This window comes from Rutidosis leptorrhynchoides, chromosome 3 (genome assembly GCF_046630445.1).
Source record: "Rutidosis leptorrhynchoides isolate AG116_Rl617_1_P2 chromosome 3, CSIRO_AGI_Rlap_v1, whole genome shotgun sequence".
NCBI classification, from domain to species: Eukaryota; Viridiplantae; Streptophyta; class Magnoliopsida; order Asterales; family Asteraceae; genus Rutidosis; species Rutidosis leptorrhynchoides.
Window position 1 is genome coordinate 7,236,519 of NC_092335.1, and position 72,089 is coordinate 7,308,607.

The following is a 72,089-nucleotide window of genomic DNA, read 5'->3' on the forward strand; positions in this document are numbered from 1 at the left end:
CCAAAGGATCGGAGAAGCATCTTAATATTCGGGAAGACGGAACCCGGTATAGGGCTGAAAGGATTTGGGTACCAAAATTTGGAGATATGAGAGAAATGGTACTTAGAGAAGCTCATAAAACCAGATACTCAATACATCCTGGAACGGGGAAGATGTACAAGGATCTCAAGAAACATTTTTGGTGGCCGGGTATGAAAGCCGATGTTGCTAAATATGTAGGAGAATGTTTGACGTGTTCTAAGGTCAAAGCTGAGCATCAGAAACCATCAGGTCTACTTCAACAACCCGAAATCCCGGAATGGAAATGGGAAAACATTACCATGGATTTCATCACTAAATTGCCAAGGACTGCAAGTGGTTTTGATACTATTTGGGTAATAGTTGATCGTCTCACCAAATCAGCACACTTCCTACCAATAAGAGAAGATGACAAGATGGAGAAGTTAGCACGACTGTATTTGAAGGAAGTCGTCTCCAGACATGGAATACCAATCTCTATTATCTCTGATAGGGATGGCAGATTTATTTCAAGATTCTGGCAGACATTACAACAAGCATTAGGAACTCGTCTAGACATGAGTACTGCCTATCATCCACAAACTGATGGGCAGAGCGAAAGGACGATACAAACGCTTGAAGACATGCTACGAGCATGTGTTATTGATTTCGGAAACAGTTGGGATCGACATCTACCGTTAGCAGAATTTTCCTACAACAACAGCTACCATTCAAGCATTGAGATGGCGCCGTTTGAAGCACTTTATGGTAGAAAGTGCAGGTCTCCAATTTGTTGGAGTGAAGTGGGGGATAGACAGATTACGGGTCCGGAGATTATACAAGAAACTACCGAGAAGATCATCCAAATTCAACAACGGTTGAAAACCGCCCAAAGTCGACAAAAGAGCTACGCTGACATTAAAAGAAAAGATATAGAATTTGAAATTGGAGAGATGGTCATGCTTAAAGTTGCACCTTGGAAAGGCGTTGTTCGATTTGGTAAACGAGGGAAATTAAATCCAAGGTATATTGGACCATTCAAGATTATTGATCGTGTCGGACCAGTAGCTTACCGACTAGAGTTACCTCAACAACTCGCGGCTGTACATAACACTTTCCACGTCTCGAATTTAAAGAAATGTTTTGCTAAAGAAGATCTCACTATTCCGTTAGATGAAATCCAAATCAACGAAAAACTTCAATTCATCGAAGAACCCGTCGAAATAATGGATCGTGAGGTTAAAAGACTTAAGCAAAACAAGATACCAATTGTTAAGGTTCGATGGAATGCTCGTAGAGGACCCGAGTTCACCTGGGAGCGTGAAGATCAGATGAAGAAGAAATACCCGCATCTATTTCCAGAAGATTCGTCAACACCTTCAACAGCTTAAAATTTCGGGACGAAATTTATTTAACGGGTAGGTACTGTAGTGACCCGAACTTTTCCATGTTTATATATATTAATTGAGATTGATATTTACATGATTAAATGTTTCCAACATGTTAAGCAATCAAACTTGTTAAGACTTGATTAATTGAAATATGTTTCATATAGACAATTGACCACCCAAGTTGACCGGTGATTCACGAACGTTAAAACTTGTAAAAACTATATGATGACATATATATGGATATATATATAGTTAACATGATACTATGATAAGTAAACATATCATTAAGTATATTAACAATGAACTACATATGTAAAAACAAGACTACTAACTTAATGATTTTTAAACGAGACATATATGTAACGATTATCGTTGTAAAGACATTTAATGTATATATATCATATTAAGAGATATTCATACATGATAATATCATGATAATATAATAATTTAAAATCTCATTTGATATTATAAACATTGGGTTAACAACATTTAACAAGATCGTTAACCTAAAGGTTTCAAAACAACACTTACATGTAACGACTAACGATGACTTAACGACTCAGTTAAAATGTATATACATGTAGTGTTTTAATATGTATTTATACACTTTTGAAAGACTTCAATACACTTATCAAAATACTTCTACTTAACAAAAATGCTTACAATTACATCCTCGTTCAGTTTCATCAACAATTCTACTCGTATGCACCCGTATTCGTACTCGTACAATACACAGCTTTTAGATGTATGTACTATTGGTATATACACTCCAATGATCAGCTCTTAGCAGCCCATGTGAGTCACCTAACACATGTGGGAACCATCATTTGGCAACTAGCATGAAATATCTCATAAAATTACAAAAATATGAGTAATCATTCATGACTTATTTACATGAAAACAAAATTACATATCCTTTATATCTAATCCATACACCAACGACCAAAAACACCTACAAACACTTTCATTCTTCAATTTTCTTCATCTAATTGATCTCTCTCAAGTTCTATCTTCAAGTTCTAAGTGTTCTTCATAAATTCCAAAAGTTCTAGTTTCATAAAATCAAGAATACTTTCAAGTTTGCTAGCTCACTTCCAATCTTGTAAGGTGATCATCCAACCTCAAGAAATCTTTGTTTCTTACAGTAGGTTATCATTCTAATACAAGGTAATAATCATATTCAAACTTTGGTTCAATTTCTATAACTATAACAATCTTATTTCAAGTGATGATCTTACTTGAACTTGTTTTCGTGTCATGATTCTGCTTCAAGAACTTCGAGCCATCCAAGGATCCATTGAAGCTAGATCCATTTTTCTCTTTTCCAGTAGGTTTATCCAAGGAACTTAAGGTAGTAATGATGTTCATAACATCATTCGATTCATACATATAAAGCTATCTTATTCGAAGGTTTAAACTTGTAATCACTAGAACATAGTTTAGTTAATTCTAAACTTGTTCGCAAACAAAAGTTAATCCTTCTAACTTGACTTTTAAAATCAACTAAACACATGTTCTATATCTATATGATATGCTAACTTAATGATTTAAAACCTGGAAACACGAAAAACACCGTAAAACCGGATTTACGCCGTCGTAGTAACACCGCGGGCTGTTTTGGGTTAGTTAATTAAAAACTATGATAAACTTTGATTTAAAAGTTGTTATTCTGAGAAAATGATTTTTATTATGAACATGAAACTATATCCAAAAATTATGGTTAAACTCAAAGTGGAAGTATTTTTCTAAAATGGTCATCTAGACGTCGTTCTTTCGACTGAAATGACTACCTTTACAAAAACGACTTGTAACTTATTTTTCCGACTATAAACCTGTACTTTTTCTGTTTAGATTCATAAAATAGAGTTCAATATGAAACCATAGCAATTTGATTCACTCAAAACGGATTTAAAATGAAGAAGTTATGGGTAAAACAAGATTGGATAATTTTTCTCATTTTAGCTACGTGAAAATTGGTAACAAATCTATTCCAACCATAACTTAATCAACTTGTATTGTATATTATGTAATCTTGAGATACCATAGACACGTATACAATGTTTTGACCTATCATGTCGACACATCTATATATATTTCGGAACAACCATAGACACTCTATATGTGAATGTTGGAGTTAGCTATACAGGGTTGAGGTTGATTCCAAAATATATATAGTTTGAGTTGTGATCAATACTGAGATACGTATACACTGGGTCGTGGATTGATTCAAGATAATATCTATCGATTTATTTCTGTACATCTAACTGTGGACAACTAGTTGTAGGTTACTAACGAGGACAGCTGACTTAATAAACTTAAAATATCAAAATATATTAAAAGTGTTGTAAATATATTTTTTAACATACTTTGATATATATGTATATATTGTTATAGGTTCGTGAATCAACCAGTGGCCAAGTCTTACTTCCCGACGAAGTAAAAATCTGTGAAAGTGAGTTATAGTCCCACTTTTAAAATCTAATATTTTTGGGATGAGAATACATGCAGGTTTTATAAATGATTTACAAAATAGACACAAGTACGTGAAACTACATTCTATGGTTGAATTATCGAAATCGAATATGCCCCTTTTTATTAAGTCTGGTAATCTAAGAATTAGGGAACAGACACCCTAATTGACGCGAATCCTAAAGATAGATCTATTGGGCCTAACAAACCCCATCCAAAGTACCGGATGCTTTAGTACTTCGAAATTTATATCATATCCGAAGGGTGTCCCGGAATGATGGGGATATTCTTATATATGCATCTTGTTATTGTCGGTTACCAGGTGTTCACCATATGAATGATTTTTATCTCTATGTATGGGATGTGTATTGAAATATGAAATCTTGTGGTCTATTGTTACGATTTGATATATATAGGTTAAACCTATAACTCACCAACATTTTTGTTGACGTTTAAAGCATGTTTATTCTCAGGTGAATATTAAGAGCTTCCGCTGTTGCATACTAAAATAAGGACAAGATTTGGAGTCCATGTTTGTATGATATTGTGTAAAAACTGCATTCAAGAAACTGAATTCGATGTAACATATTTGTATTGTAAACCATTATGTAATGGTCGTGTGTAAACAGGATATTTTAGATTATCATTATTTGATAATCTACGTAAAGCTTTTTAAACCTTTATTTATGAAATAAAGGTTATGGTTTGTTTTAAAAATGAATGCAGTCTTTGAAAAACGTCTCATATAGAGGTCAAAACCTCGCAACGAAATCAATTAATATGGAACGTTTTTAATCAATAAGAACGGGACATTTCAATACGTATACACTGGGTCGTGGATTGATTCAAGATAATATTTATCGATTTATTTCTGTACATCTAACTGTGGACAACTAGTTGTAGGTTACTAACGAGGACAGCTGACTTAATAAACTTAAAACATCAAAATATATTAAAAGTGTTGTAAATATATTTTGAACATACTTTGATATATATGTATATATTGTTATAGGTTCGTGAATCAACCAGTGGCCAAGTCTTACTTCCCGACGAAGTAAAAATATGTGAAAGTGAGTTATAGTCCCACTTTTAAAATCTAATATTTTTGGGATGAGAATACATGCAAGTTTTATAAATGATTTACAAAATAGACACAAGTACGTGAAACTACATTCTATGGTTGAATTATCGAAATCGAATATGCCCCTTTTTATTAAGTCTGGTAATCTAAGAATTAGGGAACAGACACCCTAATTGACGTGAATCCTAAAGATAGATCTATTGGGCCTAACAAACCCCATCCAAAGTACCGGATGCTTTAGTACTTCGAAATTTATATCATATCCGAAGGGTGTCCCGGAATGATGGGGATATTCTTATATATGCATCTTGTTAATGTCGGTTACCAGGTGTTCACCATATGAATGATTTTTATCTCTATGTATGGGAGGTGTATTGAAATATGAAATCTTGTGGTCTATTATTATGATTTGATATATATAGGTTAAACCTATAACTCACCAACATTTTTGTTGACGTTTTAAGCATGTTTATTCTCAGGTGATTATTAAGAGCTTCCGCTGTTGCATACTTAAATAAGGACGAGATTTGGAGTCCATGCTTGTATGATATTGTGTAAAAACTGCATTCAAGAAACTTATTTTGTTGTAACATATTTGTATTGTAAACCATTATGTAATGGTCGTGTGTAAACAGGATATTTTAGATTATCATTATTTGATAATGTACGTAAAGCTTTTTAAACATTTATTGATGAAATAAAGGTTATGGTTTGTTTTAAAATGAATGCAGTCTTTGAAAAACGTCTCATATAGAGGTCAAAACCTCGCAACAAAATTAATTAATATGGAACGTTTTTAATCAATAAGAACGGGACATTTCAGTTGGTATCCGAGCGTTGGTCTTAGAGAACCAGAATTTTACATTAGTGTGTCTTATCGAGTTTGTTAGGATGCATTAGTGAGTCTGGACTTCGACCGTGTTTACTTGAAAAATGATTGCTTAACAAATTTTGTTGGAAACTATATATTTTTAACATGTGAATATTATGTGATATATTAATCTTTTAACGCGTTTGATATTATGTGATAGATGTCTAACTCTAGAACAAGTCCCATTGACTCACCTAATAATAATGAAGAGTCAAATGTAAATTGGAATGATTCGTGGACTGATTCACAAGTTCCCGAAGAGGAACCGGAAGAAGAGTCGGAACCGGAAGAAGAATCGGAACCGGAAGAAGAATCGGAACCGGATGAAGAAATAGAACCGGTGGGGGAAATAATAAAACGGTTAAGTAAAAGAAAATCCTCAACCAACTGACCAAGGTTAATTATGGTCAATGGTGTTTCCGTCAAGGAAGCAAAATATTGGGAGGATTACCAATTCTCCGATGAATCGGATTCCGACGAGAATTCCGATGATGTTATAGAAATTACCCCAACTGAATTTAAAAAGGCAAAAGAAAATAATAAGGGAAAGGGCATAAAAATAGAGAAATCTAATTCCAACCCCGATGAACTTTATATGTATCGTCAACCCCCAAAGTCCTTAAGTTATAACAATGACCCGGGAACCTCTAAACCACCAGGTTTTTCTAAACCAATGTGGAAAACGACGGCTCGTATTAGGGGAACATCATATATCCCTAGAAACTTGGCAAAACGAACCAAAACCGAAGAAGAAGAAATAAGCGAGTCGGAATAAGATAGTTGTATTCGTGTGGTGTAATATATGTAATATAGTGTGCTTATGCTTTATGATATATGTAAAAATTGTTGTATTAATAAGTATTTTTTTTTATGAATCTAACTCTTGTCTATTTTACAGTATAAAAACACAAAATGGATAGACAACCCAATTTTTTAAGAGACCTACCCGGAGACATGATCGATGAAATATTGTCTAGAGTCGGTCAGAATTCCTCGGCACAACTATTTAAGGCGAGATCAGTTTGTAAGACATTCGAAGAACGTTCAAGAATGCCTTGGTTTATAAAAGGCTTTCGTTCGAAAGATGGGGGATATCACATTGGGAAATCCATCAGTTACGATGTGTTTACTTTGACGCATATATTGAGGGGAACCCAAATGCTATTTTACGCAACGGGTTAAGAAATTATTTTGACTCAATATATCCGAATATAGGACTTCGTGATTTAGAAAAAGCGGCTAACATGCAACATAAAAAAGCATGTTATGCTTACGGATTAGTAATGTTCGCTTCTCACCAAAGTGAGAACAAGAACATCGGGCTACAACTATTAAACAAAACGTTCCCATAAGTGACGGAGTCGGTAATTGGGGTAAGAAATGAGGTTTTTAGATTGTTACGGGACTGTTGGACATTACGTAACCCTCGTCCCTTTGACGACGTTACAACACGCTGTCTTATCAACGGCCATAACGGTTATGTTCCACAAGACCAAGGATGGGAAGTAATCCTAGTAAAACCAGAATGCATGACTTGTTTCTGGACGTATGAATTACGTGTCTTTATTGCCTTTGCTGAACGACTTGTGTACTAGCTAGAATTATCTTCACAACTATCTTGTATCAAAGTTATTGTGTGCTATATTTCATGCTTTATGTAAAATAAGTGGTATTGTAAGTTTGTAAAATATTGTGTAAAAGTTTGAACGCGAAATATTATTATAATCAGTTTTTCATATAGAATTGTAGTAGTTGAATTGTAAATTAGCTACTAAGTATGAACTTAACAGGTAGGTACTACCCGAATTTAAACTTATAAAACGCTAATATGAAGAAAAAGCTTTTATAAATGAGTTCATATTATGCTACGAAATACTATTAACTACTCTTAATATTCTGTATGATTAACTTGTTCCATTTGACTATTTTGAAGGAAATGGCACCGACTACTCGACACACTGTGAATATGAATGAAGAGGAATTCCGTACTTTTCTAGCTTCAAACATAGCCGCAGTACAGGCTGCGCTACATACCAACAATAACCTTGGATCTAGCAGTACAGGAAATCGTATAGGATGCACCTACAAAGAATTTACTGCCTGCAAACCTTTAGAATTTGATGGAACCGAAGGACCGATCGGATTGAAACGGTGGACCGAGAAGGTCGAATCGGTGTTTGCCATAAGTAAGTGTACTGAAGAGGACAAAGTGAAGTACGCTACGCATACCTTCACAGGTTCTGCGTTAACATGGTGGAATACCTATCTAGAGCAAGTGGGACAAGACGATGCGTACGCACTACCATGGTCAGCATTCAAGCACTTGATGAACGAGAAGTACCGTCCCAGAACCGAGGTCAATAAGCTCAAGACAGAACTTAGAGGGTTACGAACCCAAGGATTTGATATTACCACGTACGAAAGACGATTCACAGAATTGTGCCTATTGTGTCCGGGAGCATTCGAAGATGAGGAAGAGAAGATCGACGCGTTTGTGAAAGGATTACCGGAAAGAATCCAAGAAGATATAAGTTCACACGAGCCCGCCTCCATACAACAGGCATGTAGAATGGCTCACAAACTAGTGAACCAGATTAAAGAAAGAATTAAAGAACAGACTGCTGAAGAGGCCAATGTGAAGCAAGTAAAAAGAAAGTGGGAGGAAAACAGTGATAAGAATCACCAATACAACAACAACAGCAATTACAACAATAATCGCAACAATTATCCCAACAATCGCAACTACAACAAACGGCCCAACAACAACAACAACAACAACAACAACAACAATAACAACAGCAACTACAACAATCATCCCAACAACAATAATAACTGCAACAACAACAACAATCAGAAGCAGCTATGCCAAAGGTGTGAAAAGTATCACTCGGGGTTCTGCACCAAATTTTGCAACAAGTGTAAAAGAAATGGTCATAGCGCGGCGAAGTGTGAGGTCTACGGACCAGGGGTTAATAGAACGAAAGGAACAAATGGTGTCGGAACGAGTAATGGCGGAGCAAGTAGTGTCGGAGCAAGTTATGCCAATGTAGTTTGTTATAAATGTGGAAAACCGGGCCACATTATTAGAAATTGCCCGAACCAGGAGAACACGAATGGACAAGGCCGCAGAAGAGTTTTTAATATTAATGCGGCAGAGGCACAGGAAGACCCGGAGCTTGTTACGGGTACGTTTCTTATTGACAATAAATCTGCTTACGTTTTATTTGATTCGGGTGCAGATAGAAGCTATATGAGTAGAGATTTTTGTGCTAAATTAAGTTGTCCATTGACACCTTTGGATAGTAAATTTTTACTCGAATTAGCAAATGGTAAATTAATTTCAGCAGATAATATATGTCGGAATCGAGAAATTAAACTGGTTAGCGAAACATTTAAGATTGATTTGATACCAGTAGAGTTAGGGAGTTTTGATGTGATAATCGGTATGGACTGGTTGAAAGAAGTGAAAGCAGAGATCGTTTGTTACAAAAATGCAATTCGCATTATACGAGAAAAAGGAAAACCCTTAATGGTGTACGAAGAAAAGGGCAACACGAAGCTACATCTTATTAGTAATTTTAAGGCACAAAAACTAATAAGAAAAGGTTGCTATGCTGTTCTAGCACACGTCGAGAAAGTACAAACTGAAGAAAAGAGCATCAATGATGTTCCCATTGCAAAAGAATTTCCCGATGTATTTCCGAAAGAATTACCGGGATTACCCCCACATCGATCCGTTGAATTTCAAATAGATCTTGTACCAGGAGCTGCACCAATAGCTCGTGCTCCTTACCGACTCGCACCCAGTGAGATGAAAGAACTGCAAAACCAATTACAAGAACTTTTAGAGTGTGGTTTCATTCGACCAAGCACATCACCGTGGGGAGCTCCTGTTTTGTTTGTCAAGAAGAAAGATGGTACATTCAGGTTGTGTATCGACTACCGAGAGTTGAACAAACTCACCATCAAGAACTGCTACCCACTACCGAGAATCGACGACTTATTTGATCAACTACAAGGCTCGTCTGTTTATTCAAAGATTGACTTACGTTCCGGGTATCATCAAATGCGGGTGAAAGAAGATGATATTCCAAAGACTGCTTTCAGAACACGTTACGGTCATTACGAGTTTATGGTCATGCCGTTTGGTTTAACTAATGCACCAGCTGTGTTCATGGACCTTATGAACCTAGTGTGTGGACCATACCTTGACAAGTTTGTCATTGTTTTCATTGATGACATACTTATTTACTCAAAGAATGACCAAGAACACGGTGAACATTTGAGAAAGGTGTTAGAAGTATTGAGGAAGGAAGAATTGTACGCTAAGTTTTCAAAGTGTGCATTTTGGTTGGAAGAAGTTCAATTCCTCGGTCACATAGTGAATAAAGAAGGTATTAAGGTGGATCCGGTAAAGATCGAAACCGTTGAAAAGTGGAAAACCCCAAAAACTCCGAAGCATATATGCCAATTTTTAGGATTGGCTGGTTACTACAGAAGATTCATCCAAGATTTCTCCAAAATAGCAAAACCCTTGACTGCATTAACGCATAAAGGGAAGAAATTTGAATGGAATGATGAACAAGAGAAGGCGTTTCAATTATTGAAGAAAAAGCTAACTACGGCACCTATATTGTCATTGCCTGAAGGGAATGATGATTTTGTGATTTATTGTGACGCATCAAAGCAAGGTCTCGGTTGTGTATTAATGCAACGGACGAAGGTGATTGCTTATGCGTCTAACCAATTGAAGATTCACGAACAAAATTATACGACGCATGATTTGGAATTAGGCGCGGTTGTTTTTGCATTAAAGACTTGGAGGCACTACTTATATGGGGTCAAAAGTATTATATATACCGACCGCAAAAGTCTTCAACACATATTTAATCAGAGACAACTGAATATGATGCAGCGTAGGTGGATTGAATTATTGAATGATTACGACTTTGAGATTCGTTACCACCCGGGGAAGGCAAATGTGGTAGCCGATGCCTTGAGCAGGAAGGACAGAGAACCCATTCGAGTAAAATCTATGAATATAATGATTCATAATAACCTTACTACTTAAATAAAGGAGGCGCAACAAGGAGTTTTAAAAGAGGGAAATTTAAAGGATGAAATACCCAAAGGATCGGAGAAGCATCTTAATATTCGAGAAGACGGAACCCGGTATAGGGCTGAAAGGATTTGGGTACCAAAATTTGGAGATATGAGAGAAATGGTACTTAGAGAAGCTCATAAAACCAGATACTCAATACATCCTGGAACGGGGAAGATGTACAAGGATCTCAAGAAACATTTTTGGTGGCCGGGTATGAAAGCCGATGTTGCTAAATACGTAGGAGAATGTTTGACGTGTTCTAAGGTCAAAGCTGAGAATCAAAAACCATCAGGTCTACTTCAACAACCCAAAATCCCGGAATGGAAATGGAAAAACATTACCATGGATTTCATCACTAAATTGCCAAGGACTGCAAGTGGTTTTGATACTATTTGGGTAATAGTTGATCGTCTCACCAAATCAGCACACTTCCTCCCAATAAGAGAAGATGACAAGATAGAGAAGTTAGCACGACTGTATTTGAAGGAAGTCGTCTCCAGACATGAAATACCAATCTCTATTATCTCTGATAGGGATGGTAGATTTGTTTCAAGGTTCTGGCAGACATTGCAACAAGCATTGGGGACTCGTCTAGACATGAGTACTGCCTATCATCCACAAACTGATGGGCAGAGCGAAAGAATGATACAAACGCTTGAAGACATGCTACGAGCATGTGTTATTGATTTCGGAAACAGTTGGGATCGACATCTACCGTTAGCAGAATTTTCCTACAACAATAGCTACCATTCAAGCATTTAAAGGGCGCCGTTTAAAGCACTTTATGGTAGAAAGTGCAGGTCTCTGATTTGTTAGAGTGAAGTGGGGGATAGACAGATTACGGGTCCGGAGATTATACAAGAAACTACCGAGAAGATCATCCAAATTCAACAACGGTTGAAAACCGCCCAAAGTCGACAAAAGAGCTACGCTGACATTAAAAGAAAAGATATAGAATTTGAAATTGGAGAGATGGTCATGCTTAAAGTTGCACCTTGGAAAGGCGTTGTTCGATTTGGTAAACGAGGGAAATTAAATCCAAGGTATATTGGACCATTCAAGATTATTGATCGTGTCGGACCAGTAGCTTACCGACTTGAGTTACCTCAATAACTCGCGGCTGTACATAACACTTTCCACGTCTCGAATTTAAAGAAATGTTTTGCTAAAGAAGATCTCACTATTCCGTTAGATGAAATCCAAATCAACGAAAAACTTCAATTCATCGAAGAACCCGTCGAAATAATGGATCGTGAGGTTAAAAGACTTAAGCAAAACAAGATACCAATTGTTAAGGTTCGATGGAATGCTCGTAGAGGACCCGAGTTCACCTGGGAGAGTGAAGATCAGATGAAGAAGAAATACCCGCTTCTATTTCCAGAAGATTCGTCAACACCTTCAACAGTTTAAAATTTCGGGACGAAATTTATTTAACGGGTAGGTACTGTAGTGACCCGAATTTTTCCATGTTTATATATATTAATTGAGATTGATATTCATATGATTAAATGTTTCCAACATGTTAAGCAATCAAACTTGTTAAGACTTGATTAATTGAAATATGTTTCATATAGACAATTGACCACCCAAGTTGACCGGTGATTCACAAACGTTAAAACTTGTAAAAACTATATGATGACATATATATGGATATATATATATATAGTTAACATGATACTATGATAAGTAAACATATCATTAAGTATATTAACAATGAACTACATATGTAAAAACAAGACTACTAACTTAATGATTTTTAAACGAGACATATATGTAACGATTATCGTTGTAAAGACATTTAATGTATATATATCATATTAAGAGATATTCATACATGATAATATCATGATAATATAATAATTTAAAATCTCATTTGATATTATAAACATTGGGTTAACAACATTTAACAAGATCGTTAACCTAAAGGTTTCAAAACAACACTTACATGTAACGACTAACGATGACTTAACGACTCAGTTAAAATGTATATACATGTAGTGTTTTAATATGTATTTATACACTTTTGAAAGACTTCAATACACTTATCAAAATACTTCTACTTAACAAAAATTCTTACAATTACATCCTCGTTCAGTTTCATCAACAATTCTACTCGTATGCACCCGTATTCGTACTCGTACAATACACAGCTTTTAGATGTATGTACTATTGGTATATACACTCCAATGATCAGCTCTTAGCAGCCCATGTGAGTCACCTAACACATGTGGGAACCATCATTTGGTAACTAGCATGAAATATCTCATAAAATTACAAAAATATGAGTAATCATTCATGACTTATTTACATGAAAACAAAATTACATATCCTTTATATCTAATCCATACACCAACGACCAAAAACACCTACAAACACTTTCATTCTTCAATTTTCTTCATCTAATTGATCTCTCTCAAGTTCTATCTTCAAGTTCTAAGTGTTCTTCATATATTCTACAAGTTCTAGTTACATAAAATCAAGAATACTTTCAAGTTTGCTAGCTCACTTCCAATCTTGTAAGGTGATCATCCAACCTCAAGAAATCTTTGTTTCTTACAGTAGGTTATCATTCTAATACAAGGTAATAATCATATTCAAACTTTGGTTCAATTTCTATAACTATAACAATCTTATTTCAAGTGATGATCTTACTTGAACTTGTTTTCGTGTCATGATTCTGCTTCAAGAACTTCGAGCCATCCAAGGATCCGTTGAAGCTAGATCCATTTTTATCTTTTCCAATAGGTTTATCCAAGGAACTTAAGGTAGTAATGATGTTCATAACATCATTCGATTCATACATATAAAGCTATCTTATTCGAAGGTTTAAACTTGTAATCACTAGAACATAGTTTAGTTAATTCTAAACTTGTTCGCAAACAAAAGTTAATCCTTCTAACTTGACTTTTAAAATCAACTAAACACATGTTCTATATCTATATGATATGCTAACTTAATGATTTAAAACCTGGAAACACAAAAAATACCGTAAAACCGGATTTACGCCGTCGTAGTAACACCGCGGGCTGTTTTGGGTTAGTTAATTAAAAACTATGATAAACTTTGATTTTGAAAGTTGTTATTCTGAGAAAATGATTTTTATTATGAACATGAAACTATATCCAAAAATTATGGTTAAACTCAAAGTGGAAGTATGTTTTCTAAAATGGTCATCTAGACGTCGTTCTTTCGACTGAAATGACTACATTTACAAAAACGACTTGTAACTTATTTTTCCGACTATAAACCTATACTTTTTCTATTTAGATTCATAAAATAGAGTTCAATATGAAACCATAGCAATTTGATTCACTCAAAACGGATTTAAAATGAAGAAGTTATGGGTAAAACAAGATTGGATAATTTTTCTCATTTTAGCTACGTGAAAATTGGTAACAAATCTATTTCAACCATAACTTAATCAACTTGTATTGTATATTATGTAATCTTGAGATACCATAGACACGTATACAATGTTTCGACCTCTATATATATTTCGGAACAACCATAGACACTCTATATGTGAATGTTGGAGTTAGCTATACAGGGTTGAGGTTGATTTCAAAATATATATAGTTTGAGTTGTGATCAATACTGAGATACGTATACACTGGGTCATGGATTGATTCAAGATAATATTTATCAATTTATTTATGTACATCTAACTGTGGACAACTAGTTGTAGGTTACTAACGAGGACAGCTGACTTAATAAACTTAAAACATCAAAATATATTAAAAGTGTTGTAAATATATTTTGAACATACTTTGATATATATGTATATATTGTTATAGGTTCGTGAATCAACCAGTGGCCAAATCTTACTTCCCGACGAAGTAAAAATCTGTGAAAGTGAGTTATAGTCCCACTTTTAAAATCTAATATTTTTGGGATGAGAATACATGCAAGTTTTATAAATGATTTACAAAATAGACACAAGTACGTGAAACTACATTCTATGGTTGAATTATCGAAATCGAATATGCCCCTTTTTATTAAGTCTGGTAATCTAAGAATTAGGGAACAGACACCCTAATTGACGCGAATCCTAAAGATAGATCTATTGGGCCTAACAAACCTCATCCAAAGTACCGGATGCTTTAGTACTTCGAAATTTATATCATATCCGAAGGGTGTCCCGGAATGATGGGGATATTCTTATATATGCATCTTGTTAATGTCGGTTACCAGGTGTTCACCATATGAATGATTTTTATCTCTATGTATGGGAGGTGTATTGAAATATGAAATCTTGTGGTCTTTTATTATGATTTGATATATATAGGTTAAACCTATAACTCACCAACATTTTTGTTGACGTTTTAAGCATGTTTATTCTCAGGTGATTATTAAGAGCTTCCGCTGTTGCATACTTAAATAAGGACGAGATTTGGAGTCCATGCTTGTATGATATTGTGTAAACACTGCATTCAAGAAACTTATTTTGTTGTAACATATTTGTATTGTAAACCATTATGTAATGGTCGTGTGTAAACAGGATATTTTAGATTATCATTATTTGATAATCTACGTAAAGCTTTTTAAACATTTATTGATGAAATAAAGGTTATGGTTTGTTTTAAAATGAATGCAGTCTTTGAAAAACGTCTCATATAGAGGTCAAAACCTCGCAACGAAATCAATTAATATGGAACGTTTTTAATCAATAAGAACGGGACATTTCAGCTTTTGCGTCTCCGATTAACGAATATGGAAAAGTTCTTAACTTAAATGCATCTGAAGAAACATCTTTGTTTTTGTACAGTTCACATAAATCTTCAAAAGCTTCTAGATGTTCTATTGGATTGTTATTAAGTCTTCCGTCGAATTGGTTTTCACGAACCATGTGCATAAACTGCCCCTTGACTTCCCAGTTTTCAGCCTCAATTTCAGGTCTTCTTATAGGTGCAAGAGCGAGAGGGAGACCAGTTTGTCTGGTATTCCACATTGGTAGATCATTTGGATCAGGTGTTACTTCAGCCATTTCTTCTTTAATGATGATGGTTTCAGGTTCAGTTTTGATTTCTGGTTGACCACTAATGTTTCCTACTTGTTTATCTTTTTTGTTGTTTTTCGGTATTTTCGGTTGACTAGTACTACCTAATTTTTTTTGTTTTTTCTGTTTTAATCTTTTGTTCAAGTCTCTTTCAGGTTCTGGATTAAGTGCAACGAGCTTAGGATTTCCTGAACGGGTCATACAATTACAAAATTGTATGTAATCTTGAAGGATTTATTCACTAAGTGTATAAACATTGAACTTTCTTGAAAATGAATTTTCACGAAAGGATCGAATAACATAAAAACAATGATAAAAACCTTTAAACAAACAGATTTTTCTTATGATTTTGCCCACGTTTCGAATAGCTAAAAGATGCAGCAGAGGGGCAGGATTCGTTTGGTCTCAATATAATTGAGTACTGTTTGGCTCCAATAACCCAGTCCACGTACAAATCCAACTATTACTACGAATCAGAAAAATTATCTATTTATTTAACTGCCAACTTCCCCGGCAGCGGCGCCAAAAAGTTGATGTGCGTGATCATCGTGTCCTTTTATTTTGATCGAATTTAGATTGAATTTATTACACGAATTGGTTGTGATTATATGGTGTTCTTATGATTTCGGATTGATTTCACACATATAGGCAACTTTGTCCTATCCGTATAGTAATAGTTTATTTGGTAAATCCGGTTCGTTCCATAGGGAAATGGAGTTTTCAAGGTTTTAATCGCTAAAAGTTAATCTATTAAAAGGGGGATTTTGGATTAGGGTTTACTACTTAATTGAACGGAATTTAAATTTAACTAAAACGAAATAACTAAATTAACGACAATAAAAATACAATTTAACTAATTTGACAAAATATAAGAAATAAGGTTTTTCATGGCAATATAGCAAAATAGTAAAAAGTAATTAAAATTTACTATATGGTAAAAAGTAAAATTGAAGAGATTTAAAATAAGGTAAAGTAGTGGCTACTAAAATATGTCCCCTCTGAATTTATGGATTGTTTTTAAGTCCGGTTATGATGTTTTAATATATATCCTTATATTTTATCTTCCGATTTATAAAGATTTAACTAACTAAAATTAAATCTAACTTTCGTTTCGATCTCGTTTTAGCGAATTAAATTATACCCCGATTATTTAAATTAAGATTTAATCCAGTTTTTACTTTCGTTAAAACAAAAATTATAACGGTCTTACCCTTTTTATAATTACACGATTATATAAGCTATAATATTACCCAAACCATCGAATCACACTTCTAAATTGTTGTCAATAATTTGTCCATATGTCCGTCTAGATCACCGAGGTGTTGAAGCATAATTTATGTCAATTTAATGCACTTTTGTTTATCAATTTTAATAAATTATGTGATAAGGGTGAAAATATTAAATTATATAACAATGTGTCGGTGATTAAACTTAATATTAAAAATAGTCAAAGTTACATCATAATATTATAATGTGGTTCAATCCATTTGTCCAGAGGTTCTACATTTTAGTTACCACTATGGATATTTAGTTGGACATTATAACGGCGTAAAAATATAATTTATATGAAATAGACATAATAACAATAATAAATAAATAACAATAATAACGACGATAATAATAAATATTACGATAACAATAATAATAATAACAATAATAATAATAATAATAATAATAATAATAATAATAACGATAACAACGATAATAACGATATGCGAAAATAAAGTTGGGACGTGGAGACTTACAGCGAGTTGGAACGGTAAAAAGCGATATTATTAGCGTAGTGGTACACGGACAGAACTCTGATTTAAAACCCGTAAATTAAACGTTACAATAACCTTATTATTAAAATAAACTTAAATTAAAATTATAATTATAAATATAAATATAAGTATGCAGAGAAGAAATGAAAATATTGTGTATAAAACTCTCGATCAAACTGCCTTTTTATAGGATTTTGGCCTGCTACAGTAACCCATGCGATCGCATGGGTTTTATGCCTATTTCCCATGCGATCGCATGGCCGCCAGATCCAGCTCACAATTTTTTGGATTTTTACTTGTCGACATATTATAAAAATATATATAATATATATATAATTTATATAATTATTTAAATATTATATTATATTCTTGTGCATAGTTGACTCATAATTTTGGCTCCGATGTCTCGTACATTTACGCCCGGTTTATGTCTCAGTCCCGGTTTCTCGAACGTCTTTTCGTACAATTTAATATCGTGTAATTTGCGTTCCGCGACTTGCATTCTTGTCAATCTTTAGACGTTTTTCTTCGATAATTTAAACCACTTGGAGTCGTTTGAGCATTTTGGACGTTTTTGCCTTTTAAATCTTCTTTTTCGACTTTAAATCTTCATTTTTGAGCGATCTTCGTCTTTCGTCTTCGCACTTATTTATTTAAACAATTACAACTAAAAATAAGGAAATTACAATTAAAAACATTACATTTTGAAACGATATTGTGACTAAATATATGTTCGTTTGGAGCAATATCAACCTGTTTTTATTTCAGTTTTAGAAACTTGGGAAGTCTTTAATAGTTGTTATGAACAACTAACCCTTCTTAATTCAATCGCCTAAAACTTCATCACGATATCGGAGATGATTTATTTATTTTGAATCAAAACTTTGTTTTGTTATTTATTCGTTAGTACATTTTGAAACTTTAAAAATTTGAATCCCTTATAAAATATTTGGTTTAATGTTTTAAGTTCGTTAGTACATTTTGAAACTTTAAAAATTTGAAGCCCCTATAAAACATTTGATTTTATGTTCATTTAGACATAATAATAGTTTTTCAATTTATATATATAATTTTATAGCTTAAATGATTAGACTCATTCAAAAATTCCGCGAAACCGCGGGTCTTTAACTGGTTATTATTATTATTATTTAGGTTGACTATCCGTTTTCTCCCTTTATTAAGAGTCTAAAGTCTGCCGTATAGAAACTTTAACAATACAGCACCATCTAGCTTCTAAAGTCTTCCAAACACATAGTGAAAAAGTACCACGTCAACTGTATATCATCAGTCATGATACCTCTCCCACCACCACCTCCTCCTCCACCCCTTTCATCAACCCAGTTAATACCACCACCTCCTCCTTCAAGAACCCAGTTTTTACCACCTCCCAAATCAGCAAATATCCCTCCTTCCAACCCGAAAATTACCACAATTTACATTGGTGGTTTAACCATTCAACTTTCACTTCAACAATTATCAAATTCCTTCCTCAAATTTGGTCAAATCCAAAGAATTTCTTGGCTTCAAAACCGAAACTACGCTTTCATCAAATTTCGGCACTCTTCTCAAGCACATGAAGCAAGATTACAAATGAATGGTTGTCTCTTACATGGTAAAAGAATAACAGTAGGTTTTGCTAAATCCGAAATGAGACTCTTCAATCACAAATACAAGCACAAGAAGGTTGATTCGGCCAATCACAAACAGGCTGGTTACTATGAGCATGATGATGTTCTATTTCAAAGTTTGGGCAAATCTGTTATGCTTATTGATTGTGTTCCCATTTGTAAGGATAAAGTGCTAAGGTGGTTGAAGAATAGAAACATTCTCGTTTCTTCCTTAAGTGTCTGGGGCATATATGGATGAATCGTTGAGTGTTTAAATATGGAAGGTCATGCTAGTGCTATGCAGGGACCAACTTCAGATAAAGACGAATTCATCTCGATTCAATCCATGGACGACAGAAAAGCTACGTTCTCACGTTTCACTTGGCTCAAATTACAGGGGCTTCCTTCCTTACGAGTGTGGCGCGGTGGATAATGTTATTTCCATAGCAAAGAACTTCGGTAAAGTGCTATGTGTGGATAAATCCACTCACAGAAAAACACAGTCGTGTTTTTCTTATGTTTTCATGGAGGCCCAAGAACCAGCTGAAATCCATGAATATCAATTTCCAAAATTTAAAAATTCAAAAATCTACAAGGTTTGGGTGGAAGAGGATAAAACACATGATGTTAACGATTCATTATTTTTGGATTTCGATGTTGATCGTTTTAACTCAGAGATTATAAGGCTTTCTACGCCCAATCCACCCATTGTTCTTTCACCGGAGACTATTATCCAGCCACTTTCCGATGACCCATTGCCGGAAATCGCTGTTAATTCAAATTCAAAAGATGTGGAAAACAGTCAAAACAGGGAAAAAAAAGGGAGTATCTACCTAAATCAATTGATGAAGTGGCTTTTGCACAGGACATGTACAAGCAATTACTTACCATTTTTAACAATTTTCAAGACAAACCAACTCCTAAGGGGGGCAAAAAAGGTGTTACTCTTCGACATAGTACTAAAGTACCATTCTCTAATAGTGTTGCTTCTACATCTCCTGTTACTACACAACCAAACCAATTCCTTCTCACCTCTTTAAATCCTAACAAGGTGTTGACTCCCAACGAGTCAAATACTGCTTCTGCCAATCTTTCCAACTCTCTACCTTGTCCTACACCAATTTGTCAACGTCCATGTTCCAACTTTTTAGACAATTTTAATGAAGTTAAAGACTTGCAAGCAAAAGAACAGGCCCCAGAAGTCAACATTCCCAATTCAAAGATTTCCAAAAGTGCAAAGAAGAAAGCATTAAAAGCTAAATCAGGTCATCTTGACAAAAATCCATTTTCTGGTTCTCCTGTAACAGAATCAGACGATGATGAATTAGATGGATTCTCTGATCCATTAAGTGCACAAACTCTTCTTAATCAACCTCCTGTTAACGCAAAGTTAGTCAATCCTAACAAACAAGCTGTGCAACTAAAAAGTTACAACGAGTTTTTTAGTGGTATGAGCATGTACGGTGAACCCCCAACTCCTCCTCATAAAAAACGCCAATGAGTATAGTATCGTGGAACACGAGAGAGTTAGGCTCTCTGGATCGAGGTCAAATGGTTGGAAGATTGGTAACAAAATACCATATTCAGTATGTTGCAATCCAAGAAACAAAGGTTAAAGAGGTTAAAGTTCCGGTAATGAATGAGATATGGAAACATCATAAGTACAGCGGAGTCCAAGTCGGATCTCGGGGCAGAATATAACGAATGCATCGTTCACTTGGGATGGCCCTCTAGGCAAGAAATCACGAATAGACAGGGTTTTGTTAAATGTTGAATGTGTTTCGATTTTCGGAAAGGCGTTCGCTTGTTAATTAACGAATCAATTATCTCAATTCCGGAATGGGCGAACTTGAAACGGTTGGCCATCTTTTGTTTCATTGTCCTTGGGCTAGTTTGATTTGGTCCGACATTTTTCGGTGGTGGAATATTCGATGGGTCATGCCTTCTACTCTTTCTTCTCTTACACAAGCTTGGAGCTCCGGTATGTGAATCAAAGCCGGAAAATTTTGAAGATTAATCGGCCCGGCCACTATTTGGTTCATATGGCTTGCAAGGAATAATGTTCTTTTCAATAATGAGTTTTCATGTTGGACCACAATTGTGCAAAAAGTCAAAAACAAATCATTCGAATGGGGACAAATGCAAACTTATGTTACCCTCACCAATTCTACATTTGGAATTCAAATCCTTGGTTTCTTTTATAAGCATTTTTGAAGGCCACAAAGGCTCCTGGTTTTCTCACATGTACTAAATTTGCTGTTGCAATAGTCACAGTAGCTTGATAATAGTTTACATATGTAATTTAATTTTCAAGCCTTGTATCCTTCTTAATGGATCAAGCAAGGCATGTATTGTAATGGGCTATGTCATTTGTTTGATGACTAGCTTTGTTTAATTCTATATACTTCCTTGTTTTTTGCCAAAAAAAAAAAATAGAAACTTTAACAATGTAATGTGGAGCCCTTTTGATGATTCCAAAAGTCTTCATTGAAATTTTTTTTTGGGGTAAAGGGTTACATCAGCGAAAAAAATATTAATATTAATTATTTATATTACTAGTAATTTGTTATAAAATATCTAGATTGTGTTATAAAATATCTAGATTGGATGTTAATTTTATTATTATTATATTTATTGCATAGTAATATTTTATACTATAAATAGACATGTATGGTAACCATTTAAGGTGTATCATTTCTCTTGAAATATCAATATCAATATCAATCTTTCTTCTCTCTTTTTCTCTCCTTGTTCTTATAACCATTAAAGGTAGTTATAAGCTTACTGAATTATAACACGTTATCAGCACGAAGTGCTCTGTATAATCAAGGTTTATCTAAGCAAGCACACGTCACTAATCAAGGAAGAAGAAAAGATCCGTTAAGTAGAAGGTATAGATCGAAGCAAGGTTGGAACTTTGGGTGTCTACCGTTTAGAGGAACTCTTCTTTGAGTTTTCAAATTCGATTTTCAAAAGGCTACAAAGGTTGTATTCTAATCTTCTCTCGTTCGATTTCGTTAATTTGTTTTGTTTACTAAAGTTTTGTACAATGATCCGTGGAAGAGTATGATTTTATAAAGTTTTAAAAAATGCTTCCGCTCGATTTGAATTAGTATCATACTCCAATAGGTATTTGGTTCAATATCTAAACAAATTTGATTTACATAAATCCATTTTCTTAAAAGAATTCACACTATTTATTTTATGATGAGAGATTATATGTGTTAATTAAGATGAAAGAGAAGTATAAAGAAAAGAAACACTGCATATATACTTATAAACAAACCAAATAAAAAGGGTACACAAACAAAGCATAGTAATGTAAAACTATTTTCTAATGCCTAATTGTCTAATAATAAAACGGACACTAACTTGTCTAATAAAAGGGACTCTGATTTGGCGGTACAGAGCCAAACCTTCTAACCTTGAAGATAATGTTCAAATCTTAGAAATGAGACGAAGATTGTTTCAAAGAATGAGACAAAGATTGCTCGGTGTAATTGTCTTTCAAAAATAGAAAAATAAGTAAGGAAATGAAAATGGACATAAATTATTTATGTGTATACAAAGAGCCATAAGCATTATATTAGACTGTTTCTAACCGTGACGGTGACATCAAAGGCAAGTGATGTACTTTTTGGTAATATGGCAAGGTCAAGAGACGAAGTTAAATAAATGGGGAGTTAAAAAAAATAGTCAGATTGTTTCAACGAACAAGGGTTCAATTGGATGTCTCTTAAAAAAAAAATCCAAATTTCCAGTTATTTGATTTAAAAAAAAAAAATCCACGGGTACGGGTGATGGATCCAATGGATCCGCATCCACGACCCGCGGGTGCTATCCCTAATTGTGATAAGTACGAATCAACTAAAAGTCTAAAAGATAAATGCTCTTATAGGGACCAAATGTTCACAATAATTGCCTAAGCTAGATATGAAACAAATAGTTCATCAAGAAAAAAAAATATGCATCTAAAGCTTCTACTGAAAATTAATGTGCAAGGTACAACATATAACTATATGGTCAAATTCATTTGAGCCTTCGGAGTCACAAGTATATGATGTATATATATTACTCAATTAACAAAATAGTAAATCGAAATTAATTCATATGAATAGTAAAACGAAATTAATTAATTTACTATTCACATAAAAAGCGCATATTATAAAAGCGCATATGATGAAAAACGCATATGATGAAAAGCGCATATGATGAAAAGCGCAGCGCATATGATAAAAAGCGAATATGATGAAAAGCACATCGCATATGATGAAAAGCGCATATGATTAAAAGCGCATATGGTGAAAAACACAGCGCATATGATTAAAAGCGCATATGGTGAAAAACACAGCGCATATGATTAAAAGCGTATATGATGAAAAGGATATATGATGAAAAAACACATATGGTGATTTATAAAAAAAAAAAAAAAACATATGGTGATTAATGGAAAACACATATGGTGATTAATGAAAAGTATATTGTGAAAAAGAATCACAAATATTTCTTGAAAGAATTCAAGGTAAGATATATGAACCAATTCATCCATCATGTGAACCATTTTGATATTTCATGGTTCTAATAGACGCATCTAGCGGATGGTCTCATATTTGTATGTTATCAAGCCGTAATATGGCATTTGCAAAGTTTCTTGCACAAATTATTAAATTGAGAACACATTATTCTGATTACACCATTAAAAGGATGAGACTTGATAATGCTGGTGAGTTAACATCTCAAGCATTTAATGATCATTATATATCTACAGGGATTGTTGTTGAACATCCAGTTGCTCATGTGCATACACAAAATTGGTTTAGCTAAATCAATAGATAAACGCTTGCAGCTAATAACTAGACAATTGATAATGAGTACAAAACTATCAATATTTATATGTGGACATGTAAATTTACATGCTGCGACATTAATTCGCATTATACCATGTGGAAGTCATAAATATTTTCACTTACTACTTGATTTTGGCCAAGAGCCAAATATTTTCCACCGTAGAACATTGGTTGTGCAGTGTATATTCCAATTGTATCACCACAACACAATAAAATATTTTTTCAAAGAAAGATGGTAATATATTTTGGATATAAAACATCTTCAATCATAAGATATACTGAACCCATGATGGGTGATGTTTTTACAGCACGTTTTGCTGATTGTCATTTTAATAAAACATTGTTCCCTAGATTAGGGGGGTGAAGTAAAAAAATAATAATAAAATGATGCTTCATGATGTGAACATCAATTAAGGTATATTGAACTCGCACAAAAGAATGTAAAACGAAAGTTCAAAAAATAATGCATATGCAAGAACTTGCAAATTAATTACTTTATGCATTTACAGATATAAAAAAAAAGGTGACTAAATCATATATACCAGCGATAAATGCTTCAGCTCGAACTGAAATTCCAAAAGCTGGCAATAATGTCACCGTTGAGTCTTTGCCACGCATCAAACGTGGAAGATCAATTGGTTCCGAAGATAAAAATCCTCGAAAAAGAAAATCAGCTGATAATGAGGTAAAAGAAAGTGTTCAAGAAGAACCACAAATCAATATTCCTTCTGCAGAGGATATTGATAAATGTAAATACTAAAATTGCGATAAATTATGCAATATTATGGAACCGAAATGAAATTAAAATCTCTATGAGATATTTTCATATAATGTTACAATGACATCATGAATAAAGATGATGATCTGGAACTAAAATCTGTCATTGAATATACAAAATGGACATGATTGAGCTCAATGGAAAGGAACAATACGAGCTGAATTAGAATCGCTCGATAAAAGAAAAGTTTTCGGATCAATCGTTATCACTTTTAAAGATGTGAAACGTATGGGATACAAATGAATTTTTATCCGAAAAGAAATGTGCAAATGAAGTTACAAGGAAAACTAGACTTGTAACTCAATATTTCCCACAAAGACCATAAATGAATTAGGAGGAAAGCTTATCCTCCTGTAATGGATACAATTACTTATTAGATACTTAATCAACCTGGTAGTTATTTAAATGCATCTCATGAATGTTGTTACTACTTATCTGTATGGATAAGTTAATAATGATATATATGAATATACCTAAAGAGTTAAGGTATCATAAGCATCTAATGTAAAACCCAAGGGAATATATTCCATTAAATCACAAAGATTTCTAAATGGGTTTATACAAACGGGACGTATGTGGTATAACCGATTAGATGACTACTTGATAAAAAAAAAGGGTATAAATATAAACTTATTTTGCACGTATGTTTTATAAAAACAATGTTCGGATATGAGATCGTAGTTGTTTATGTCAATGTTCTTAACATCATATGAACAAATAAAGAGATCTATGAAATCATTCAACTTCTAAAGAATTATTTTGAAATGAAAGATCTTGAAAAAACCAAGTATTACCTTGGATTGCAAATTGAGCATATGCCTAATGGTTTACTTGTACATCAAACAACTTATACCGAAAAGATTTTAAAACATTTTTTTAAAGACAAACTCATTGTTGTTAGATCACTCAATATTGACACTGATCTATTTCATCCCTGCGAAGATCATGAAAATCTTAACAGATCGGAAGTTCCATATTTTAGTGCAATTGAGGTTCTTATGTATCTTATAGATTGTACAAGACCTGACATTTCTCTTGCAGTTAATTTGTTGGCAAGATTCAGCTCAAATGACAATGGAGCGGGATCAAACACATATTTTGATCCCCTTGAGAAACTGCTGATTTAAAATTATTTTATTCTAACGTTTCAAAACAAGATTTGGTTGATTATGTATATACAGGTCATTCATCAAATCCTTATAAAGATAAATCTCAAACTCGATATGTATTCCTAAATGGAGGTACCACAAAATCATGGCGTTCTTAAAACAAACACTTGTTGCAACATCATCAAATCATGACGAAGTGATTGCATTATATGAAACTACTCGAAAATGTGTTTGGTTGAGATCAATGACACAAATCATTATTGATTCTTGTGGACTAGAACGCTATAAAAGACTAACAACTATCTTCACCAACAACTATATATGAAGATAATGCAGCTTGCATAATACAAATGAAAGAAGAGTATCAAAAGTGACTGAACAAAATATAAATACTGACGAGGCGCCAAAGCCATAGACGGTGTTAACGGTCATAAGTTTGATGGAAAATAATGGTATGTTGGTAAGGCTCAGAAAAGACTACAAGGGAATAGGAATTGAAACAAGGGTTTGAGCAAACCATGAAGGAGACTGTAGACAAATCACAGGGGCTAAACTTGTACATAAAAGATTTAGATGATACAGTTTCAGATAAAAACCTCAGATTCTTCTCATATACTCAAGATCTCGTAAAAGACAACCAGATTAAAATGAGATACGTTCAATCAACAACTCTGCTGATCTTTATACCAAAGCACTGCCAACTGCTATTTTCAGAACACACGTTCATAATATTGGCATGAGGCATGTTCAGAAGATGTAACAACTCAGGCGTTGCCTACTTGAGGGGGAGTCAACTCTATACTGCACTCTTTTTCCCTTAGCTAAAGTTTTATCCCAATGGGTTTTCTTTAGCAAGGTTTTTAACGAGGCAGTACTAGTTATTCTCTAATAAAATTGTCATCCAAGGGGGAGTGTTATAAAATATCTAGATTGTGTTATAAAATATCTAGATTGGATGTTAATTTTATTATTATTATATTTCTTGCATAGTAATATTTTATACTATAAATAGACATGTATGGTAACCATTTAAGGTGTACCATTTCTCTTGAAATATCAATATCAATATCAATCTTTCTTCTCTCTTTTTCTCTCCTTGTTCTTATAACCATTAAAGGTAGTTATAAGCTTACTGAATTATAACATAATTAAAGTTATTATAAGCATGCCTTAATTTATACTGTACTATATAGTCTATATATACCCATAAAAACAAACATAGCCAAATGGCAACAATTTAGAAACCGAAACATTATATATATAAGTATAATACATTTCATTGATATTGTGATCACAAGAAGTACCTACCTACTTCAACAATGTCTACTCCTATGCAGTAAGTCCTACGTCTAAATTCATCAATCATCAGTTTTATGTATTCGATTCGACCCCTACCAAATTGGCTTATTTCAAAAATAGAAGTTGGATTTATTTGTTTATGGTGTTCCTAAGTATATATATTGCTGTAAAAAAAAATGATATTTTACAAAAAGGGTTAAAGATAGTGAGAAAAGATTGATGTTTTTGGAACTCTTTTATTCAGGTATTATAATTCCATACCACCTGTTTCCAAGAAGTATGCAACCATCTGTTTGTTGACATCTTTGGGCTGCCATCTTCAGCTCTACCACCCAAGCATATTAGCTCTTTATTATGATGACGTGTTCAAGCAGTTTCAGGTACTTAGAAGTTAGACCACTGGTTGGTAAAGGTGGCCAAATTGACCCATTTATTTATGAATGAGTTAGTTCTGGTTATATATATATTTTTATAAGGAGTCAAGTGGTCAAGTAATATGGTTGTCAGTTGCCCACGGGTCATGGTGTATCTTACATGCATACAACTAGATTATAAAAACTCAGATTATTGTTGAAATAACTAGTTTTAGTAATCATATTTAATGCTAGCATGGGTTTGTTAAGAAAAGAAATAGGCCAAAAATTTTACGAGTCAACTTGATCGCAATTCGACCCATACCATAAAGGTACTTGCCCAAAACGTCTATGCCACCTCCACTGATTTGTATGCATATTTTTGAAGCATCCATAAAATTTCAATGATGCAGATTTGGAGGCTTATAACAAACTTCTTCTTTATTGGATATTTCTCTTTCACATTTGCATTTCGCCTGTTAATCATGTAAGTTATTTTACCAATATATATAGTTATGTATATAGGAAGAGTTTTTAATAAGTTGGGTGTGCCGGTTATTCCAGATTAAGATACGGGGTTCAGTTAGAGAGGGGTCCTTTTGACAAGAGGACCGCTGATTACATATGGATGTTCTTCTTTGGAGCACTCTCACTATTGGTATACTAGCAAGCAACCATTTTTTTCTTTATCTTTATGATATTTTATTTTGGTTAGTCTATGGTATGATATTGAACTTGTTATAAATGGCCATTTCGATACATGGTGTCTTTTATTAGGTTTTGTCCGCAATTCCGTTTCTATGGTCTCCAGCCATGGGAGGCTCATTGGTTTTCATGATTGTTTATGTTTGGAGTCGTGAATTCCCAAACACTCGTATAAACATTCAAAGTCTCGTGGAGTTGAAGGTATCTTTATTCTTATATAATTGTCCATTTGCATAATTTTTGGTATGATTAGTTCAATGAAGTGATCATTTTTGTTTAATGAGAATGCAGGGGTTCTATTTGAAGGATTAATGTGCAAGGTACAACATATAACTATATGGCCAAATTCATTTGAGCCTTCGGGGTCACACACATATACACCGAGACGTCAAATAAATATATATATGATGTATATATATTACTCAAGTAACAAAATAGTAAATCGAAATTAATTCATTTACTATTCATATGAATAGTAAATGAAACGAAATTAATTAATTTACTATTCACATGAAAGTGACATGATAGAAATTATTAATTATAAGTTTCATAAACTACCCCTGAAGTATTTGAGAAATACGACTTTATGATATTACGTAAATCAAATTCAATATCCTAAATTGGATTCTTTCAAAAAGTAAAATATTCACGGATTGATATAAGGTTCACGGGTGTTTCTAAAGTGTAATATATATTCCTTTCTTTTGCCTTCATAAGTAGATACGAGAGAATTAAAAAGAGAGTAAGTAAGAATATCATTTTGAGTTCATAATATTAATCAAAGGTTGATTAATTATTACTTGGGTTTGGACTAGCATCCATTGACGTTGTTTGAAGTGTAGTGTGGACTATCCTAAGAGACGGTCATATTTTTGATCGTAAGTTTCTCTCCGTCTCATCAATTTCTCCAAGAAAGGTATATCGTTAACTCCTCTTTTATTTTATATTCATGACAATTATTATGGTGTAACTGGATCACTGGGAAAGATTAATTGTGTGCATGTTTCATTAAATAAGTGAAAATTTAATCTTGTATAAATTTTGTTCATAAAATAATTAAAGATTATTATTTTAACTATCCGCTGCGTTAATCTGATTTGGTAAAAGTACACACGATTTTTCAACAGTGGTATCAGAGCCGCTTTTACACCATCTTAATTGTCGCGTGATTTTCTTTAAATTTAGCTTTGTGGTGAATTGGTAAAAGTCGAAACCTTTTTGGTTTTTAAAGTCAACACGGTTGATTTAGACTTAACCTCATGACGCACAAATATGATTGAAAGAATATCACTATTTTAAATTGTAGATTTAATTGTTATGGCTTGAATATTTATTATAATTGTTGATTGTTATATTCCATGATTGTACACATGCATTGTAACCATGGACAAGCCATATGTAGGTTTTAATAATGTAGTTATTAGAATTGTGATTGCACACATAGCCATATTGCCCCGACCTATGTATGTTTGTTGTGATTGTTGATTACGGCAATATTATGTCATGTTGATTATTTGTATTATTAGAAAGGCCATTTTGAAGCCAAAGTTGTATTATATTTATTTTTCTTTTTCATAGTATTGTATTTAAGTTTATTTCAATTTGTAAAAGTATTAGTTTAGTTGTAATTTCAAAATTAAATAAATGTAACAAGATGAAGATTGAAGATACAATACAACATGCTTTTGGCTTAGAAGATGGCGAACAGGTCAAATTGACAACGATGGCGTTTTGTTAAGTTTTCACTTAATTCTTGAATTAAGTGGGAGCTACGATATTACCCTTAGTTTGACCTCTTGATCCCATGTCGGCTCATGGGATCAAGCATAGGATTTTTGGGCTAGGCTATGTGTGTGTGATGCATGGTTGTGTTTTATTTTTGCATTTATATATAATTGTTGATTAGAATATATATGCTAAATGTTTTTGATGAAAACATCAAATAAAACCGGTAACGAGTTTCAAGATTAAAATTGATGATTTTAAAAAGTTAAACTCTAACGAGTTTAAAGTTAAATGTTTTTTTTTTTGAAACTCAAATAATATATATGGGCGACATCTTTTAAAATTGTTTTAAAACGATACACAATGTGTATTTGTAACTTTTATATATAAAATAAAATAACAAACTAGACGCATAAACACGATCGACATATATAAAATTGGTTAAAATGATTTTTAACAAATAGTGTAGCGAATCTTGTGTGCATGCATTATTCGTTAACACAAACTTTTTCAAAATACCCGTCAAATTTAAGTCATGCCATCCAATGAGCTTGCAAACACTCCTCGTTATTTTTTGATTACGGTGAGACCTAATCGAATTATAGCCACGAGGAGGATTTTCAGTTACGAGTGAGACTAGGCTGAATTTCCACTGTTTTCAAATTGGACGACTTAATCGTATTCACGGTGAGACCTGAGTTCGAGGCAAGGATGGGACAAACATGCTAGTAGATAATAGTAGTTTGTTGAACTACACATATTTCTGAGTCCCATAAAGATCTAAGAGTTGCACTTGTAATGCAATTGGTAACCGCTACCTACCAATAGACTCTATAACTACTAGCTGATCAACAGATGTAGTTATGGAACCTCTATGTGGATCTTAGGCTTTCGTAAATTAATTGTTTTTAAAATATATAAAACTTGGGTAGTTAATTTATTAAAGTTTTATATCGAAAATACTAAATTGAATCTTGTTCTTATGTAGATGTCAAACAATCAAAACGTAAACCAAAACAAACTCCGTTCTTTGTTGGAGAAGGAGAAACTCAATGGTTCAAACTTCCTAGACTGGCAGCGCAACTTGAGAATCGTTCTCAAATATGAAGGGAAGTTGAACAAAATTGAAGAACCCTTACCCGATGCTCCTCCTGAGACAGCTACTGCTGCTCAACAAACTGCTTATCGGAAGTTGTTCGATGAGCAAGAGAAGATAGCTTTAATCATGCTTGCTAGTATGACTCCTGACCTCCAAAAGGAAATGGAAGATCGTACAGCATATGATATGATGACTGAGCTGAAAAATATGTTTCAGAAACAAGCTAGTCAAGAGTTGTATGAAACTTATAAGCTTCTTCAAACATGCAAAATGGAGGAAGGTCAGTCAGTGAGCTCTCATGTCTTGAAAATGAAAAGCTACATTGACCGATTGGAAAAACTTGGAACTACCTTGCCGCCTAACTTGGCTGTGAACACGGTTTTGAATTCACTACCAAAATCGTATGACCAATTTGTGATGAATTACAATATGCAAGGTTGGGAGAAATCTCTGGCAGAGGTGCATTCGATGCTTAAAACTGCTGAACAGAATATTCCATCTAAGGTTTCCAATCCAGGTATCCTAATGATTAGGGATGGTAAGGTGAAGAAGAATAAGCCGAAAACTTTGGGAAAAGGAAAAGGCAAGTCAATTGCTAAGAAGAAAATTCCACCACCCCCCAAGAAAGAAAACCCAGCTAAAGACGCCGACTGTTTCCACTGTAGAAAGGTTGGCCACTGGAGGAGGAACTGTCCTTCATACCTATCTGAGTTGAGAAAAGGCAAAGCTGGCCAGACCAGCAAGTCAGGTATATTTCATATACAGTTATATACTTTTTCTAGTGATTCCTGGATTTTTGATACCGGTTGTGGTACTCACATCTGTAACAATATGCAGGGAATGAGAAGAAGTAAGAGACTGAAGAAAGACACACTAGACTTAAGAGTGGGCAATGGGGCTCGAGCTGCTGTTGAAGCTATTGGAACCTATGAGCTTACTCTACCTAGTGGTCTTATTGTTTTGTTGGAGCAATGTCATTATGCTCCAAGTATTACGAGCAATGTAATTTCAGTTTCTCTTTTGAAAAATGTTGGTTTTGAACTTACATTTACGCACTTTGGTATTTCAGTTTCTAAGAATAATGTATTTTATTTTAATGCTATTCCACGTGATGGTATTTTTGAAATTGATATGCATGGTGTGATTTCAAATAATAATTTTGTATATACCTGTACTGCCAAACGATTCAAGCAAGACTTGAACAAGACCTATCTATGGCATTGTCGTCTTGGTCATATAAATAAACAACGCATTTCAAAACTCCAATCGGATGGGCTTTTGGAATCAACTGACTCTGAGTCATTTGATGTATGCAAGTCATGTTTATGTGGAAAGATGACAAAGGCTCCTTTCTCCGGTTTAGGTGAGAGAGCTGAAGATCTTTTAGGACTAATACATACTGATGTGTGTGGCCCTTTTAGAACTATGTCTAGAAATGGTGAATCATACTTCGTTACATTTACTGATGATTATAGTAGATATGGTTATGTTTACTTGCTGAAACATAAACATGAAGTTTTTGATACATTCAAAATCTTCCAAAATGAGGTAGAGAATCAACTTGGAAAGACCATTAAAGCCCTTCGCTCTGATCGGGGAGGGGAATATATGAGTCAAGAGTTTTTGGACCACCTGAAGAATCGTGGGATTGTCTCACAGTTCACTCCACCTTACACACCACAACACAATGGTGTGTCTGAACGGAGGAATCGAACTTTACTTGATATGGTTCGATCTATGATGAGTCTAACTACTCTACCAATGTCTTTTTGGGGTTATGCATTAGAGTCTGCTGCACGCATACTCAATATGGTTCCAACCAAGAAGGTAGAAAAGACACCATTTGAGTTATGGCATGGAAAGAGTCCTAAGCTGTCTTATTTGAAAGTCTGGGGTTGTGAAGCGTATGTGAAACGTGACACTTCAAACAAGTTAGAACCCAGAGGTATCAAATGTCACTTTGTGGGATACCCAAAAGAAACAATGGGTTACTACTTTTACTACCGAGCTGAAAACAAAGTGTTTACTGCTCGTTTTGCTGAATTCTTTGAAAGAGATCTTCTCTTACAAGAAGTCAGTGGGAGTAAAATAGATCTTGAAGAAATTCAAGAATCACAAAGTAACATACCTTCTGAAGGCACTAGCCAACCGCGCGTTGAAACTGAACACATTGTTGATGAGCCAGAACGTGTTGCACCTGTAATTCGTAGATCTAGTAGAACTCCTCATCGACCGGAGAAGTTGAATCTTCTAATTAATTCAGATGAACCTCATCTAGGGGATTATGATGAACCCTCTAGCTACCGTGAGGCCATATCAGATCCAGAATCTGACAAATGGGGAGATGCTATGAATGCAGAGATGCAGTCCATGAAAGATAATCAAGTATGGGACTTGATTGATCTTCCACCCAACTGTAAACCAGTGGGGTGTAAATGGGTCTTTAAGAAGAAGACAGACATGGACGGTAATGTAAACACTTTTAAGGCTCGATTGGTGGCAAAAGGTTATACTCAAACTCAAGGAATTGATTATGAGGAAACTTATTCACCAGTTGCAAGCATTAAATCAATTAGGATACTTATTGCCATAGCTGCTTTTCATGATTATGAAATATGGCAAATGGATGTCAAAACCGCTTTCCTAAATGGCGACCTAAGCGAGGACGTATATATGGTTCAGCCGGAAGGGTTTGTGAATCCTAAGTATCCTACTAAAGTATGCAAGCTTCTAAAATCCATTTATGGGTTAAAGCAAGCATCCAGGAGCTGGAATCTTAAGTTTGATCAGAAAATCAAAGAATATGGTTTTTCTCAAAACCAAGATGAGCCCTGTGTTTACATTAGAGCTAGTGGGAGCAAAGTTGTCTTCTTGATCTTGTATGTTGATGACATACTACTTATTGGAAATGACATTCCAACTTTGCAAGATGTCAAATCTTGGCTTGGAAAATGTTTTGCCATGAAAGATCTTGGAGAAGCTAAGTATATTCTTGGAATCAGGATCTATAGAAATAGATATAAAAGGCTTATTGGTTTGAGTCAAAGTACATACATTGACAAAATCTTACGAAGATTTAACATGCAAAACTCCAAGCGCGGAGCATTGCCCATGCAAAAAGGCATAACCTTGAGCAAGTCTCAAAGTCCTATCTCACCTGATGAGATAAGACGAATGAAATGTGTTCCGTATGCTTCGGCTATAGGATCCATTATGTATGCCATGTTATGTACTAGACCTGATGTCTCGTTAGCCTTAAGTTTGACGAGTCGTTATCAACAGAATCCAGGTGAAGAACATTGGATTGCTGTTAAGAGCATTCTTAAGTATCTGCGAAGGACTAAAGATATGTTTTTGGTTTACGGTGGTTTGGAAGAAGAGTTGAGTATTAGATGTTATACAGATGCTAGTTTCCAAACTGATCGAGATGATTCTCGATCCCAGTCAGGGTATGTCTTTGTCATGAATGGCGGGGCAGTTGATTGGAGAAGCTCAAAGCAGAGCACAGTTGCACAGTCTACAACAGAAGCAGAATACATTGCTGCATCAGAAGCTGCTCAAGAAGCTGTCTGGATTAGGAAGTTTATTGCTGAACTTGGAGTAGTTCCCAGCATTGAATCCCCTATGGAAATGTATTGTGATAATTCAAGTGCTATTATACTAGCGAAAGAATCACGTGTACGTAAAGGTAGCAGACACATTCTTCGAAAATTTGACTACATTCAAGAAGTCGTTGAGAGGAATGATATTAGTATTCTTAAGGTTCATACAGATGATAATGTGGCTGACCCGTTCACGAAGCCCATGACACACAACAAGCATGATGATCATGCTAGTAGTATTGGACTTCGTTATGCTGCTGATCTTTTTAATTTGTAATTTAATATTTGGATATTTTTGGAACATTAAGCAGTTTTATCTTAATGAATTGATATATAGTTGGTATGATCAGTTTCATTTATATCACTGTGTTCTATATTAGCATGTTTAATCCATGAATAATTGTTGATTATTCAAAATCTCCATAATCGATCATGTTATGGGAATAACATGAATTAAGATTAATGTGAAATTTTGGTTATATTCATTGATGATGAATAGTTACCTTGTTGAGACCAAAATTCATATGTATTCATTGATGATGAATACTGGAATGACCCAACCATGAGATGTCACTATATGGATCGTAGTCAGTAGTGAATCTTTTAGTGATTATGTCTTTGTGTCCTTAGACTTGAGATGCACGCCCGTATTGATGAGTGTAGCATTGTACTTTGATATGGTTAAACGCTGTCCTGAATAAGGCTGTTATAAAGGCCATCATTGGGTATAATGTAAAGCTCGTGATAGACACGTGTATGAAATATAGGATTTGTTCCTCTAAAATGTTTGGAGTTAGATACTTTTTGAGCTCCTCGATGAATGAATAAGATATTTGTGTGGCCGCACCCAGATGTAATTAAGATGATACTTAATTAATTTGGTGATCTAATTCAGTTCTAAGATCGAGAAATAAAATCGTTAAACAAATGAGAATGACCGATGATCCATATCTCAAGTTTAACTAAAGTATCTGAAACAAAAGGACGAATGACATTTAACACTTACCATAAACAGTTTCGAGAAACTACCCTCACATGAATTTGGGGACAATGACGTGTTGCTAGACGCTTACCATTGTTTGTATAGTTACTTGGTGTTGTGCCATGCACAAGTGGGAGTCTGAAGGATTAATGTGCAAGGTACAACATATAACTATATGGCCAAATTCATTTGAGCCTTCGGGGTCACACACATATACACCGAGACGTCAAATAAATATATATATGATGTATATATATTACTCAAGTAACAAAATAGTAAATCGAAATTAATTCATTTACTATTCATATGAATAGTAAATGAAACGAAATTAATTAATTTACTATTCTGACATGATAGAAATTATTAATTATAAGTTTCATAAACTACCCCTGAAGTATTTGAGAAATACGACTTTATGATATTACGTAAATCAAATTCAATATCCTAAATTGGATTCTTTCAAAAAGTAAAATATTCACGGATTGATATAAGGTTCACGGGTGTTTCTAAAGTGTAATATATATTCCTTTCTTTTGCCTTCATAAGTAGATACGAGAGAATTAAAAAGAGAGTAAGTAAGAATATCATTTTGAGTTCATAATATTAATCAAAGGTTGATTAATTATTACTTGGGTTTGGACTAGCATCCATTGACGTTGTTTGAAGTGTAGTGTGGACTATCCTAAGAGACGGTCATATTTTTGATCGTAAGTTTCTCTCCGTCTCATCAATTTCTCCAAGAAAGGTATATCGTTAACTCCTCTTTTATTTTATATTCATGACAATTATTATGGTGTAACTGGATCACTGGGAAAGATTAATTGTGTGCATGTTTCATTAAATAAGTGAAAATTTAATCTTGTATAAATTTTGTTCATAAAATAATTAAAGATTATTATTTTAACTATCCGCTGCGTTAATCTGATTTGGTAAAAGTACACACGATTTTTCAACACTATTTACCTTGGGCTATGCTTGCTATCGATTTAGTGCTTGGAAATCGGTTGATGCCAAGTTTAAAAGGAATAGGTGTTGGCCATTTATATTACTTCTTGACAGTTCTTTATCCTCTTGCTGGTGGTAGCAACTTTTGCAAGACTCCTTTTTGGGTGTATCCTTAACATGTTAATTTATTTTATTTTTTTTAGTAAAACAATACATTGAGGATGCCAAGAAACGCAAATTGTGGGTCATTTTTATTTTATTTTTGGTTGTTTGTTCTTAAATCATCTATCTGTAGTCACAAACTGGTGGCATATTGGGAAATTGGATACCAGATGAATAGTCCGATTCAGAGGGACTCGTCAACTGGAGTGGCTTTCCAAGGGAGAAGCCGTCGGGTCGGGGGAAACGCAAGTGGTTCAACAACTGAACAAAGGAGGAATGTTAGGGACAAGGAAACAAGCACATCAACATCACAAAATGGAGGGGCTTTTAGTGGCAGGAGCCGGCGCCTAGATGGACACTAGGTCACTAGCTCGTGACAATCTATATATATCATTTACTTCTTCGAAATCAAAATTGCTTATTATGTATATGAAAATAATAAATGGGTACATTGTAAACTTGTATTTGTGGTAGTTTAATACATAAAATTCCTTTAACTGCTAAATCCATTCATGATCAAATGCATGAGATAGTAGAAAATAGAAGTGACAGGACGAGGGCTCCATTTGATTTTTTTCTTATTAAGTCCTGAATATGATGTTTATGAGAAATAAGTGATAAATAAATAATTAGTGTTTATTTTATGTGCTGAAAAATTGTCTGAATAATTAAAATTACTAAATTAACCTTATATGTAAACAGTTATAATAACAGTTATTAAAAAGTAAGAGCTTAAATGTAAACTCACACTTAATTTAGTTTTTTTTATTAAGACGAAACTAATTTAATAAGTTAAAAATAAACACTCCTCTATGACTTTTTAAATTAAGTTGCATAACATTAAGTCAATTAAGTCAAAAACAAACATGGTCCAAGATAATCTAATCTATCTAATTAATTTAATATTTCATGTTTAAGATTTTAAATGAGCCTCACTAATTTAAATGTCCATATTTCGACCCTTACGGACCTTTAGAGGGTGATGTATAAAATGCAAAATATCAATATCAATCTCATAATTTGATTTATAGACATACAAAAAAAAATATATAAATGAAGAAGCAGGTTACATCCAAATTTCATTCTCCAACTATTGTGTTCTTTAACTTCCACCCTACGATTACAGTAAAAAGTGTGTAATTCGATGTTAAGTTCCTACTAGTGTCACCGATAAAATCGTTTTTGGGGAACAGTCACTATTTTCAATCACCATAATTACTCTTTCATGGCGATTCTCAGACATCAATTATCTGATCATTATGCTTTTTTAATTCAGAAAACGTTAATTAACAAAGACCCATGTGTGGGGAAAGCTGTTCATGCTCAAATAATCAAGTCAGGTGTTCATGTTGGTGTGTTCCTCATGAACAATCTGATAAATTTGTACGCCAAAACAGGTTTTCTTGTAGATGCCCGTCACCTGTTCGATAAAATGCCTGTGAGGAACTCGTCTTCCTGGAACACAGTTATATCTGCCTATGCGAAACAGGGAAACATTGATTGTGCACGCCGATTGTTTGATGAAATGCCTGAACGTGATTCCGTCTCATGGACTGCGATGATGGTGGGTTATAATCAAATGGGTCGTTTTGAATATGCTATTAAGATGTTTGTTGACATGATATCGTCCAAAGTAATACCGACTCAGTACACGTTTACTATCATTCTTGCATCATGTGCTGCAGTGAAATCATTAGAAATCGGCAGAAGAGTTCACTCGTTTGTTATGAAAGTTGGGCTTGGTAGCTACATTAGTGTTGCTAATTCTCTGCTAAACATGTATGCAAAATCGGGTGATCTATTGACTGCGGAATCTGTGTTTAGAAGGATGAAGTTAAAGAGCACGTCGAGTTGGAATACTATGATATCAATGCATATGCAACGTAAACGGTTTGATCTAGCACGCACTCAGTTTGAGAAAATGGCTGATCGAGATATTGTTACTTGGAATTCAATGATCTCGGGTTACAATCAGCATGGATTTGATATTGAAGCTCTTAATATGTTCTCAAATATGTTGAAAAATTCAGTATTAAAGCCGGATAAATATACATTGGCAAGTGTTTTATCAGCCTGTGCAAATGTCAATGACGTAAACTTTGGGAAACAAATTCACGGCTACTTAGTCAGAACTGAATTTGATTTATCTGACACGGTTGGGAATGCTTTGATTTCAATGTACTCTAAAATTGGTGATGTTAAGATAGCTCAAAAGACTGTAGAACAAAATCGTATATCTAATCTAAATATAATAGCATTTACAGCTCTGTTAGATGGATACATTAAGCAAGGGGACATGAATTCTGCCAAACAAATATTTGATTCGTTAAAGGATCGCGATGTTGTAGCATGGACTGCCATGATTGTTGGCTATATGCAAAATGGATTCAACAATGAAGCAATGTGTCTCTTTAGGTCAATGATAAAAGACGGTCCAGAACCTAATAGTTACACTTTAGCAGCCATGTTAAGTGTAAGTTCGAGCCTTGCGTCATTAGAACATGGCAAGCAAATCCATGCGAGAGCCATAAAATCCGAGCTTGCACCATCCGTTTCGGTAAGTAATGCGTTGATTAACATGTATGCGAAATCTGGAAATATTGGTAATGCGCAACGTGTATTTTATATGATAAGTTGGTTAAAAGATACCGTCTCGTGGACTTCAATGGTCCATTCTTTCGCTCAACATGGTCATGGAGCAGAATCTTTGGATTTATTTGAAAAAATGTTGAGTCTTGATATAAAACCTGATCATATAACTTATGTTGGAGTAATTTCGGCCTGCACCCATATGGGTTTGGTTGAAAAGGGTCGTGGGTACTTTAAAATGATGCAAGAAACACACGGGATTGAGCCCACATTAAGCCACTATGCTTGTATGATTGATCTTTATGGGCGTGCAGGAAAACTTAAAGAAGCATGGGATTTTATACGGAATATGCCAATTGAACCAGATGCTATATCATGGGGTTCACTTTTAAATTCTTGTTCTGTTCACAAAAACATGGATCTTGCAAAAGTTGCAGCAGAAAAATTGTTGCTAATTGAACCGGATAACAGTGGGGCCTACGCGGCTCTAGCCAACGTGTACTCTGCTTGTGGGAAATGGGATGAGGCTGCTGACATTAGAAAGTCAATGAAGGTTAAACAAGTGAAAAAAGATCAAGGGTTTAGTTGGGTTCAAATAAGGAACCAAGTGCATGTGTTTGGAGCTGAAGACAGGGTTCATCCAGAAAGAGATGAAATTTATCAAAATATGGCAGAAATCTGGAAGGCAATCAAGAAGTTAGGGTTTGTACCAAAAACTGAAGTGGTTTTGCATGATCTTGATGAAGAGATTAAGGAGCAGATTCTTATGCATCACAGTGAAAAGCTTGCTATCGCGTTTGCACTAATGAAGACTCCAAAAAACAGTACTTTGAGGATAATGAAGAACCTGAGGGTATGTAAAGATTGTCACTCTGCAGTCAAATTTATTTCAAAACTTGTTGGTAGAGATATTATTGTTAGAGATGCAACTCGGTTTCATCATTTTAAAGATGGTGAATGCTCATGTGGGGATTACTGGTAGCCATGGTTATTTATGTTTGATTCACGGTGTATAGTGTTGTGAGGTCTAAGGGTCATCCTTCTCATTGGGCTCCAACTGTTTATACGTTTGATCATGTCGATAAGCCAACATGTCAAATGTGGGTCAACAGGATGAATACTTATTTAAGCATGGAAACTGATTGACCTAAGAGTATTCTGGTATGTTTGAATAAACATACTTTGTTTGTGTGCTTGATTATTTAGAAACTAATCATACATAAAGTTACCTATTTACTCATTTCATTAAACATAACCTGAAAACTTTTTAAACCCACTTCATAAAATGTCTTCTTTTTTTGTTTCGAACACAAGTGTCATCTTACATATCAATTTATTATACAATTAGAGAGCAAAAAATACCCCTGGATGGGGTAAAAACGATATGAGTATGCTGGAACGAAAATACTCTTCAATCACAGGTATCTATCAGCTCTATATGTTTACTTTCATAAGACAATAGTTGATACTTATTTTAACGTAGTTGTATTTGTTACAGTTGTTACAAACTTGCAAAACGTAAATAACAGTTTATAAACTAAACTCGCAACTTCTTTATAAATTGTGGGACCAAAGTGGTAATCCTCTCAAACTTTATGATTACAGATTTACAAATTACAAGTTTACAACAAAAATAAAAGCTGAACTCATCAACACTTTCATCTGTCATCACAACCGCATTTTCTTATATTATACAAAAAGTAACGCAAATGCATAATTATATAAACTTTTCAAATTAAAAGTTCACGTAAAAGCATCGAAACCAAATATACACACACACACATGTAATAATGTACATGAAACTATGCTAAGAAAAGCAGGTTGCATCTAAAATTTTTATCTCAAACTATTGCATTCTGAACTTCCACTCCATGATTGCAGAAAAAAGTGTGTAATTCGATGTTAAGTACCTACTAGTCAAGGGCAAATTCGTCATTGGAGAACAGTCACTCTCCTCAAACCATTTCTTTATTGCCCTTCGATCATAAGTGTAACCATCAGCAGCAACACAAGGATCAACCATTACATCCTGCATGAATTATACATCATCAAACACATGAAATTATACATATACACTACAGTAATAGCCCAGAAATTTTTAATATATTTTTACTGTTCATCCCGTTGACATGATGCCAACATGTTTTTTTATCCGGAGTTATATATCCCGTAATCATGATGTCAACATGAAGACATTTTATTTTTATTATTATTGTTATTTCTTTCTTTTGAGCCGGCGAAGCAGGATTTTATAACGCTAGTTTTATACTACTACGTACTTAATAAAAATTTAAAAATACCGCAACATACGACAGGTTCGGTGTGGTACCGTTCAAACCAATCCAACCCATTACCCAACATGTCCAACTTTTCCAACTCGGCCATTTGGCACGTGTGAAGCTAACCTTGAGTAGTGGGCAAATGAAATGATTTGGTGGGGTGGTTCTGTTCATGGATATGGTTCTTTGAGCTTCTTCGTCAGCAACTGATCTTAGTCTTTCCAATATGGGAATAACTACATCCTTCAAATCGGGCCTATATTTTCGTCTAAGTTCAGCACAACTCAAACCCAAAATAGCTAGCTCCTTAGTTTCATTAACCGGCCAATCACCTGCTTCTCGATCCAACACAGTGGCTAACTTATCATTTTCTAGTGCGGTTTCAACCAATTGTATGATCGCAATTGCTGGTCTTGCAGTCAGCAGTTGCAAAATCACTATACCAAGAGCATAAACATCGGATTTTGGAGAAACTAATCCTGTTCGTTGATACTCTGGATCCATGTAACATAAAGTTCCTACAGGGCTGGTGTCTTTGTAAATAGTGGATGTCGAAGAAGGGTTTGACTGAATCATAGTTGACATACCAACGTCGCCTATTTTACTCACGAGATTCCGATCAAGCAATATATTTGCAGGTTTTAAATCACGATGAATGATTGACTTTGGCTTTGCATTATGAAGGAACAGTAGTGCTGATGCCACTTCCCACGCGATACGGAACCGATCATACCATGCGATCGGTGGTGTGCTGTTTTTGCACGATAACCTATCGGCCAAACTCCCGTTCTCCATGTACTCGTAAACTAAGCAGCCATAATCCACACACGCACCAATTAAATTAAGCAAATGAGGATGTCTCGTTCTGCTTAAAACATCAAGCTGCAAAATCAATCAAGTATTCTATTCTGTTTATTAAAAATTACCCAAACATAATAGTATCCGTTTCGCTGAAGAAGTTTCTCTAATATTTTCCCATCTCCATTTTTCTAGATAATGAGATTTGTTATTTTTATTTATATAAATATAAATATAAATATCATACCTCCTGTTGAAACTGCCTGGTTCTATCAACATCTTGAGAATGAAGAACTTTAACAGCACCAACAGTATGATGAAAGCTCGATTTGTATACAGTTCCATTCCCTCCTTTTCCTATTTTTAGATGTTCAGAAAATGAACAAGAAGCCTCCGTTATCTCTTCCCATGTGAACTTTTCGTATTGCACTACAGAACCTGTTTTTTTGTGAAGAGTTTGGTTTATGGACGAAAGAGCTTCAAAACGTTGCATCGGTATCGTACTTGAGAATTGAGAGTATGACGTAATCGAGCCTTGGTGTGTCCACTCTGTTATAAAGCAATCGGAATTCAAACACCATTGAACTAAAATAACTACTAATTATTCGAAATCAAATTCCCGAGAACTTTCTCAATATATATCTGTTATAACACCAAATTCTTTCCTTTTTTGCTACTTTCTGTTGTTACAGAATGTGTTTGAAAATGATAATTTTGAATTATTCTAATCGTGAAACATTTTCTCGATAACATATTTCGATCCTATTAATGTCTTGAGCACACGGAATTGATATTGGGTTAATAGAAAACTTCACATTGTATTTAGCAATAAAAAACCACAAAGTAAAATACCAAAGTATTTGTATATGATTATGTGTCTGTTTTTATCAAAGCACTCTTCCTTATAATAAAAATTAAAAATGAGTTATTGGCGTTTTGAAATTCAAAGGTCGTAACTTTTCAGATTTGGCAGGAAAATCGATTGATATTTTGGCGGAAAAATTTGTTTGGGTGATACCGTTTGGTAAATACACCGCAAGGGCCCATACTAGGGGACACTGCCCCTAGACCCTCACAAGGGGGTGTTGGCCCCTTGACCCTTTATTCCCGCAGCTGTTTTCAGTTAGTTTGAAAGAGGATGCACTCCACACTCTTCAAGTTTGTCAAACTAGATAACCATTTGCTTTCAAGTAATTCAGAATTAATTAAAATGATACTCCAGTTGGTAGCACTAATATAGTAGTAATATCACCGGTTATAATTTCGAGTGGGTTTAAAAAACCATCCGAACACCCTTGAAAAATTCAATGGAAGATGGAATACATTAATACTTTGTTGACCAAAAAAGTCAAACTATACCGGTTTGGAAGCTGATATCAAAAGATCCAATGGTGTTAGAATCAGAAGCACCGACTGAAGATAGTTTCCCTTTTGAAATAACATACACTGTACAAAAACTCGGTATGCTTTCTGAGATTCTTGACGACAACTTCCTTCGCCTTTAAGACCAGTAATAAACATCTTTAAAAAAAAAAAAAAAAAAACAAAAATACACATTTTTAACTACAACAAAACGTTTAGAAAAAACTCGTTACCTTGAGAATATTCTTTTTGATGAAGTTCCAATCACAAGTTTGTCAATATTGCGTTTAACAATTTCTTGTTTTAGTGCATCCACAATATCATCTGATTCAGTCTGTACAATTTCTACATCCACCTGGACCAAAAATCAAAACAAGTTTTTTCATCTTAAAATTGTTTACAAAATCCGTTCATATGTTGAAGAAATTACGACAAGCTCAAACCTTTCGCGTAGAACACATATTCTTGTAAATAAGGAGCTTTTTGTGAATCTGCAATTCGACATCTTTCTTGTAAGCAATTACTATATCCTCTCTCACTTGAGAAACTGGAACGGTACCCACTAGAAACAATGCAAAAGATTTCATCTTGAATGTGAAATTAGAAAGAAGCGAAAAAGCGAAATGTGAAGCTGAAACTCACTTGGTGTTGGGATTCCTAAAATTTTCGGGCGAATGAAGAATAACTTTAATGAAAGTATACCCTCGGATACAAATTTATCGAGTGCCCATTTAACAATGACTTCGGATTTTCTACTTTCATTAACAGCTAAAGCAACCACCGAATACGAAGGGATTACTAATTCATCCACCCTTTTAATCATTCCATCATTCTCCATATATCTGCAAAAATACACATAAAAATTTATGTACAATATTGTAAACAGTCTTAGAACCATCACTAGGTACCAGTGGTTGGGGCCGTGAGTTGCTTGCAAGAGGTCTCAAGTCGAATCCCGTATAGTGCGAATATTTAGTGGTGGCCAGGGATGAGTTGGAAACAGCTAGGGATTAATCATCAAAGTATGATAGTGCGGATGTGTTTGAACTTGAAATATATAATGAAAAGCTAGAACCTATCAAGTGCGGATGTGTTTGGGTCGGTAGCTTTTAAAAGCCATCAGTATTTATATTTCAATGACTCAAGTCAAATATCCTTTCATAACAAAATGTCATTATTACATTGATAGAGAGTACGTACGTGACCCATTCACTTGAAAAATGTATAGTGCCTTTGATCGTAGTTATTGAATATTATCTGAACAATCATGTAGATATAAAAAATAATTGAATTGAATAAATACATAAATACCTGAGTATATGAGTAAATTATCTCACATTAACTGATCGAACATCAAGATTTGTTGATGGGACTGTGACTAGAGGATCAGAATGGGCCGCAAGGGATTTTAAAATGTTTCATTAGCTTTTGCTGTTAAATTTTCTAACTTATGATTGATGATGATGATGATGATGATGATGATGATGATGATGATGATGATGATGATGATGAAGAAAAAAGTGCTTACAGATATATATACACCGTATTTAACTAATTATAAGTTATAACAATAAAAATTCCAAACAAAATAATAATAAAGATTTAAATAATCTTAGAAAAAAAAAAAAAAAAAAAAAAGTTAATTATTTATATAGCTAGAAAACAAAGAATAACTCATGCCAAAACATCAGAATCATTTAACCACGACCGAAAAGCTCAATACTTCGATGAAAAAAAACAAAGATTTATATGTTTTTCTTTTCTCTGTGAAACTTTGCTATTTTTGTTGTCAAGTAATAGGTGATCTTTTTTGGTTGTGGATATATATACGAAAAAAAATTTGTGTATTATATACTTCAAATTAGGGTAAGTCAACAGCTAATGTTATTGGCCCAATTAGTATAAACCATTTCCCATTAAATTGTGACATTACCAGAGTTACGTTAAAATGATTATTATTATTATTATTATTATTATTATTATTATTATTAATCATTATATTATTATTAATTATTATTATTATTATTATTATTATTATTATTATTTTTTTTTTTTTTTATTATTATGATTATTATTATTATTATTATTATTATTATTATTATAATTATTATTATTATAATTATAATTATTATTATTATTATTATTATTATTATTATTATTATTATTATTATTATTATTATTATTATTATTATTATTATCTAGAATATTAGTTATACAATTTTGATTAATGGCTACGCAATTTTGAATAATTCCTAAGTAATTCTGAATAACAGCTATTAAATTTCGAATAATGGCTATGTCATTTCACATAATAACGGTTATTTAATTTCGAATAATCACTTTGTAATTTTGAATAATGACTATGCAACTTCCAGTAATATATATGCGATTTCGAATAATGACTTTGCAATTTCAAATAATAGTTACGCAATTTCTAATAATAGTTATACACTTTCGAATAATGATTGTGTAGTTTCAAATTCAATAAGCACTTAAAAATAAATTGCATAGTCATATCGTCATTTTTGAAATTGTGTATCCGTTATTCGAATTTGTACTGCATAGTCATATTTCGAAATTACATTATCATTACTTGAAGTTTTACAGCCATTGTCATTTTTGAAATTGTGTATCCGTTATTCAAATTTGTACTACATAGTCATATTTCGAAATTACATTATCATTACTTGAAGTTTTACGGCCATTGTTCAAAATTGCATTGTCATTATATGAAATTGCATTGTTATTATTTAGAATTGAATATTGAAATTACAATGTCATCATTCAAAATTGCATATTTTAAAATGCATAAATCATTCGAAATTGCAAATAAAGAATTTTACGAACCACAACGAACCACACACCTATCTTTATAGTCTCTTACTATTCTATGTTGTACACAAGGTATATACTCGGTTTATACATGCCATAGTGGTTTTTTTTTTCAACGACAATGATAAGATTATTAACTAATGTTCAAAAATAGTGTTATTTTTAATTGAGTTAATTATATCATTGGTCCCTGTGTTTTACTTATAATTATATCGGTAACCTTTTTCTTTTAAAAATTATACCGATAGTTCCTGACTACTCTTATAATTACACACTGGCTATTAGTATAATTTAAAAAGAAAATGACTACTTTTCTATACTTTCTCACCTTCACCTTCATCTTTACTATCTCAAAATTATAAACCCTAATTTTATAAACCTTATCTTCATCATCCCAATTACAATAATTCTATTTTGAAATACACTCAACTAGTTTCTCTATACATAATGTTGAATTCTGCAACTCATATTTATTGTTCTCTAAGTTCTCTATCAAAGCCAAATTAACTGAACTACACGCCTTCAAATCTTGATCTGAACTTTTTTACATTTACATCCCAATCTTCTTTTGATGTAAGCTTCAACTCAAATTTATGAATATAAGCAGTCATATGGTTTATTCGTGTGTCCCTTGTGTTCACCTGATCATGCATGTAATATGTGAAAATGATAACATATTTTATATGTGCCTTATCATCCAACGCATGCTATAAACAAAAATGAAAAAACATACCACGAACTGACATGCGGAACCACTACCTATTTCTTGGGAGTAATTCCTCAGCTCTCGATTTAAATCCTGAACACGTTTATTGGCATTTGATCGTGTTTCAGATAACGTTTCTTATTATTGGGATGTTGAAGATTAGGTTTATAAAATTAGGTGAGAAAATAGTAGTCTTTTTCCTTTTAAAATTATACTGATAGTGTGTGTGGTTTGATAAATGCACGGCACTGGTCCTAAACTTAATACTAGTTAATTTGTCCTGTTAACTAGTTACACAACGTTAGGTTTAGGATCAACGCTGTGCATTTATCAAACAACCGGGACTACCTGTATAATCTTAAAAAGAAAAGAACTATCGGTATAATTTTGGGTAAATCACATGGACCCCTATAGTATAATTAACTTATTTTAATTGGATTAATTTCGGGCTAATTGATTAACTTATTTCAACTTGACAGCATGTGACAAGCAATTTGGATAAATAATTGTTCTGCTTATAGTTAATTATAGTTAAGTTGTTGACCTTTGATATACTCATAAAATTATAAATTCTAATGATTAAAACTCTGTAAATAACTGGTTAAACTGTACATACATCTAATATAAATACTTACCCATTCTCATTCTCATATATATTCTAAAGATAAACTTATTTATAAACTAATTTCGTTATAGTCGCCCCCTAACACTTCTGCAGGCGTAATATCAAATATTACTTAAAATTATTTTATTGCATGTAACATTCTATTTTACATACTATATTTTATCTCTACTTATCTACTAAGGGTTCAAGATTTGAGTTCACTGGATTTAGAAAGTTCAAGCGATGAAGCCAAGCCGATACACAAGATCTCTTCTCTCTCACACACACGCGCATATATGTGTGTGTGTGTGTGCGAGCGCTAACAAATTTTAAGACGTGATGCATACTAAATTCACTAAATAACTTGAATAACTTTTAAAGATGAAAATTGATTTTCTATCTTTCTGATAGAAATATAAATTTTAGTGGTGAAAATATTATTATTGCTTTAAAAAGGGCCAAGAGTGTATTCTATTTTAAAAATACTCACCTTGTCTCAATTAAATTGTTCTTAAAAAAAATACTCCGTAATTAACAGTCCAAAAAATATAATTATTACTCCCTCCGTCCTACCACAAGTGTTCACATTTGACTTTCAAAGTGTTTCTTTGTCAACTTTGACCATAAATATTTTTATTTGTGTTATATATTATTTGATAAAAATTATATAAATAAAAATCTCATTATAAACTTAATCCATACATATAAAATTTATCAAATATTATATAACACGAATAAAGATATTTAAGGTCAAAGTTAACATAAAAAGACTTTGAAAGTCAAATAACATTTAATTAACATGAAACACTATACACAAGGTTGCAAAATTCGCTACTCGGGGATTAATCGGTCGGGACTTTGGAAGGATTAATCGACAATTCGGGGATTAATCGGAGATTAATCGGATTGTACTGTATACATTTAAATATTAAATTTTAATATTTATATGTGTAATTATAGGAAAAAACCATAAATATAAAGATAATTTTTAACATAATTGTCTAAAATTGTTCGTTTTGCTTCAAAACTATAAAATTTTAGTTTAAATCCATGTTAAAATGTTAACCATTTTTGACTTTGACCTACTTTGATTACCAAATTCGATTTTGATTCATCAACTGATGTTGACCGTTTAATTAAACGGATTTTTGGAAATCGGAACGGATTACTCTTAAAAATGATTAATCGGGGATTAATCGGCGAGTAATCGGGTTTTTTACAACAGTGACTATACACATTCATTAAAAATGACAAACTAATCATACATACTAATCAATTTTATATGGATCATACTTAAAACACTATACAAAAAGGTGTCTATCTTTGCAACTATCTACTACATCATAAACAATAGTTAAAACATCACTAATTCATATTGTAATAACTAATATGAAATAAAATGAATCTAAATTTGCAATAAAACGAATCAATCTACGTAATATTAGTAATAAATTAAAAGTAATAATTCCTAACCTTCGCAATGTTAGAGCAGTGAAGGAAATCAGTACCCAAAAATCAATTTTTTATATCTATATTTCTAAGTTTTTCGCAAAACAACATAAGTTGAATGTAAAAAATAGGTTATAAAGTTGCAAATGTTGTTGATAAGATAAGAATTGAGTGATTATGTATGACTGATACTCAACAACTGTATGCTATTACTTAGGAATTTAAACTAAATTTTTCATTAAACTCTTGTTTTACGGGTCATAATACTAGTTTATATTTTATTTATTTGTGAAATTAATGTATAATTTGAAAAAATATGCAGTAAAATAATTATTAATGGATAATTAAAATGAGAGGAAAAAATATAATTTTGCTACCGGCTTTGTAGGACCTAACTTGACTTTGTTAATTCTGAAAAAGGCCAATCCAGGATATTAGTCAATCGTGTATATTGAAATATGTTTGACTTAGATGAATCTTTTCATCAGCATAAAGATCTCATCTGCCATTTGTTGGATACTTAAACCTTATCAAAAGTCATCTTTATTTATTGCTTAGTGATATCTATACATACATACATATATATAAGTCAAAAAAATTTTACTAATTGTAATTTATTAGACATATAAAAGACTAACTAGTAATTAGGCCATATTGGGCCATGGCCCAATCCTGTTACACTTTTAAAAGAAAGACAACAATCCCAAAATTACTTAAAAAAAAAAAAACTACAGGACGAAATTACTGACGCCATGCTGACGTCAGCATGACGTCAGCCGGGTACTATTCCTACCTGCCGGCTAATATACTTATTGTAAATGTAAATTTCAAGGCAAAGTAAATTATGTGTTATAGTTTCTGTTGTGTGTGGCTTTGTATATGGTTTGTAGGTAGCTTGCCAGCCTCTCGAGATATTGTATTGCTTTTGTAAACTTTGTACATATTTCTCTTCCTTAATAAAATCCTTTGCCTTTTCAAAAAAAAAAAAAAAAAAAAAAAATTGAATAAATTATTCATTATAATTTAATTTATATATATAAATATAGCTTTACATATATATGAATGAATATAATAAATAGAAATACATATATACAGTAATTATCCAAGCAAAGTAATTATCCAACCAAAACTATAATTCCTTCTAAGTATACGTAATTTATTTATTAATTAGTAAACTAATTAACTTAATTAATTAATTAATTAAATACTTTTATTTATTACTTGAATACTATACTATATGTCGATATTATCCTTTTTTTTCTTTTGTCTTTTCTTTCAAATTTACAATTTACTCTCATCACTACTAATTGTAATTTATTAGACATATAAAAGACAATTTCAAGGGTATAAAAGTTAAATTCACTATTTAATATAAACCCACCAAACAAAATCCATCAAATTTTTTTTAACAGAATTATCTTTCTGTTCGCCGCGAGTTATGTTCCACCGCCATCATCGTTCAACTCGAAATAATTTTACGAACAAAACACAATAAATTGTATTCAAAACGGAGCTTCGATGCACTACCAACGGAGCATTTTTTTAGCAATAAATATGGAAGGGATTTGAATTTACAGTTTAAGTCTTTAAAATATTTATGAACACGCAAATATAACTATTGTAGTATTAATTATACATGACGACTCCTCCGAGTACCATTATTTTGCGAAAATAGCTAACAACTTTTCTTAAATTAAACTCACGGGTTACACTTTTATTCATAAAATAATTATATATATATCAATTCTAAAATAATATAACTTATATTTTACTAATGTTACGTTACATTACAAATTTTCAATTTATTCTAAATATTACGTAGTATATAATTTATATATTAAATATTAAAAAGATATTAATGATGAGAAAAAATTATTATAGTCATTAAGTTACTAACACTACCCAGAACCACTTTTAAAATTTGTCAGCACCACGGGCTCTTAAACTCAAAAGAACTTTTAAAATTCGTTAATACCACGGACTCTTAAACTCAAAAGAAAATTTTAAAATTTGTCATCACACAAATTCTTAAAGTCAAAAGAATTTTTAAAATTTGTCAACACCACAGTCTAACGACCCGTCCTAATCCATCTGGACAAATACATTACATTTGGTTACATCGCGAGGTACTTGACCTCTATATGATACATTTACAAACATTGCATTCGTTTTTAAAAGACAAACTTTCATTACATCAAAAGTTGACAGGCATGCACACCATTTCAGAATATATTCAATCTATAATTGACTTAATAATAATCTTGATGAACTCAACGACTCGAATGCAACATCTTTTGAAATATGTCATGAATGACTCCAAGTAATATCTCTAAAATGAGCAAATGCACAGCGGAAGATTTCTTTCGTACCTGAAAATAAATATGCTTTAAAGTGTCAACCAAAAGGTTGGTGAGTTCATTAGGTTAACATAAATAATCATTTTCATCATTTTAATAGACCACAAGATTTTCATTTTCAGTTCTCATAAATATACGTCCCATGCATAGAGACAAAAATATCATTCATATGGATTGAACACCTGGTAACCGACCTTAACAAGATGCATATAGAATATCCCCTATCATTCCGGGACTCCCTTCGGACATGATAAATTCGAAGTACTAAAGCATCCGGTACTTTGAATGGGGCTTGTTGGGCCCAATAGATCTATCTTTAGGATTCGCGTCAATTAGGGTGTCTGTTCCCTAATTCTTAGATTACCAGACTAAAAAGGGGCATATTCGGTTTAATAATCCAGCCATAGAATGTAGTTTTAAGTACTTGTGTCTATTTCGTCAAACATTTATAAAGCAACACATGTATTCTCAGTCCCAAAAATATATATTGCAAAAGCATTTAAAAAGAGAGCAAAGGAAACTCACCTAATGTATTTTGTAGTAAAAATACATATGACTATATTGAATGACGCAGGGTTGGCCTCGGATTCACGAACCTATATCATTTGTATATTTTATTAATATTCATAGTTGTAATTGAACACACACACACACACACACACACACACACACATATATATATATATATATATATATATATATATATATATATTATTAACATAAAAATGATATAACTAATACATTTATATATATATATATATATATATATATATATATATATATATATATATATATATATATATATATATATATATATATATATATATGTTTTATATGCTCATTTTGTATATAAAAATATTAAATCTGGTTATGTTATATATGTTAAATATATATATTTATGTATTTCATTTGGTTATCAAACAATAGTTCTAATTATACTAAATTAATATTAGTAAAAATAATGATAATAACATTGATAATATACTTATGTTAATAATAACTCTATTAGCGATAATAACAATGATATTAATAATAATACTTGTAAAAATATTAATTTTACCATTTATGATAGTTATGATATTAATGATTTATTAATAATAATAGTAATAACTTTATTAAAAATGATAATATTAATAAAAATATTGATATTATTAATAATGATACATTTGTTTAATAATAATAATAATAATAATAATAATAATAATAATAATAATAATAATACTAATAGTTATAAAAGCGATACTAATACTAATATTAATGAGATTAATGATATCTTGTATTATTTTCATAATAATAACAATAATAATCCTAATCAGTATGATAATAATAATAATAATAATAATAATAATAATAATAATAATAATAATAATAATAATAATAATAATAATAATAATAATAATAATAATAATAATAATAATAATACAACTGTTAGTGATAATAATAATAATTTTCATACTTGTATTTATAATCATAATAAATGAGAATTTTATCATAATACTTATATTAGTAATAATAATGTTAATAACTATGATATTAATGCTAATAACAATAATAATACTAATGGTGATACTTATAATAATTATGATATTCATAATACTTAATAATAATAAAATAATGCTATTGATGATAATACCAATACTTAACAATAATGGTACTACTACTATTACTACTAACTAGGTGGCAAAGCCCGTGCGTTGCATGACTTATCCCACGTTTCAATATTTTGATATTAATGAATCGTTGAATACCCAGTTCCTAATGAGGCCGAGAATGGTGATTTCCCAATGAAAATTTTTCAGCATGAATATTTAATGAGTAAACTCTCCCTTAACACGACTGATAAAAATTTTATAAGGACAACACCAATAATTAAGCTATTACAAATTTTTGTAAACCATTTAGCAAGCATATACAATAACACAAAATCTTACAAAGTGCAAAGTAATGTAATCCAATTAAAAAGACCCTCACTCCTCAATCCTTATTAGGACCATTTTACATTTAGTTGTTATATACAATGTTGCGTACTTGTTTTAATAATTTTAATAAAGATAGATTTGAATAATGGCATAATAAGATTATGAATTCTTAAATTTTGTATACTTTGATAATTTACCATTAACATTAGTCACTGGATAAACTATGCAATGCCACATAAATTCACTCACTTGGAAAGTTTAACTATTCCAACTATGTTATAAAACCCACTTACAAACATGATCTTCAACCAAATATCCTTTATCGGTTGTCATATTTGGTGAATAAAGTCCGTTTTTCTTTTTCCATCAAGTTTTTCATTTATCAACTATGGCTTGGAACATACATTAGGTGTGATATATAAGTTATTACATAGAGAAAATGAAAGTATAACAACTAAATTTGGGCAAACACGTCCTGTATATAATTGCCCACTGTTTCTATACTATATTATCTTAACAAAAAAAGATCATCTTCTTTAAATCATACTTTGACTTTTGATATTATTAGCTTCTCACCGGCTTATATCCAACATAAATTTTTAATCCTTGAAATTTGTCATATCAATTGCCAACATCCATCTTATAACAACAAAACCTGCTTCCACTTGTACTTATAAGTCCTTCATAAAATAAATACATTACTATAGTAAATATTTACGAATGAAAAAAATGTATGATGCAATGCATAATATTTCTATGTAATGTTAGTATTTTTTTTTCTAATTATAAATTCATAAAAGGCTATGCTAAAAGGATTAATAATCAAATCTTGAGGAACAATAAAGTCCTTACCAGCTAATGTATTTTCTTGATAATTGTTGATGTGCATATGCAACATATCATTAGTATAATAAGAATATCACGGAATTGGTGATGCATTTTCTCAACTTATAAAGAAAAAGAAATGTTAGATGCTTTTATGGGATGTCTTGACATACGATCTTTACTCATTTGAATGGAATAATGGTTAAAAATATGAAAAATGTGATAGGTGAATGACATGTATATATACTTGATAAAAAAAACGTTTGAGACTATCCATGTCCTATTATTAGTTGTTACAAAAAAGATTATTTAATATATGTAGGCGAATGAAAATGAAAAGATGATATTTATGACGCTTGGTTTTATTATTATTATTTTTTTTTTACTTTTTTACCATAATAATAATTTAACCTTTTTTACCCGTCTATTAAATTATATGGGTAAATTTTATTGAGTAAACGGTATTTAATACACCATACTTATGATTCTAGGACTCAATTACTATAGATATATAGATAGATAGATAGATAATAATAATAATAATAATAATAATAATAATAATAATAATAATAATAATAATAATAATAATATTAATAATAATAATAATATTATTATTAATAATAATAATAATAATAATAATAATAATAATAATAATAATAATAATAATAATAATAATAATAATAATAATAATAATAATAATAATAATTACTACCTCAAGACATAAGCTGTTTAAAAAAAAAAAACGCCCACTGCTAGTCTCGAACTCGAGACCTCCTGTTCAGTAGCAAACACTCTCAACCCTTGAACCGTTTCCTTTTTACTGAATTTATTCCATTTCCATTAACTTTAACCCGTATATACGCTGGTTCCATTTTCTTCTTCAATCTCAAATTAAATGACCAAGGATCGAAACCTAACTAGTAACGAATTTTAAGACTTGAATTATAATAGGGATTGAATTAGAACGTTTATTGATTGATTAAATAAAAAAATATAAGGTAAAATAGAAGGGTATTGCTACTGCTTAAATAATATGAAGAACACAATTAAATCGATCTTGACACCTTTTTTTTTTTTTTTTTTAAAGTTTTACTTATTTAGTTTTAGGATACAGCAACGTTTAAAGACTAATTGGATTAATTAAAACAACAACAGGATTTAAATAAGCGCTGTAACATAAATATATAGAACACGATATTAATTCAAATTCAATTTTGAAATTTAAGTATGTTTTGGACAATGATTAAAACACGAAAAAGGTGTTACATCATTCCTAAAAACTTTATCCATACTCAATTGGGCCAGAAACATTCAAACGAATCCCAATTTCTTGATGAACGAATTGTTTGACTTTTTGAATTTAATCTTTGACTCGTAAATTTGAACTTAATATAGAGAATTGTTGTTTGAAAACTTACAGATAGTTTTGTTTGATCATTCCTAACAGAACTGCATTATTAGATTTTGAGAAAAGATTCGAATTCGAGTTTTTGTTAATTCGAGTCAAGAACAGGGACGAACTCCTTTTTTTCTGTTTCAGCTTCCCCTTTTCTTCTGTTTTAAATTACAAATAATAGCAGATAATTTTATGGTGCAAGTGATTAATGGATGTTGTTACATGAGTTGAATGATCGTGTTTGTAGTGAAGGAGGAGACAAATTTGATTCACGGGTTTAATAGAAAAGGAAGAAAAACAAAATAAGCAGATAGTGATATATGGACATCTAATTCGCTTAATATATCTATACGTATCAGTTTATATATATGTTTCTGTATATATCTGCAGTTATATATAAGTATTTATATATTGTAATTACTCTTATTAATTAACAATTATAACTATAATAACATTACTCTTATTATTATAAGTGATAATAATAAAGATTCATAATATTAATAATGATAATACTATTATTAATGATAATGATAATATTATTTATAAAATTTATAATAATGTTATTAATAATAATAATAATACTTAATATTAATATTAATATTAATAATAATAATAATAATAATAATATTAGTAGTAATAATACTATAACAATTTACATATTTCAGTCTTCATAGCTATATTTTATATATTATAATAGTACAACTAATAATATTAATATTAATGAATAATGTTGAGAGTAATAATAATACTGATATAATACCATCTTTAAATTTGTAATTATATATTATTAATTATGTAATGTTTAATAATTCTATATTATATATAACAATATATTTTAAATATTTATTATTTGTACATTATAATATATTAAAATATACATATAATCATCAATTATGTACAGAAGTTATATATATATATATATATATATATATATATATATATATATATATATATATATATATATATATATATATATATATATATATATATATATATATATATATATATATCTTCTTTTAACTACTATATATAAACTAATGTTTTAAATATTAAGTAGATAATTATATTAATTACAAATATAATTATTTACATACACATTTCTATTTACAATCAAAGGTTCGTGAATCATTGAAAATAGTCACAGAGTAATGTAATGTATATAAAAAAAAATTCAAAAATTTTAAGACTCAACATTATAGATTTGCTTATCGTGTCGAAATCATATAAATATTAAGTTTAAATTTAGTCGGAAATTTTCGGGTCGTCACAGTACCTACCCGTTAAAGAAATTTCGTCCCGAAATTTGAGTGAGGTGGTCATGGTTAACAATAAAAATGTTTTCATGACGAATATGAGTTGGTAAATAGAGTTTTATCATCATTGAGTAATATGGATAAAACAATTCGATTAATCGAAGCGGGTGAGTGATGCTATCACAAAAGAGTGAAATGAGAAAGACAAGTTTCATCATAACTTTTGACTAGTCATGGTTGAATTTAGAAAATAAGACTTGTCTTAACTTTTGACGATGTCTTGGGATTTAAAGAAAGTTTTCAAAATTTAAAAGATTTGATTCTTCGGCGAAAAAGGAAATGAAGATCTCTATAAATAAATACGGTGATCTGCCTCAATTACTCTGTCTGATATTTTCATTATAAATTAAGCTCTCCCGTTCCATTATTCTCACCATTCCTATACTTTCTTTCTTAATTCATACATCCAAAAGATTTTGAAAATGCTTAATCCAGTTCTAATCCTTGATATTTTTCTAATTATCATTTCTGTCATCCTTCTTTTCAATCTTCCACCAGAAGAATCTGTTTACTTCTACTATTACCTTGGGGGTGATACTATTCTTAATTATACCGTGTCTTTATATTGCTATTCGTATTAATATCCATGGTTTGTAACCTCTGTGTTGTTATTGGGCTTTATATTTTCTCTTATATTTTGGATCTCTTTACCTTTTTATTATCCTCTCGACCTCTAGTAAAGCGAGTAACGTTCCAGAATTCGTAAGTACGGAGTTTCGAATGAACTTAATGTTCTAACCAAGAAAGAACGAAATCATAAGATTTGATTTGTCAAATTATTAGAATCATTGAGAATAGAACTATCAAGAATATACTCTCTTGATATGTTCAGAAGTTAAGCAGAATGAAAGAGTCATGTAACATGGCACATGATGACGTTATGATCTGTGAATCATCATGTCGCATTAGAAACTCAGCATAACTTACTGTAATATAATCACGTTGATCAAGTGTCATTATATTATACTAACTCATGCATCAGTTCCCAACATTACTTCAATAACATTCATATTTTAAGCTCGAAAGTTTACAGAATATAGAAAATAACAGTTTCTATATGATGTAACACTGATAGCACTAAGAGATTAATGATTTCAGATAAGAATAGTTATGAAAATATCTTCAGAAATATGGAGGATATTTATAATGAAAGATACGATGATATCTTGAAATTTCTAATATCGAAGGATGGTGAAGAAAATTTATCCGCAAGAGTTTGGAGTCAGAAGCAAGGTGTGACGACCCGGGAAATTCCGACCAAATTTAAACTTAATCTTATATGATTCCGACACGATAAGCAAATGTCTGTAATGTTGAGTCTCAAAAACTCTGGAACTGTATACATTTGACCCTTGACTAATCCCGACAATTCACGAACAATTGTGTGTAAATAACTATGTAAATATATATATATATATATATATATATATATATATATATATATATATATATATATATATATAAGTGTATATTTTAATTTGAATAAATGTAATACCATTTAACCATTTGAATTAAAATAAGACACAAATAATTGTTGTGATTTAAAATGAATCTATATGTATAAATATATGATTCCCATGTATGAATATGATTATATGTATAACGTAATCAAATTGAATTAAAAATGTAAAAAAATAACAAAGATAGCATTAGGATTAATATATAAATAGAGATATGATATTATTATGACTTCATATAGATAAGTATATATAAAAGAACTCTAATAGTAATTATTATATTATAACATTTACAAAATATATAAATATTCAATATTCAATAAACATACTCATATATAATATATGATATAATTATAATTATTAATGTAATTGCAAGTTGTATTGTTAATATATGTATAATAATAAGATAAATAGAGTCACTATATTAAAATGGTTATTAAAAATAAATATTAATGTTAATATCTGTATTATGAATATCATTATATAATATATATATATATGTGTATATGTATTTATATAAATAATTTGATACAATTAAATTGTTATACTATTATGGTTATTAAAAATAACCCAATTCCATCTAAAATTATTATCATTATTTTTTTTATCATTAACTTTATCATTATTTTTATTATTTCGATATTATTATCATAATTAATTTTAATATATTGTTTATTTTGTAATTTTTGATTATTGATAGTATTATTATAAATATAAATATATTTATAAACATTAGTAATATTCAATAAATAGATTAAGTATAGATATGTACAAAGGCTATTAAACATCCCTCTTCACTTTATATTTTATTCTTCTCCTTCTGTATACTCGTGATATCTCTTTTGTCGATTAAAAAAATTTATATAAAACAATAGAGTAGTTTACAGTGTTGGATAAAAATCATTTGAGTATTCTCTATCAATTATCAATTATCATTTTTTTTAAGCTGGAACGAAGAACAGGTCGATATTTTTTTTAACCATAACTCAAATCTGTATCATTCTCTAAAATCTATAAATACAGGGTTACTAGGAATCTGTTGTTTAATCTTTCTGCAAATTTTGAGCCTCCAATTCCTTCTCTTGATTTCGAATTTGTGAGTAAAACTTTCGGATTCAAAAAGTCAAACTTATGAACATTTAGCAAATTCGAGTTCATATGGATGTTTTAAGCTCAATTGACGATTACAAAAGTTTTTATGATCGATTTTAAATACATTGCGTGTTATAATCTGAGTCTATTAAGCTTTTAAAATCGTAATCATTAATTTTTTTTTTGGTTTTATACAGCGACGGGCCTGTGCGTATATATATATATATATATATATATATATATATATATATATATATATATATATATATATATATATTTTCCGTTAATTTATATTTATTTTTTTTCTTTTCTTTCGCTTATAATCAAGATCATTACTAGTGTTATGGTTAATTACAAGTTTTAATTGAAATCATGAATTTGTTATTATGGGATTTGAAGTTCCTGGATATAAGTGATACAAGTGTGAAGAAGATGAACACACAAATACGGGTTATAATTAAATGAGAGGGTTTTAAAACAGAAATCGGGCAACAGCCCAGTTGGTTAGAGTGCTGTGTTGAGTTTCGAGAGGTCTTGGGTTCAATTCCTGCAGGGTGCAATTTTTTTTAAAATATGATTATGAGGTAGTTTATTTACCAATTTATTTTTATTTTTATTATTATTATTGGTATTGTTATTGTTATTATTATTATTATTGTTATTGTCATTATTATTATTATTATTATTATTGTTACAATCATTATTATTATAATTATTAACATTATTATTAATATGATTTTGATTATTATTATTATTATTATTATTATTAGTATTAGTGTAATTATTATTTATAAGATTACGATTATTATTATATTTATAAGTAAGTATTATTAAGTAATACCATTATTGATGATATTATTATTAAGTATTAATAAGGCGTTTATCATTAATAATATTATCATATAAGTAATGTTATCATTATTAGTATTATGATTAATATTATTATTATGAAATAATAGAATTTATTGTTTTATTAGTATCATTCGTAAACATTAATATTATTAAATTACTTATAAGTAATATTATCATCATTTAAGTTTTGATCTTTATCGATTTGTTACTAAAATAGGTATAACTATAAAAGTTACCAATTATTATCATTATTAGAATATTTAGATACAATTATGAATATTATTAGTATGAGGATGAAAATAATAAAAGTATTGCTCTTCATTACTATTGATATTAGTATCATTTCTATTAGTATAGTAACACATTAAAAATTTGTAATACCATTATTATTGTTATAAGTATTATCTGAACATTATCATTATTATTTTATTTAAAATTATGTTTATTAACAGTGATGTTATTAATATTATTAAAACTTATTATCATTACTAAACATTTGTTTAAGTTATCCTTTTAAAACAAAAAGTATTACGATTATTAGTAATAACAATATCATTATTATTAAAAGTGTTATGAAGATAAAAATAAAAGTTTTAAAAATATTATTATAAGTATATATTAACTACATTGACAAATTATTTTAAAAATACTCATATATAACAAATTAGGCATTTTTACTATAACACTAAACAGATATACATATATATAACTATAATAATATAAATTATTTGGAAGATATATGCAAATTAAATATATATAATATATAAATTAAGATTGAATAAATAAATTTGTTTAAGTTACGATTATATGTATTAATAAATATACAATTATTATAGGTTCGTGAATCCGAGGCCAACCTTGCATTGTTCAGTTGTTCACTGCCGTCATATGTATTTTTACTACAAAATACAGTATAGTGAGTTTCATTTGCTCCCTTTTTAAATGCTTTTGCAATATATATTTTTGGGACTGAGAATACATGCGCTGCTTTTATAAATGTTTTACGAAATAGACACAAGTAATCGAAACTACATTCTATGGTTAGATTATCGAATTGAATATCACCCTTTTTAGTATGGTAATCTAAGAATTAGGGAACAGATACCCTAATTGACGCGAATCCTAAAGATAGATCTATCGGGCCCAACAAGCCCCATCCAAAGTACCGGATGCTTTAGTACTTCGAAATTTACATCATGTCCGAAGGAGGATCCCGGAATGATGGGGATATTCTTAAATGCATATTGTGAATGTCGGTTACCAGGTGTTCAATCCATATGAATGATATTTTTGTCTCTATGTATGGGACGTATATTTATGAGAAATGGAAATGAAATTCTTGTGGTCTATTGAAATGATGGAAATGATTATTTATGTAAACTAATGAACTCACTAACCTTTTGGTTGACACTTGAAAGCATGTTTATTCTCAGGTACGAAGGAAATCTTCTGCTGTGTAATTGCTCATTTTAAAGATATTACTTGGAGTCATTCATGACATATTTCAAAATACGTTACATTCGAGTCATTGAGATCATCAAGATTATTATTAAATCAATTATAGTTAGATATATTATAAAATGGTATGCATGCCGTCAACTTTCGTTGAAATGAAAGATTGTCTTTTCAAAAACGAATGCAATGTTTGTAAAATGTATCATAAAGAGGTCAAGTACCTCGCGATGTAATCAACTGTCGTGAATCGTTTATAATTGATATGGACTTCGTTCGAATGGATTAGGACGGGTTTCTATAGTTGGTATCAGAGCGGTGGTCTTAGCGAACCAGGTCTTGCATTAGTATGTCTAACTGATAGTCATTAGGATGCATTAGTAAGTCTGGACTTCGACCGTGTCTGCATGTCAAAAGTTTTGCTTATCATTAGTGTCGAAAATTATTTGCTTATCATCTTTAAAGTCTAGACGCGTCTTACTGCCTCTATTGCATAGACAGTGTATAGATAAATCCATATCTTAGCGTATCTGTTACTGTAGATTTTATCTGACACGTTTCCTTAGTTCCCTCCATAATATACGGGATCTTCTGTACTATATTTAGGTATTCTATGCAATTGGAATATCATCCGATACCCAAAAATCATTTCATATCGAAAATCCTTTATTTAACCGTACAAGACGGAACTCGCAATTAGTTCAAATTCCTTAGATTCCGACAACTATTCCGATATGGATTTTGACTCAAGCTCCGAAGACAGTGTAACCGGAATGGATCAACCAATTAGTCATCGCCAATTCTGGATGAATTGGGGATGGGTTCGTAGCCTACTTAATCATTGGAGGCAAGAAGAAGGTGATCCCTTTCACCAACCGAATTCACCTCTGGGTGAAGAACCTGAAGCACTTACCGGCGAACCTGTCCGAAACACCATTTTCTCTCTCATTTCCCGAGTATCTCGTCACGACCATATACTATACCAAATTCTAGATCTTATTTATCCACTTGTCCGAACTGACAGTCACCCCGGTGTAATAGAAGAAGTCAACGAGCTTCGCGCTCGGGCAGTGGCTTTAGAGAATATGGTGCGAAGGTTACAAACACCAGCAGTAGCACCAGCAGCATAAACAGTATCACCATCATCAACATCAACAGTACCATCACCACCACCAACATCAACATTCGCATCCCAAGCCTCAATATCACAATCTATATCTCAAACATCAACATCATACGCACCATAGATACCAAGGAGTACCAGCAATGATTAACGATGAAGTATTGATCCATAACTTCATTAATAATCTGCGAAGAATATGTGGTTCCTAATAGTTTTATAGATTACTTATTCTAGCTCGAACCGGAAATCATATGAGTTTAATATCATATTAACTCATTAGATCCATGATTACATATGAAGAAAAAAATATATGTATATATGTTTTCATAAAGATTGTAATTAAAAATTCTTTTGTACAAACTGTTAATGGTGAAAATATTTTAACGGGTAGGTAATACCCGAGGAATATTCAGATTTCACATTAATAAGTTACACCGTGCATTCTCCAAATCTGATTCAACAGTCATTTACTATCCTACTTACATCCACAGAAATACGAATCCGTTCACCACAGAATAATCACTTTATTTCAATTTCATATTTGGATTTTGACTTTTCAGAATCTAACAAGTGGCATAATGAAGAAAACATTGGACAAAATAAGATTTGTTAGAAACAAACAAATTAACTATGAGAAGAATTTTGTTAAGAATCCACGCTAACTGTTCTTAGCTAACTGATTACACTTTATTTATCGCAATTTAATTATCGCAATTTACATTCTCGTAATTTTATTTATCGTCATTTAATTTTCTGTTATTTACTTTACGCACTTTATTTATCGTCATTTAATTTCTGTTATTTTTTTTACGCACTTTAAATATCGGGACACGTATACAAGGTTTTGACATATCATATCGACGCATATATATATATTATTTGGAATAACCATAGACACTCTATATGCAGTAATGATCGAGTTCTCTATACAGGGTTGAGGTTGATTCTATAATAATATATATACTTTGAGTTGTGATCGAGTCTGAGACGTATACGGGTCACGACACGTATTAATTAATTCGAATGTTATATATTAAACTATATATGAATTATTGGACTATCAACTGTGGACTATCGACTGTGGACTAATAACATTGGACAATTAAAATGAATTAAAATATTGATTATAACATATGAAACTAAAAAATTCTTCAAGTTTGCCACTTGATTGCATCTTAAACCTCATTTGTATCTTGACGATTATAATTTGCGTTCAAACATTTCATGATTCTTGAAAACACCTCAATCGAGAGGATAAACCAACCGCACTTCATCTACGGAAGAAAAGATCGATGCATATAGTTATGCACCTGAAAACACTCGGAACCTGTGTACACGTTTAACACGTGTCTGTTCTAGCTCCTTTGGCATTGTTATTACCGAAAATAACATTTCAACTCCTTTTTCCAATTAGCCAATTTTGTCATAGCTTCAGCAAATCAATTTCGACTTCCATTCGAATTAGTCTTATTATAACCTCGATATATAAGTTTGTCTGTCGTCATCGTTACCGGGGAACCGTTTATAATCCACCACATTAGCAGTAAACTTACCGACAACTTCAGTGATCTTTGACTTTTCGAAGGATCATTATATTCATTAAAACCCAATTATATACTCATCCGCATCTTGTAACGAGAATTGTCGTACCAAACACCGAGAATCAGCAATCAATATTTTGAAATCTCGCAACATGTCTACATCAACAGTTATATGCAAACATATAACATTTATCTCTTAGAATTATGACCTTCCATTCTAAAATTCTGAAAAGCACCCAGTCTACAAATCAATACCACAAATTCTAAAAAAAGCTGAATACAGCAGCAAAAACTGTACACGACCTTAACCGTCGAAATTTTGATGATAAAGAATGGAGTATTGGAAACACTTAATAGAAAATTTAGTACCGAAAAGCGGATTATGCGGAACTATGAAGGAAACCGTAGAAAAATCACAAAGAATAAGTTTGACTTCAAAGACTCCAAAAGATTCAATGCCTGCTGAAGTCTTTAGCGAATATCTTGCTTCTTACTCTAAACCCTTGCGGACAATAGTCTCCATCATCCTCTGATCTTAGATATTCAAAGATATTATCGTATCTTTCATTATAAATATCCTCCATATTTCTAAAGATATTTTCATAACTATTCTTATCTGAAATCATTAATCTCTTCGCGTATCAGTGCTACATCTTATAGAAACTGTTAGTTTTTATATTCTGTAAACTTTCGAATTTAAAATATGAATGTTATTGAAGTAATGTTGGGAACTGATGCATGAGTTAGTATAATATAATGACACTTGATCAACGTGATTATATTACAGTAAGTCATGCTGAGTTTCTTATGGGACGTGATGATTCACAGACCATAACGTTATCACGTGCCATGTTACATAACTCTTTCATTCTGCTTAACTTCTGAACATATCAAGAAAATATATTCTTGATAGTTCTATTCTCAGTGATTCTGGAAATTTGACAAATCAAATCGTGCTAATAAGTTCTTTCTTGTTTAGAACATGATGTTCATGCGAAACTCCATACTTATGAATTCTGGACCGTTACTCGCTTTACTTGAGAAAAAAAGGGCAAAGAGCTCCAAAATACAAGAGAAAATATAAAGCTCAATAACAACACTGGGATTACAAACTATGGATATTAATACGTATAGCAATATAAAGACACGGTGTAATTAAGAATAGTATCACCCCAAGGTAATAGTAGAAGTAAACAGGTTCTTCTGATGGAAGATTGGAAAGAAGGATGACAGAAATGATAATTAGAAAAAATATCAAGAATCAGAACTGGATGAAGCATTTCCACAATATTTTGGAAGCAGGAATAGAGGAAGAAAGTATAGGAATGGTGAAAATAATGGAACGGAAGAGTTTAAATTATAATGGAAATATCAGACATAGCAATCGAGACAGATGATCGCATTTAATTATAGAGATAATCAGATCTTATAGATTTTCAAGATCTTCTTTAAATCCCTTGAATTCCGGAATTCAATCAAGACGACGTTAGAAGCTAAGACACACCTTATTTTCTAAATTCAACCTTGACTTGTCAAAAGTTAAGACGCACCTTAAATTCTAAAATCAACTGTGACTACGTCAGCGGTTAAGACGAATTTCATTCACTCATTTTCACTCTTTTATGATAGCTTCATTTGCACTCTTCGAATAATCGAATTGTTTTACCCATATTACTCAATGGTAATAAAAACTCTATTTATCAGCTCACAAAAGTCATGAAAACATACTTATTGTTAGCCATGACCACCTCACTCAAATTTCGGGACGAAATTTCTTTAACGGGTAGGTACTGTGACGACCCGGGAAATTTCAACCAAATTTAAACTTAATCTTATATGATTCCGACACGATAAGCAATGTCTGTAATGTTGAGTCTCAAAAACTCTGGAACTGTATACATTTGACCCTTGACTAATCCCGACAATTCACGAACAATTGTGTGTAAATAACTATGTAAATATATATATATATATATATATATATATATATATATATATATATATATATATATATATATATATATATATATATATATATATATATATATATATATAAGTGTATATTTTAATTTGAATAAATGTAATACCATTTAACCATTTGAATTAAAATAAGACACAAATAATTGTTGTGATTTAAAATGAATCTATATGTATAAATATATGATTCCCATGTATGAATATGATTATATGTATAACGTAATCAAATTGAATTAAAAATGTAAAAAAATAACAAAGATATCATTAGGATTAATATATAAATAGAGATATGATATTATTATGACTTCATATAGATAAGTATATATAAAAGAACTCTAATAGTAATTATTATATTATAACATTTACAAAAATATATAAATATTCAATATTCAATAAACATACTCATATATAATATATGATATAATTATAATTATTAATGTAATTGCAAGTTGTATTGTTAATATATGTATAATAATAAGATAAATAGAGTCACTATATTAAAATGGCTATTAAAAATAAATATTAATGTTAATATCTGTATTATGAATATCATTATATAATATATATATATATATATATATATATATATATATATATATATATGTGTGTATATGTATTTATATAAATAATTTGATACAATTAAATTGTTATACTATTATGGTTATTAAAAATAACCCAATTCCATCTAAAATTATTATCATTATTTTTTTATCATTAACTTTATCATTATTTTTATTATTTCGATATTATTATCATAATTAATTTTAATATATTGTTTATTTTGTAATATTTTGATTATTGATAGTATTATTATAAATATAAATATATTTATAAACATTAGTAATATTCAATAAATAGATTAAGTATAGATATGTACAAAGACTGTTAAACATCCCTCTCCACTTTATATTTTCTTCTTCTCCTTCTGTATACTCGTGATATCTCTTTTCTCGATTAAAAAATTTTATATAAAACAATAGAGTAGTTCACAGTGTTGGATAAAAATCATTTGAGTATTCTCTATCAATTATCAATTATCAATTATCAATTTTTTTTAAGCTGGAACGAAGAACAGGTCGATATTTTTTTTTAACCATAACTCAAATCTGTATCATTCTCTAAAATCTATAAATGCAGGGTTACTAGGAATCTGTTGTTTAATCTTTCTGCAAATTTTGAGCCTCCAATTCCTTCTCTTGATTTCGAATTTGTGAGTAAAACTTTCGGATTCAAAAAGTCAAACTTATGAACATTTAACAAATTCGAGTTCATATGGATGTTTTAAGCTCAATTGACGATTACAAAAGTTTTTATGATCGATTTTAAATACATTGCGTGTTATAATCTGAGTCTAATAAGCTTTTAAAATCGTAATCATTAATTTTTTTTTTGTTTTATACAGCGACGGGCCTATGTATATATATATATATATTTTCGTTAATTTATATTTATTTTTTTTCTTTTCTTTCGCTTATAATCAAGATCATTACTAGTGTTATGGTTAATTACAAGTTTTAATTGAAATCATGAATTCGTTATTATGGGATTTGAAGTTCCTGGATATAAGTGATACAAGTGTGAAGAAGATGAACACACAAATACGGGTTATAATTAAATGAGAAGGTTTTAAAATAGAAATCGAGCAACAGCCCAGTTGGTTAGAGTGCTGTGTTGAGTTTCGAGAGGTCTTGGGTTCAATTCCTGCAGGGTGCAATTCTTTTTAAAATAAGATTATGAGGTAGTTTATTTACCAATTTATTATTATTATTATTATTATTATTGTTATTGTTATTATTATTATTATTGTTATTGTCATTATTATTATTATTATGATTGTTACAATGATTATTATTATAATTATTAACATTATTATTAATATGATTTTGATTATTATTATTATTATTATTATTATTATTATTATTATTATTATTATTATTATTATTAGTATTAGTGTAATTATTATTAATAAGATTACGATTATTATTATATTTATAAGTAAGTATTAGTAAGTAATACCATTATTGATGATATTATTATTAAGTATTAATAAGGCGTTTATCATTAATAATATTATCATATAAGTAATGTTATCATTATTAGTATTTTGATTAATATTATTATTATGAAATAATAGAATTTATTGTTTTATTAGTATCATTCGTAAACTTTAATATTATTAAATTACTTATAAGTAATATTATCATCATTTAAGTTTTGATCTTTATCGATTTGTTACTAAAATAGGTATAATTATAAAAGTTACCAATTATTATCATTATTAGAATATTTAGATACAATTATGAATATTATTAGTATGAGGATGAAAATAATAAAAGTATTGCTCTTCATTACTATTGATATTAGTATCATTTCTATTAGTATAGTAACACATTAAAAATTTGTAATACCATTATTATTGTTATAAGTATTATCTGAACATTATCATTATTATTTTATTTAAAATTATGTTTATTAACAGTGATGTTATTAATATTATTAAAACTTATTATCATTACTAAACATTTGTTTAAGTTATCCTTTTAAAACAAAAAGTATTACGATTATTAGTAATAACAATATCATTATTATTAAAAGTGTTATGAAGATAAAAATAAAAGTTTTAAAAATTTTATTATAAGTATATATTAACTACATTGACAAATTATTTTAAAAATACTCATATATAACAAATTAGGCATTTTTACTATAACACTAAACAGATATACATATATATAACTATAATAATATAAATTATTTGGAAGATATATGCAAATTAAATATATATAATATATAAATTAAGATTGAATAAATAAATTTGTTTAAGTTACGATTATATGTATTAATAAATATACAATTATTATAGGTTCGTGAATCCGAGGCCAACCTTGCATTGTTCAGTTGTTCACTGCCGTCATATGTATTTTTACTAGAAAATACAGTATAGTGAGTTTCATTTACTCCCTTTTTAAATGCTTTTGCAATATATATTTTTGGGACTGAGAATACATGCGCTGCTTTTATAAATGTTTTACGAAATAGACACAAGTAATCGAAACTACATTCTATGGTTGGATTATTGAATTGAATATCACCCTTTTTAGTCTGGTAATCTAAGAATCAGGGAACAGATACCCTAATTGACGCGAATCCTAAAGATAGATCTATCGGACCCAACAAGCCCCATCCAAAGTACCGGATGCTTTAGTACTTTGAAATTTATATCATGTCCGAAGGAGGATCCCGGAATGATGGGGATATTCTTAAATGCATATTGTGAATGTCGGTTACCAGGTGTTCAATCCATATGAATGATATTTTTGTCTCTATGTATGGGACGTATATTTATGAGAAATGGAAATGAAATTCTTGTGGTCTATTGAAATGATGGAAATGATTATTTATGTAAGCTAATGAACTCACCAACCTTTTGGTTGACACTTGAAAGCATGTTTATTCTCAGGTACGAAGGAAATCTTCTGCTGTGTAATTGCTCATTTTAAAGATATTACTTGGAGTCATTCATGACATATTTCAAAAGACGTTGCATTCGAGTCGTTGAGATCATCAAGATTATTATTAAATCAATTATAGTTAGATATATTATAAAATGGTATGCATGCCGTCAACTTTCGTTGAAATGAAAGATTGTCTTTTCAAAAACGAATGCAATGTTTGTAAAATGTATCATAAAGATGTCAAGTACCTCGCGATGTAATCAACTGTTGTGAATCGTTTATAATCGATATGGACTTCATTCGGATGGATTAGGACGGGTTTCTACACAAGGTATTCGCTAAAGATTTCATCAGAAACAGAATCATCAGGATTCTTAATGTACAAGTTTAGTCCTTGTGATTTGTTCAGAGACTCCTTCGTAGTTTGCTCAATCAGTTTTTCAGTTCCAACTTTTCTGAGCTTTTCCAACATACTATTCTTTATCATCAAACTTCCGACGATTAAGGTCATTTACATTTGCCCACAGTTTCTGCTGCTTCATTCAGCTTTTTTTTTTCTTTCAAAGTTCAATGTATTGATTCGTAGGCTGTGTGCTTTTCAAAATTTCAGAATTGAAGGTCGTAATTCTAGGAGATAATTGTTATATGTATACATATAACTATTGATGTAGAAATACTACGAAATTCGAAATACTGATTGCTGATTCTCGATAATTGGTATGGCAATTATTGTTACAGGGTATAGATGTATACATGATGGGGTTTCAATGAATATAATGATTTTTCGAAAAGTCCAAATTCATTGAAGTTGCTGGTAAGTTTACTGCTAATGTGGTGGAATATAAACGGTTCCCCAGTAACGATGACAACGGGCAAACTTATATATCGAGGTTATAATAAGGCTAATTCGAATGGAAGTCGAAGTTGATTTACTAAAGCTATGACAAAATTGGCTAATTGGAAAAAGAGTTGAAATGTTTTTTTTGGTAATAACAATGCCAAAGGAGCTAGAACAGACACGTGTTAAACGTTTACACAGGTTCCGAGTGTTTTCAGGTGCATAACTATATGCATCAATCTTTTCTTCCGTAGATGAAGTGCGGTTGGTTCAACCTCTCGATTGAGGTGTTTTTAAGAATCATTAAAGGTTTAGACGTAGATTGTAATCGTCAAGATACAAATGAGGTTTAAGATGAAATCAAGTGGCAACTTGAAGAATTGTTTAGTTTCATATGTTATAATCAATATTTTAATTCATTTTAATTATCCAATCTTGGTAGTCCACAGTTTGCAGTCCACAGTCACTAACTCAATAATTCATATATAGTTTATAATATTCGAATTAATTAATACGTATCGTGACCCGTGTACATGTCTCAGACTCGATCACAACTCAAAGTATATATATTATTATCGAATCAACCTCAACCCTGTATAGAGAACTCGATCATTACTGCATATAGAGTGTCTATAGTTATTCCAAATAATATATATATGTGCGTCGATATGATATGTCAAAACCTTGTATACGTGTCCCGATATTTAAAGTGCGTAAAAATAAATAACAGAAATTAAATGAAGATAAATAAAATTGCGAGAATTTAAATTGCGATAATTAAATTGCGATAAATAAATTGCGATAAATAAATTGCGATAAATAAAATGTGATACGGAATTAACAGTTAGCTAGGAACAGTTAGCTAGGAATAGTTAGCGTGGATTCTTAACAAAATTTCTTATAATTAATTTGTTTGTTTCTAACAAATTTTATTTTGTCCAATGTTTTCTTCATTATGCCACTTGTTGGATTCTGATAGGTCAAAATC

At 31.3% G+C, this 72,089-nt stretch overlaps 3 protein-coding genes across 3 annotated transcripts; 2 read left to right on the forward strand and 1 right to left on the reverse strand.

Annotated features, from left to right (window-relative positions):
* Window positions 1-27,332: 27,332 nt before the first annotated feature.
* LOC139895692 (derlin-1-like) lies at window positions 27,333-36,899 on the forward strand. The gene is made up of 6 exons (XM_071878223.1): window positions 27,333-27,349; window positions 27,557-27,692; window positions 28,079-28,152; window positions 28,230-28,323; window positions 28,443-28,575; window positions 36,733-36,899. Exons 1-6 carry the CDS (start codon window positions 27,333-27,335, stop codon window positions 36,897-36,899), a joined length of 621 nt encoding a protein of 206 aa, XP_071734324.1.
* Window positions 36,900-38,042: 1,143 nt separating this feature from the next.
* Window positions 38,043-40,530, forward strand: LOC139895693 (pentatricopeptide repeat-containing protein At2g22070). Its single transcript, XM_071878224.1, has one exon. The coding sequence runs from the start codon at window positions 38,111-38,113 to the stop codon at window positions 40,454-40,456; it is 2,346 nt and encodes a 781-aa protein (XP_071734325.1). The 5' UTR covers window positions 38,043-38,110; the 3' UTR covers window positions 40,457-40,530.
* A 513-nt stretch (window positions 40,531-41,043) lies between these two features.
* Window positions 41,044-45,389, reverse strand: LOC139895694 (U-box domain-containing protein 52-like). Its single transcript, XM_071878225.1, has 8 exons — window positions 45,225-45,389; window positions 44,556-44,755; window positions 44,357-44,475; window positions 44,147-44,268; window positions 43,911-44,050; window positions 42,799-43,100; window positions 41,880-42,635; window positions 41,044-41,503 (listed from the first exon to the last, which is right to left on the reverse strand). Exons 2-8 carry the CDS (start codon window positions 44,749-44,751, stop codon window positions 41,321-41,323), a joined length of 1,818 nt encoding a protein of 605 aa, XP_071734326.1. The 5' UTR covers window positions 44,752-44,755; window positions 45,225-45,389; the 3' UTR covers window positions 41,044-41,320.
* Window positions 45,390-72,089: the final 26,700 nt, after the last annotated feature.

What these genes read in the sequence shown, in the direction of transcription:
- LOC139895694 (XM_071878225.1), bottom strand. Translation starts at nt 44,751, where the DNA reads ATGGAGAATGATGGAATGATTAAAAGGGTGGATGAATTAGTAATCCCT. An exon ending in TGATATCAGCTTCCAAACCG is followed by an intron (nt 43,101 to 43,910) that starts GTATAGTTTGAC and finishes GCTTTATAACAG; the next exon opens with AGTGGACACACCAAGGCTCG. An exon ending in TCATTTGCCCACTACTCAAG is followed by an intron (nt 41,504 to 41,879) that starts GTTAGCTTCACA and finishes TAATTCATGCAG; the next exon opens with GATGTAATGGTTGATCCTTG.
- LOC139895692 (XM_071878223.1), top strand. An exon ending in ACGTGTTCAAGCAGTTTCAG is followed by an intron (nt 27,693 to 28,078) that starts GTACTTAGAAGT and finishes TCAATGATGCAG; the next exon opens with ATTTGGAGGCTTATAACAAA. An exon ending in GCATTTCGCCTGTTAATCAT is followed by an intron (nt 28,153 to 28,229) that starts GTAAGTTATTTT and finishes CGGTTATTCCAG; the next exon opens with ATTAAGATACGGGGTTCAGT.
- LOC139895693 (XM_071878224.1), top strand. Translation starts at nt 38,111, where the DNA reads ATGGCGATTCTCAGACATCAATTATCTGATCATTATGCTTTTTTAATT.